Source organism: Rhipicephalus microplus, chromosome 6, assembly GCF_043290135.1.
Source record: "Rhipicephalus microplus isolate Deutch F79 chromosome 6, USDA_Rmic, whole genome shotgun sequence".
In the NCBI taxonomy this organism is placed as follows: domain Eukaryota; kingdom Metazoa; phylum Arthropoda; class Arachnida; order Ixodida; family Ixodidae; genus Rhipicephalus; species Rhipicephalus microplus.
The window spans coordinates 199,177,597-199,248,872 of record NC_134705.1 but is presented as its reverse complement, the minus strand read 5'-3'; the positions used below and the strand labels follow the sequence as shown (position 1 = coordinate 199,248,872).

General features: G+C 46.6%; 5 protein-coding genes across 6 annotated transcripts in view; 3 read left to right on the top strand and 2 right to left on the bottom strand.

Moving 5' to 3' along the window:
* The window catches only part of LOC142765801 (lysosomal proton-coupled steroid conjugate and bile acid symporter SLC46A3-like), a 23,768-nt gene extending 14,688 nt beyond the window's left edge, over positions 1-9,080 (top strand). The window contains exons 6-7 of the mRNA XM_075867540.1: positions 6,046-6,202; positions 7,842-9,080. Of these exons, the coding sequence (XP_075723655.1) occupies positions 6,046-6,202; positions 7,842-7,950 (266 nt within the window). The 3' untranslated portion in view covers positions 7,951-9,080. The remainder of the gene's footprint in view (positions 1-6,045; positions 6,203-7,841) is intronic.
* A 13,476-nt stretch (positions 9,081-22,556) lies between these two features.
* Positions 22,557-48,443, top strand: LOC142765804 (microtubule-associated protein 1 light chain 3 alpha-like). The gene is made up of 5 exons (XM_075867544.1): positions 22,557-22,778; positions 23,725-23,841; positions 47,243-47,298; positions 47,824-47,930; positions 48,254-48,443. The coding sequence occupies exons 1-5, from the start codon at positions 22,655-22,657 to the stop codon at positions 48,414-48,416; spliced, it is 567 nt and encodes a 188-aa protein (XP_075723659.1). The 5' UTR covers positions 22,557-22,654; the 3' UTR covers positions 48,417-48,443.
* A 1,012-nt stretch (positions 48,444-49,455) lies between these two features.
* On the bottom strand, positions 49,456-53,246 carry ix (mediator complex subunit intersex). The gene is made up of 4 exons (XM_075867542.1): positions 53,020-53,246; positions 51,906-51,964; positions 51,137-51,230; positions 49,456-49,771 (listed from the first exon to the last, which is right to left on the bottom strand). The coding sequence occupies exons 1-4, from the start codon at positions 53,218-53,220 to the stop codon at positions 49,559-49,561; spliced, it is 567 nt and encodes a 188-aa protein (XP_075723657.1). The 5' UTR covers positions 53,221-53,246; the 3' UTR covers positions 49,456-49,558.
* A 276-nt stretch (positions 53,247-53,522) lies between these two features.
* On the top strand, positions 53,523-58,281 carry koko (cyclin Q). Its single transcript, XM_075867541.1, has 5 exons — positions 53,523-53,729; positions 53,940-54,037; positions 54,121-54,206; positions 56,021-56,153; positions 57,614-58,281. Exons 1-5 carry the CDS (start codon positions 53,672-53,674, stop codon positions 57,959-57,961), a joined length of 723 nt encoding a protein of 240 aa, XP_075723656.1. The 5' UTR covers positions 53,523-53,671; the 3' UTR covers positions 57,962-58,281.
* A 5,865-nt stretch (positions 58,282-64,146) lies between these two features.
* LOC142765800 (paired box protein Pax-1-like) overlaps positions 64,147-71,276 on the bottom strand; it is a 33,775-nt gene continuing 26,645 nt past the window's right edge. For both annotated transcript variants that reach the window (XM_075867539.1, XM_075867538.1), the window contains exons 4-5: positions 70,372-70,559; positions 64,147-66,930 (exon numbers count right to left, since the gene is read on the bottom strand). In XM_075867539.1, coding sequence (XP_075723654.1) covers positions 66,786-66,930; positions 70,372-70,559 — 333 coding nt within the window. In that variant the 3' untranslated portion in view covers positions 64,147-66,785. The remainder of the gene's footprint in view (positions 66,931-70,371; positions 70,560-71,276) is intronic.

Sequence of the window (71,276 nt, the reverse complement as noted above, 5' to 3'; positions counted from 1 at the left end):
ACTGGGCCGCTTCAGCTGCAGTGCCACTCGCAATTGCCTTGGTCTCCGCGTATCGGGTGAGGTAGTCCGTCGCCACTATAACCCATTTGTTGCCGCTGTCCGATGTTGGGAATGGGCCCAGCAGATCCATTCCGATTTGTGAAAACGGGGTTTCTGGCGCGGGCACAGGATGTAATAGCCCAGCGGGTTTGACAGGTGGTACCTTGCGCCGCTGACAGTCAATGCATGTTCGGACGTAATGTTTAACCTCTGCTGCGATTCTTGGCCAGTAATATTTTTCTTTGATGCGTGTCAGTGTTCTTGTGAAACCGAGGTGGCCCGCAGTGGCTTCGTCATGGCAGGCTTGTAAAATTTCGCTGCGGAGAGCTCCAGGAACTACCAGCAGATAGCTTCTACCTGCTGATGAAAAGTTCTTTTTGTACAGAATTTCGTCCCGTAAACAGAATGACGATAAGTTCTTCGAAAACACTCTTGGTGCATTGGCGGCTCGTCCGTTCAAGAATTCTATAAGCGAGTTGAGCTCCTGATCATCTTTTTGTTGCCGAGAAATGATAGCTGCATCAACAACTCCTAAAAAACCTGGGAAATCATCATCCTCTATAGCCGGTGATTCAATCGGTGACCTTGACAAACAGTCGGCGTCTAAGTGTTGCCTTCCGGACTTGTAAACTACGGCCATGTCGTACTCTTGGAGCCGTAAGCTCCATCGTGCTAAACGTGCAGATGGGTCTTTCATGTTAGTCAACCAACAAAGAGAGTGATGGTCGCTTACGACTTGGAAAGCGCGGCCATATAAGTACGGGCGGAACTTCGCAACTGCCCAACGACGGCCAGACACTCCTTCTCCGTTGTTGAGTAGTTGGACTCGGCGCGTGTCAACGTTCTGCTAGCGTAGGCAACCGCTCTCTCCACACCATCTTGGCATTGGAAAAGAACAGCACCTAGGCCCACATTGCTGGCGTCTGTATGGATGGCTGTTGGTGCATTCTCGTCGAAGTGAGCGAGGACAGGTGGAGTTTGTAGACGCTGTCGCAGCTCGTTGAATGAAGCTTCTTGCTCTTCACCCCATACAAATGTGATGTCTTCCCTTGTAAGGTGGGTGAGTGGAGAGGCGACGTGTGCAAAGCCTGTTATAAATCGCCGGTAGTAGGCGCAGAGACCCAGAAAACGCCTGACCGCTTTCTTATCAACAGGCCTTGCGAACTTTGCAACGGCTGCTGTTTTATCTGGGTCAGGCTTCACACCTTCGCGACTGTTCACGTGTCCCAGGAACTGGAGTTCTTCGAAGCCGAAGTGGCATTTTTCCGGTTTGAGTGTGAGTCCAGCGGACCGTATGGCTTGAAGGACTGACAGTAGCCGCTTTAGATGCTCTTCAAACGTGGCCGAAAAAACGATCACGTCGTCGAGGTACACAAGGCATGTTTTCCATTTCAGGCCGGACAGAATGGTATCCATTAGTCTCTGAAACGTGGCTGGGGCTGAGCATAGACCGAAAGGGAGGACTTTGAATTCATAAAGCCCGTCTGGCGTCACGAAAGCGGTCTTTTCTCGGTCGCGCTCATCTACTTCTATTTGCCAGTATCCACTTTTAAGGTCCATTGACGAGAAGTAGCGCGCATGCCGTAGCCTGTTTAAAGAGTCATCGATCCGTGGTAATGGATAAACGTCTTTTTTTGTAACATGGTTCAGCTTACGATAATCGATGCAGAAACGCAAGCTGCCGTCTTTCTTTTTCACGAGTACCACTGGCGATGCCCAAGGACTCTTTGATGGTTGGATAACGTCATCCTCTAGCATCTTCTTGACTTGCTGCTGGATTACCTCACGTTCTTTCTGAGCGACGCGATATGGGTTCTGTCGGATCGGTCTTGCTGTGTCTTCCGTAATTATACGATGCTTAGTCAGAGGTGTTCGACCCACTCGTGATGTCGATGAGAAGCAGTCCTTGAACTGGTCGAGCAGCTCCATAAGACGGCATCTTTCAGTCGGTGTTAGACTCAGACCGATATCAACTGGTGGTGTATGTGGAGGTGATTGAGCTGTGGCTTCCCCTTGCATTAGAAGACAGTCGTGAAAGTAGTCGAGCTCTTCGAGGTACGCCACAGCCGTGCCTTTACCGATGTGCCGGCGCTCATTCGTGAAGTTGGTCAGAAGCACGTCTGCGCGCCCATCCACTAAGCTGCCGATACCGCGAGCGATGGCGATGCCTTGGTGAAAAAGAAGGTCAGTGATGCGTTCGACTATGGCGTCTTCATTATAGTGCACGGCGCAACACACGGAAACAAGACTACATGACAGTGGTGGCACGCAGACGTCGTCGTCGACCACACGTAACACCCTGGGTTCTTGGTCTGGATCAGTGGTCACAGACTTGTCAGCGGCAAGTATGATCACACCGTCGCGTATGTTGACCACAGCACCATACTCTCTTAAAAAGTCAATTCCCAGAATCATAGGTTTGCAGCACTCCGGTAGGATCAGAAATGTGGCTACAAAAGCCACATTCTCAATAGTGAGTCTTGCTGTACATTTTCCCGTGGGAGTCATTATCTGGCCTCCAGCACTTCGGGTATAAGGGCCCGTCCATTCCATCCTGACTTTCTTGAGTTCGTCTGCCAATCGTTCACTCATTATGGAGAAGTCTGCACCAGTATCGACTAAGGCCGTCACTTCAACGCCGTCAATCGTCACAGCGAGGTCGGCAGTCACAGTTTTTTCGGCGAAGTCTTCATCGTCGTCTCTCACGCGTTTCGGCAGCAGTGGGGGTTTTTCGGCAATTCGACGGCTTGCAACATTCCCCCCAGAGGTCGCTGCTTTCAGTTTCCCCGCCGTGGGCTGGGAGACCGACCTCTGACGGCGTCAGCAAAACTACGGCGGCTTGGTGAACCAAAGCGAGCCGGTAATGGTGACCGCGTCCGGAAGGTAGAAGAGCCTTCCCGCCTACCGTCCTGGTCGTCGTCGATGGGGGCACGGCTTTCGTCGAACTATCGGCGCGTAGCTGTAGGTGCACTACCGCGGTATTCAGCTCGGCGATGTGGGCAAAAACGGCAAATGTGCCCTGGCTCTCCACAGTTGTAGCAGAGTGGTCGACGATCCGCAGTGCGCCATATGTCGGTCTTCCGCATATAGGGTCGCCTGACAGAATCCTGTGAGCCCAGGCTGCCACAGGATACAGTTCGAGGTACTGCGGCGCTGGCATGGGCGTGGGTCGACGAATAGCGTCTGCATAGCTGTATCCGTTCGGCTGGTACGATACTTCTGGAGCCAATGGACGACGCACAGCGTCTGCATAGGTACACGAGTTTGGACGGTGCGGTGGAGCGGAATATTGCTGAGGAGAGGCAAACGCTTGTCGAAGTTCATGGCGAACGACTTCAGCGACGGAGGCTACCGTGGACTCATGCTGCGGGGGCGCCTGTGACTGCAATGTGTATTTTGCGTTCTCCTTCGCGATCTCCTCACGCACGATCTGTCTAATCAGGTGGCGTAGAGCAAACTCGTCGTTTGCGGTAAGTGCGGCGGCGCCTGCAGCTGCGCCGGTGGCCGGGCGATCAGACTGTCAGTACCGTTGCTGTAGCGCACGCTCTATTGCGGTGGCCTCCCTGGTGAACTCGTCCACTGTTGTCGGCGGATTGCGCACAAGACCAACAAATAGCTGCTCTTTGACGCCCCTCATGAGATGGGTTAGCTTTCGAGCCTCGGGCATGTTGGGTCCGCGCGGTGGCACAAGCGCACCATATCCTCAGCAAACATGGTGATGCTTTCATGCAGCTGTTGGGTGCGTCCTTCAAGAAGGCGTTGTGCGTTTTCGCGTCGGTCCGCGTTACCGAAGGTGTCAAGAAACCGACGACAAAACTCCTCCCATGTCGTCAATGTTGCCTCCCGGTTTATAAACCACGTCTTCGCGCCGTCTTTAAGGGCGAAGTATACGTGGAAGAGCTTTCCATCGAGACTCCAGTAGTTCGATTTAGCTACCCGTTCGAACTGCTCAAGCCAGTCTTGCGCATCTTCGTTCGGCTGGCCATGAAATGGTTCAGGAATGCGCATACTCTGGACCGTCACCTGTGCAGGACTTCTTGCCATTTCTTGAGTAAGGGTGGTTGTCGGAAGTGTTGCTCCCTTTAAAAGGCCAAATTCTGGTTCAAGACCTTGAAGGCGACGGCTTGAGCGGTGCACAGGCGTCTCCACGCGTGGCTGTCTCGTAGGGCTGGACTCGGGGCTTCTCACAGGGGTGCTGATCATGGGGTGGTAGTACCCAGCACCTCCACCAGTGTCGCGGGTTATAAATGACAGGGGGTTTATTTAAAAACATGGACAGTGGGACTTGTAGAGACGCTCTCAGAGAAGGCCGCTAAGGTTGTCGTCTTCTTCACTCTGCTGCGCTGTGCCTCTCGAGCAAATCCGCGTTCTTCGTTGTCGTCGCTATCTCGCCGCTAAATGCAGCTATGCACGCGGCAATATATATTCCATTTGTTTTTTCGATCAGACGAGATTGTACGCACAACACGTGCTGCAAACAGCTGGAGGTGAGCGCGAGAGCGGTCCGTGTGGGTGTGCAGCAGTGGACTGCGCATGCGTCGTGGCTCAGCGTGCACGTCCCACTAGTTCCCGCGAAGGCAGCGCCGCCTCTCAGCGTCCAACCCATTAGACCTTGTAAGCAGGGCGCAATAGAGTTGAGATCGATAACATTCTTCTAATAAATCTAATTCTGAGCACTAATTACTGTGCGCATGAAAGCATCAAACTACGTACAGCAAATTGAATGACTCCACAATTCAGTTTGAATTCTCTTCCGCTGTGCTGTGTGATATATCGAATATTAATGACTTTCAAACGCTATTTAAATGTATAAATCTCGATATCACGGCAACAGACAGACAGACAGACAGACAGACAGACAGACAGACAGACGGACAGACAGACAGACAGACAGACAGACAGACAGACAGACAGACGGATGGACGGACAGACGAACGGACACACGAACGGACAGACGGACGAACGGACGGACAGACGGACGGACGAACAGACGGACAGACAGACGGACGAACAGACGGATCAACAGACGGACAGACAAACAGACGGACGAACAGACGGACAGACAGACGGACGAACAGACAGACAGACAAACAGACAGACAAACAGACGTAGGGACGGACTTTAAAACTTACCTTGATCCTATCCGGATATTACAGCATGCACTTAGAATTATAGATTATGTGGCATATAATGAACTCAGTGAGTCTTTGTTTCACAAGTTGGATATTCTACCTTTTGATTACATACGGCAGCATAAAACCGCAGTCACCACCAACAATGTTATTGCACACAGTGTACTTTTCGATATATCTATATTTTCTTCCTCGTCCCGCGTCACTAGATGCATGACATTGCGGAATTAAAGATTCTAGGGTTTTCTCGAGCACACTCAAAAAATATTTGCTACATGTAGATCAATAGTAATGACCATGTACTAAGCCTTACACATAGTTTGATGTTTTGTCTATACTTGATTATTTCATTATTTATGAACAAAGTGCAACAACGTGTATCTTCTTGTATTTTTGTTCGTTTGTTGAAAAATCAACGTTTTTTTTATGTTTTTGATTTTTTTTTATATACAAGTTGTATTCTGCTTGTATACTTTCTCCCGTTATACCCCTTACTAGCCTATGGCTATGGGTCTAATCAGTGTTGTGCATTTCTTGAAATGTGGTCATAACAACCTCAATAAAATGTTAAAATGTTAAAAAATAGATAGATAGATAGATAGATAGATAGATAGATAGATAGATAGATAGATAGATAGATAGATAGATAGATAGATAGATAGATAGATAGATAGATAGATAGATAGATAGATAGATAGATAGATAGATAGATAGATAGATAGATCATGGTCTGCGTGAGCATGTCACTAATTGGGTCTTTTCACTAATAATCTCATTTTCTGGCCAGCTGTTGGTTTCCTTAATAACTCCATGCACTATAACTGCAGCGCTGTCAACTTTTAATAATAGACTTTTTCGACGTGGATGCGTGCAGGTTCCCTTTTCGCCAACATAGCAGTGCTCAGCATCGTGGCACCATTGTTGGCCAGCGTGTCCTACTGGGAACTTTTCGAGGTTACCAAGACCATGGTCGCCGAGTTAATCTATCTGCTGTCCATAACCGCGGGCTCGATGCTCTGCCTGCTGCTAGTGTGAGTATACACGCCTCTATTGCATGCGGTCGAACGCACGTCCTCGTCACAATTCCCTTCGCGACACTACCGCAAGTGCCTCGGAAGTGTTCGTCAAGTGGGGAGGGCAACAACATTTAATAATTAATTAGTATTAACGTCCCAAAATCACGATGTCATTGTTTGAAAGCAGCCTCACATAAGTATTCACATGTTATACTGTATTTTATTCGCTTTATTGTAAGAATTGTGTTGGTCTGTAACATGCATGATGCTACTGTTACTCATTATGTTACTCTGTATTATGTTCATCTGTAAATTTATTGAAATAACCTTTCTTTGAACCTTAGCTTTGCCGCTATTCTCATTTGTACTGCTATTGTTTGCTTCAATGCACGTGAGGTCACGATTGCGTCTTACGTTGAAGGCATCTCGTGGCGATCATTTTTTTGCATCGCTTACGTTCAGGCCGCCGACACTGGTCGTCAATATTCGCGCTTGATAGGACATGTGAGGCTTTCGCCCTGATAAATACGCTGTGTTAATAGAGGTACCAGTTCTTAAATAGAACACGGTGACAGCCTTACCAAATAAACTATGACTCTTAACCTTAACGGTATTTTGAAATTGGCGCCCTTAGATGTTCTGAAATATTGCTGGTTTTAAGTGAGCTCAAACACGTAAAACTGTCTCAACTCTAAGCATCTTCAATTCTCCTCCCTTCTCTACCCTGACTGCAACACTCGCCGTGGTAGCTCTGCAGGTAAGGTGCCGTGCTGCAAAGCTAGAAAACGCGGATTGAATTTCGGCAGCAACCGAGTGCTCTCGATGGGGACAAAAAAAAAAAAATAACACCCATGTGCTTAGATTCAGGCCCACGTCAAAGAACTCCGTTGTGGTCGGAGTGAAACCGGAGCTCCATGCTTTGCGTGCATATAATCTCATCGTCGTTTCAGCAAGTAAGATCCCATAATTACATTAGATTACCATCGGCTAACCTAACTTCTCGGTAGCCCTAGATTTGTACATTTCATAAATTGCACTAAACCTGATAGCACAAATCAGCCATCTTAACCCTAGCTATATGATTCCCTTTATAAGCTTAAACCACTTCATTTTAGGTTTAATTCTAACCGATAGCTTTCTTTATCGCCCGCTGTATCCCGGATATGCGAAGAGCCCAAACTACGAGTTCATGGGCAAGCTTGTACGTAGTGAACGTATTTCGCTGGCACCAAAGACGGCAATTCTCAAAACTCACAAACCCGTACGCCGCATCGCAGTAACCGCGAAAGCCGCTGGCTCGATCCCGGCCATGGTTGTAGCGTTTCGACGTTGTCGACGTGCTAGGAAGCGTGTGCTGGTCGATGTCGGAGCACGTTAAAGGTCCCCAGATGGTCGAAATTTACAGAGCCTATACCACTAAGGTTTGCCTCGTAACCATGCAGTGACTTTGGCGCGTAAAGCCCCTCAAATGATCAGCGAAGTTGTCCTTGGTCGAGGCGTTCATGTCCGCTAATAATAATAATAATAATAATAATAATAATAATAATAATAATAATAATAATAATAATAATAATAATGTCGTAGCAGTGCAGTTGGTTAAATTATAGTTCATTAGTTTTCTTCAATGTCCGCTCGAACTCAACACATTACGCAGGTACGTCCGCCGAAACCTGCACTTTGGAAGCCTGGGCAACCTGATTATGGAGGAAAAATTGCCGCTTCTACGTGCGAGGTATCAGGATTCCGGCGCTGCGATTCTATGAATATGTGGCTCTGTGGTCAAGACGTGTCCACGCTGCCATGCCTTCTGCGCGCTGCACTTGAACTATGCGTGAGGTCCGACAATGTGTGCGTGCGTGTGTAGACGCGAGGATCACTGGGACCGGACTGCTTCGAACGATCACTCATAATGTACACCATTCAACAGAGGTTGTGAAGACGCGCCACCTGGTTATGACGTACCTGCATTGTTCCTGAATACTGCGCGAACTAGAACACGTGCGGGGGTAAGGAAGCGGCCATTGTTATATAGTCACCTACAAGGGTGGTTGTGCAAACACAGCCCCACACATTGACGTAAAAGAAGGGGCGCCGCGACTAAAAAAGGGGGCACAAAGTCAGCGATGAGCCTTTGTTTCCCCTGGGGGGGGGGGGGGGGACTTGTGCCAACTCCCACCAGACTCCTTCACACGCGAGGAAGCTGCCGCACTTCGCCGACTGCAGACCCGAACTTTCCCGAACCTCCACCAGGCACTGCGCCGTGTCACCTCATGGCTGACAGAAATTAGGTGCCTTTCTTCAAGAACCACTACCACCAGTGCCTCCACTTCATGCATAAAATATACCGGACTCGTTATACTGATGCCTGTCCAGGCTGTGGCGCTATCCCCACAACTTGGTGGTAGTGGTGGTAGTGGTTAGATTATGAAAAGGGCACCTAATTTCTGCAACACGGTCGGGAGCACGGCGCCGTGCCCCGACCGGATTACAACTTTTCACGTTACCGTAGAGTGTACCACCTCCTGCTTTTCTCCTCTCCCTCCAATCCTTCGGTCCATTCGTACTTCAGAGCAGTGGGAAGGCACGCTTCGAGACAGTGCCCCCGAGGTCTACCAGGCACTCGTTCTGCGGACCTGGGCTGTCGCAGAGGTTGTCATAGGTGTCCTGGAATAGGGACCCTCCCCGTTTTCTTTTAGTTTGCATAATAAAATGTTTTCATCGTCATCTGCACACACCTACGCTCTCTACATATCTGGTGTGACGCCAAAGCAATTTTCGTTGGCCTTGCTAGAGAGCTACGACAGCTCTGGACGCGCTTGCGATGGGCTTCGGTGGGGAGAATAGGCATTTAGGTATACACTTTGGCTGTGTATTAAAATATATTATAAAAGTTTGTTGTGTTCAACTGTTCGTTTGTAGTGTCCTAGCCTGCAGAAGAAACCAACAAGAGGCTCGTTTCAGCCTCGAAATTTGATGGCACCATGCTTTTAACACACGTATGCAGCAGACGCCGTCGGGCAAACCAACAACACTTGTACATTTATTCAGTTGATCTTACAACGACGATATCAGCAGCCGAACCAATTACTTCACTAGTAACCCCCTCAACGAGCTTATACAAATGCCAATACATGGCAATACATGGTACCTCGAATGCGGCGTCGCCGACTGTCGACTCATCACGAGGGTTCTACAAGAAACGACCTGCGGTTGCCGTCTCGTGCAGACCCTCCTCAGGAGACGACCATCCAGGCTAGCGACATAAACCCGAAAGAGCCTCGCTACCTTACTTTCATGCGCCAGCCTAGCCACCCCGCCACCAACGCGTGGGGGCAGTGCTCGCGCCACCATTATAACACTAACCAGCGCGAACAGCGTGCCACCTCGCGGTCAGTGGCTGTTAAGCCTCTATGCGGCTTATCCGCAAGACACGCGCGCGCCATGAGGCGCAAACGACCTTGCTGGGGGCAATAGCATCGCCACAGGCCATCATCTACGATGAGCAAATAGCCACATTTTGACCTGACAGAATCGTGCGCTATAGTCAGTGACAGTTTTAAAAGCTTTGAGAAAATACTAATTTGCAGAAATTTTTATCGAAGGAATGCCGACACACAGCGCGGCTATGCAGAAACACCCTGCCGGCTGAACGTTTTTTTTTTTTTGGGGGGGGGGGGCAACCAGCGCTTGCCCCGTGGGTTGGACTTGTGGGTTGGGTACTCGCAGAGACTGTTTTCAAACAGGGAGAGAGCGTACGAGACAGTGTGACACCGTAGCAACCGTAGAATCTCAAAGGAGCCACCACGGCCCATTGTAGTGGCGGCGCCAGTTTTGGTGTCACTGCTCTGTCAATCGGAGCTCCTTTGTGGGGGGGCTTCCCGCCGCTTTCCGGGGAAGGGTGGAGATGAACGCATCTCCTGTACACTCTCATAGACGACGCGTCGCCAGCGATGGGGAGCCATATTACATACATACATACATACATACATACATACATACATGCATGCATGCATGCATGCATGCATGCATACATATACATACATACATACATACATACATACATACATACATACATACATACATACATACATACATACATACATACATACATACATACATACATACATACATACATACATACATACATACATACATACATACATACATACATACATACATACATACATACATACATACATACATACATACATACATACATACATACATACATACATACATACATACATACATACATACTGTTGCAACTTACCACTTGCTGATGAGCAGTCAATGAACATAGCGCAGGCCTCATATCTTTCTTTCTTCTCCCCTACCTTATTTCCTTTACTTTAGCGTGCTTCGAATAAACGCGCGTCTTTTGCTAGTAGCCTGTCCGTTGATTAAAGTGCGGCCTGGCCGCCCGAATTCGCAACAGTGGCGACGAGAACTTCTTTCACGGACGACCAAGATGACAAAAAAGACCCACGAAGCTCCACGAGTCGGGTGATACCGGAGTTCAACTAAGACAGAGGTAAGTCTTACATTATCAACTGAATCGACGTAGCGCGTTTTGAAACATAGGACAAGGGAAGGGACAGAAGGGAGCGCACTTCCAACAAAAATTTTATTTCAAGGAGCGTACATATATATGCTCATGAAATTCGAAAACATGAGCGCTCCCTTCTGTCCCGTCCCTTGTCCTATGTTTCAAAACGCGCTACGTCGATTAAGTATGTCTTACCAACATGCCCAATTTTATACTCTAGCTAGTTACATTATCAAAGCTTAAGCTTATCATGAATCAAACGAAATTACTGATAATACTAAGGAGGGAGCACCACTGGTAGCTGCGCCTGGGCCGAAAACAATCGATATTTTGTGCGGAACACTCGGGAACACTAACGCCAAAGAAGCGAAGCTCGGCAAGGTATGAGGAAATTGTGAAAGTTATGAATGGCTATTATGATTCTGCTTCGTATGAAATCAAGAAAGCTTCAAGTTCTTAACCGATGTCTGCTGGAACACAGCTCATGCATTCATAGTGGCAATCCGGAGGCTTGCACAAAACTTCAATCTTGGCACAATGAGGGACACGATGGTACGGGAGCGGATCGTACGTGGAGTGAAATGAAAAATTCAGCAAATTCAGTTGCTGAAGAAAAAAAAATGACTTTGAAGGAGGCGGAGTTGCTGGTGTAGGCAGCAGAAAAGGCAGAACAAGATGCGAAAACTGTGAGCATGGTGCTGGCAGAGCAAGTGACTATTTTAAGGTTAAATCAACAGCAGCGGTCGGCAGCTCGAAAGTTTGATCGTCACAGCAACGCTAAACAGTGCAAATGCTGCTGTAGATGAAGCCTCAGCGATACGGCATGCACAGTTCGCGAGAGCAGGTGCTTCAAGTGCGGCCAACCAGTGCATTGGGCTCGGATGTGCAAACAGCACAAAACCACGAACAGAACGATGGCCATGATAGCTCGCGGCACAAGTGGGGAGAGCGAGAGTGACGCATCGCGAATTTGGTCCGTAACTACTGCTAGTACGCTGGTACCGCCCATTCAAGCAGTCCTTGAGTGGAATGATGATGGAATAAATAGGGACATAGACACTGTATCTCCAGCATTGGTAGTACGAAAAAAAAAAAACGTGTACGAAGCCTACCGTCAGCACTGGCCGCCGCTACAGGAATCGAAGATGAAGATGTCTTGTTATCTAAAAAAGCTTCCCATTTTCAGAGTATAGCCACTGCAAGTCTCCTACAAGGCGGCAACCGTTCCTTCTGTGCACTTCAGTGGTGGTAGGCTGCCATGGTCCTAATCTGTGTGACTTGTTACAGAAGCTGAATGCCGAAGGACACTTCCTCTGTCGTGTTGCTGCACTCGCCGTTCCGAGAAGCTCCAAAACAACCATCAAGGAAGAGTTCGCAGACCTGTTCACAGAAGACCTCAGGCTCGTCTCGGGACTACTAGCGCGTCTTCTGATCTGGGATAGAGCAGCGGCAATATTTTGCAAGGCAAGAAAAGATCCATTTGCATTGCGCGAAAAAAGTTTCGAGTGAGTTGAGTAGATTGCTGATCGAAGATATTTCATCATCCGTATCGCACTTTGGGAGCAGTAGTGAAAAATTCGCTGCAAAGGTTCACGTGTCACAGTGCTCTTGCAAAGAAGAACACTGTGTCACGCCAACTTTTGGAGGTGTATATTATACATATGAAACGAGAAACACGCATCAGTGACACGTCTGTCACCGTGCGTAACACAGATACGCATTTTTTTTTCCATATCATCACGTAATAAGATGATCGAGATGTGGGGTTCAACTTCCCATAACCACCATATGATTATGAGAGACGCCGTAGTGGAGGGCTCCGGAAATTTTGACCACCTGGGGTTCTTTAGCGTGCACCCAAATCTGAGCACACGGGCCTACAACATTTCCGCCTCCATCGGAAATGCAGCCGCCGCAGCCGGGATTCGATCCCGCGACCTGCGGGTCAGCAGCCGAGTACCTTAGCCACTAGACCACTTCGGTGGGGCAAATTACGAGTGGTGAACTTTACTTTTTTCTTTGCACCAGTGTATATGGCGTAGATTCACATTCGCATCAGCTCCTCGTGTCCGCATTACATTAATTATAGCTAACGTGGTTGCTTGGGCGAGTTGGTACGACATGATTCACAGCGCGCTGTTTTTTATGTGAATTAATTATAGCTCGTCGAGTCTTAGACTGTGGCGTTAGTCTGAAGTCGGAAAAAAAGAAAAGTCAAGAAAAACTTGAGAATGGGCTGATTGCTTAAAGTTGATCGACTTTTTTTGGGCAAACTCACAAAAACAAGTGAACACAGTGAAGAAAAATGTACAAACACATCAGCGCGAACTGTATAGTGCATATTATTTGTGCTTACATGTCTTCTACGTATATCTTAGTCGTGTTCAGTTCCTTTTGTAAGCTTGCGCAAAAAAAAAAAAAAGTTGATCATGTACAACGTGTTTTAGCCAAAAAGCACCAAGTAATAAATAATTACACATGGGTGCTATATACATGCTTGCAATTAGCGCAGTGTTGTTCTGAGTGATGTAGAGCACCTCAGGATACTTTTAATCCATCAAGCTTGACAGTAAAATAAAATTGTTTAATGTACTTTTTTCAAATAATGTCTCTAGAGAAAAAGTTTCAACAAAAAACTTGTAGCGCTTAACCAGAGATAATAAACTTTCCAGTTTGCAGTATAAGATAACTGGTGCTTAAAAATACCACGTGATTGCCACCTAACGCACGGCGTTTTAGTGCCATCAAATGTAAGTTTAAGGAATTATCACAGACTTCTCACTCACGAAGACCGCTAGAACCGGTGACTACTATGGACGTTAAGCGATGGTAGGACCATACCGATAAAAAAAAAGTTCGACGAAAAAGCGGTGGCAATGTGTGAATGTGATATGAGACCGCAGGCAGCATTCGACGTAATGTTTTTTTTTTCAGGCAAACGATAAACATGTCACCCTCTCTCCCTTCACAATGTCTATAAAAAGGAATTTTCATCCCCTTCCCCAGTATTCAACGTTTATTTTCATACGGAGCATACGGATGCAGAAAAAAAATGCTCTTCGTATATATAGGCAGCTTGTGAAGTGATACCTTTGTACAAAACAGCAGCGACAAAAGTCAGAACTGGCACCTTCAATAGCATGCGAGCACCAGAAAACAGAGGATTGCTAAAAACACACAAGAACATTAGTGTAATCTGCGAGAGTATTTGAAAACATAACATGTTTACTTCACTCAGTTGGGGTGTGTACAGCGCGGGAAATCTGTGTGAGCTTTCATATAGCGTAGGGAGTATGCAAGATAAATGATATTTTTGACTGTAGTTTATATTGGGGGTGTTTATGATCTGATCATCATCTAAACCTTTATTTTTGTGGTATTCGGCTGGCAAAAGAAATATAGCCATCGTGATGACATATATTGGTCCAGAAACCAAGAGCCATTCACATCAGCGTGACCGACAGCGTAGCGAATCGGCTGGTGGGAGACGGGAGTCCACATACCTCGCCGTCGGTGGGTGACCCGAGCTGGCGCACTGACAGGGTGTCCAACGAGGGCGCGCGATTTGATTTCAGCATGACCTGTAGGTGTGTGGCCGACTGCCCTGCCTTGACCGGTCGGTAAACCACGGCCAAATGCACAGCATAAATTCCTGCCCTCTGAAGTCTACATATTGTCCACGGGGGTCCATTTTCAGGGCTTAGACATTGTGTTCGCACGGACCCTTAAGTAGACATGCTGTACCAAGGACGTCCCTGTCGTAGCCAGTGAACTCTGGCTGGAGCGACAGGCCGTTGAACTGTTCCGGCAATGGGGCTTTCCTCAACGCACACCCACTCTGTTCCCCGGAAGGGTGTATACCCTTGACAAAAGAAAAAAAGAAAAGCACACTCAATGCGTACATCTATTTTGAGGAATCGGTTGAACTGCAGAGATTCAGCTAGCTATTGCAACAAAAACAACAAGGTGCTCAAATTTCGCAAAACGCTTTTCTCGTATTAGTGAAGCACAGAATCATAATCTCGACAAGCTCACTCTAACCACGACACGACACTTGACCAGAGAGAAAACGCGTGAATACAAACTGCGGGTGGAGACGCCACCGCGAGATTCCCGCACCAAACACAGTGACGTCATCAGGTTTTGAATGCGGCTACTGAGTCTTACGTAGCTTCTAACTAAAAAAAAAAATTGAAGTACATTGTAATCTGTTAGTGTCACAAACTTAGCATACGAATTTTCAAAAAACTTCATCGAGCCAATGTCGCGAAAATACCAAAAATACAGTGTGGATTTTTTTACGTCACGCACGGAGATTACAGCGCGAGATTTAAAAATGAACCTAATGCAACCTTGATTTTCTCCGCTAACAACGAACTTACGACAATAAAACGCATGACATTAGTTCCCAGAGTGCAATTTATCCATCTAAAACAACTCGTTGTTTCTATTTAGGGTTCCTCAAAGGGGCTTCGCACATAAAAATTACGAGTGCGCGAACCTAGCGTCTACAAGCCAACGTCACCGTGGGAAAATAATGCTGTTCACTATACGACTATATCTTTAAAAGCACCCTGACGGGAGGACATGCGAGATGTCTTTTCCAGTACAGTTTCTCGGGCAACCATACGATTTGTCAAACCAGAGATCCGTTCCGACTTCAGCCCCGCCGCGGTGGTCTATAGTGGCTAAGGTACTCGGCTGCTGACTTACAGGTCGCGGGATCGAATCCCGGATGCGGCGGCTGCATTTCCGATGGCGGCGGAAATGCTGTAGGGCCGCGTGCTCAGATTTGGGTGCACGGTAAAGAACCCCAGGTGGTCGAAATTTTCGGGGCCCTCCACTACAGCGTCTCTCATAACTTAATGTTAGTTTTGGGACGTTAAACCCCACATATCAATCAATCATTCCGACTACACAGTGTCACGTTGACGGACACTATTAAATTAAGGTGCGTTATTGCGCAGTTTCCCCGATCTCGGGTGAGGACGTACATCTGCGGCGTCGTCTCCGCGGCGCTTGTAGTGAATTGGAATTTTTTAAAAATCAATATTAGAATTCACAAAATCATCACCTACTACGGCGCGACTACTGCATTTCAAGAAGCCACAGAAACGCCGGCTCACGTCACATACTCACTGGAAAAGACGCCGATTCGATACACGGGCAGCGCCGGACGCTGGTCATTAAAGAAAGAAAAAAACAAATCGGATCACTGGGGGAAGGTGAAGCCGCGACCTTTGCGGCGAGGAGAAGCATTCTGCCTCAGCCGCTGCGTTGCAACCAGGTTGTAACACTCCTACATTTGCACCACTGTTGGTTCAGGGCAGCTACTCTCGTGGTGTCCGATTCGTGGAGATGTCTCATTCGGCCTCCACTGATTGGCTGGAGCTAACGAGCAGCGCGCCCCCTGTTTTCGGTCTTTCTTCCGCAACGTCATTTTGACGCCAAGCAGCTTTCACGATTCTCGATACTAACGAGAAAGACGGAATGCACTTCGCCACAACAAGTACTTAGGCACCAACTCACTCTCAAACAAGTTCTAGATTTACCTCGGCTTTCAACAGCTTTGTTAAAGGGACACTGAAGTCAAATAACAATTTACGTCAGAGTTAAAGCCCAATATATGACAAAATCTAAAACGACTATATTATAAATGGCAGTGCCCTACTTACCGAGAAATTAAGGTAAATGCACAATAACACATGCGCCGTAGTAGGACATTTTCAAAATGATCCCCATTACATCAGACGAACCGCCTAAAATTTATCACTAGTAATCGATCTAGCTGCACTAAATAAAGAACCTTCCATGCATCAAGCGACGCAATAAAATACTGCTTGTGTAGTGGGGATTAATGGAAAAAAGAACCACCAGGCGTTACTATAAAAAAATGCCGCGAGAGGTTGAAAATTTCAATTATCGTGTAGTTACGCTGGACAGGTGGTGCCATCTAGCGGCGCTCAGTTGACCCCCCCCCCCCCCCCCCCAAAAAAAAAAAAAAACGTTTGCAGTCTCAGAACCAATGGCGGGAAATCGATCAATGACCGTTGTTGCTGCTATGGCTTCCGCTGATTTTGGTCTGCTGCTACTAACAAAGTAAAGCCGGGCAACGTTGTGCACGGCAACAATGACGTGAGTCGGTCCGCTTCTTGAGGCGGGTAATTAGAAGTGCGCTAACCCGATGCGGACCACTAAAACGTGATTTTACTTGAAAAAAAGGCCCTTCCTTGGCACAAAAGTAAGACTACGCTGTTCGTGGGCCACTATTTCAGCAATTAACGTTGACTTAATAGTTGCCTTTAGTGTCATCTTAAAGAAGGTGACTTTCGCCTGCGTGTCGTCTTAGACAAATGTATGAGACACCGTGTTAATTTTTTTGTTGCTTTTTTTTCTTCTAAAGAGTGAAGATTTTAAAGCTCGGGGTAAAACGTGGGGCTTCCGCGAAACGCACTACGCGCCGTCACTTATCGCGCGCCCTCTTTACGGAGTCAGTCCACGCAGCCGCAGCGTCGAGTTTGTCCGGCGCGCGAACCGAGCGCGGGCGAATGCCTGCCCATCAACCGGGGGCTGTCACGGTAAGCTCTGCAGATTTGTAGCTGTGGCGCTGAAGTTTCGACATTCTCGCATGCATCTCTGACAGGCTGCGATTCGACTCTACTCTGTCTACGACAATGACAAGAAGGCCAGGTTGAGCACCTCGACCAGCTTCGGTATTTGCGAGGTGAGTGTAAACTTCTCCTTTGATTTGGCACCCAGAAAACGAGCCAGCGCGGCCTCTCGCACCATAGAAGTGTGGCAGCTTGGGCTAGTTGGTATGGCATGACGATAGTTATAGCGCGAGAACAAAACGACGACATGTCCTTCTTGTCTCTGTGTCGTCGTTTTGTTCTCGCGCTATAACTGTCCTCTCGCACCAACTGTGGCGGTGACGAAGGGAGCGCGCATTATCTCTCAGTGCAGGAAGTTTACCGGCCACAACCGAGAACGAGCCAAGTCGACAAGCGCATGCAGACGGCGATTGCACGTGAAGAGCGAGTGCCTTGCGGCCCGGTTTCCTGTCGTGAGAGCACACGCAATCGAGGCGAAACGCGGTTAATAATAAAGCAGCGGGTGCGCAATCATCGTGCGAGAGAAAGGGGACCTCACGGGGAAAGCATCATCATCATCATCAATCATCATCATCACCACCATCATCATCATCAGCCTGACTACGTCCACCGCAGGACAAAGACCTCTCCCATGTTCCGCCAGTTAACCCGGTCCTGTGCTTGCTGCTGCCACGGGGAAAGCGAACACTGTTTATCGACGCGCTCTCTTCAACAAAAGGCACACACGCCGGAGCACGTGCTTGCAGACTTCTTCGAGATGTCTGCGCTGTAACGAAACAAGGAGACGACCCGAGGAGCAGCGCACTCGCACAGGTGGCCCGTGGTTACAGGTTAATCACTCGACTCAGGCACGGGCGTGTGGCGGCCACTTGCCTACGCGGACGGTTTTACGCAATACATATGGGTGTGGTGCTACATTGGCATATTAAACGAATATTTTCTTGTCTATTCTTGTATCTCGTGGCGTTACTCGATGAGGTCAGGAACATGTACCAATTCAACCGTTTTTAAGGCAGTGGCGTAGCCAGGGGGTAGCACACCGAGCCCGTGCCTTCCCCCCCCCCCCGAGATTTATAATTTTTGCCACGCCCCCTCACTCTCCAAAAAAATTCTACCGTAGCATCATAATAATAATTGTTGGGGTTTAACGTCCCAAAACCACCGCATGATTGTGAGAGGCGCCACAGTGGAGGGCACCGGAAATTTCGACCACCTGGGGTTCTTTAACGTGCACCTTGAGCATTTCAGCCCCCGTTGAAAATGCGGCCACCACAGCCGGAATTCGATGCCGCGACCATGCGCAGTCGGCAGTCTAGCACCGCTATAGACCACCGTGGCGGGTCGTATACTGTACCATGTACTCTTGCTTCCGTTGTTACAGATACGGCAAGATGGCGGCAGCGAAACCCATTAATGAAATAACCCCTTCATTTTGATCCTTTTTATGCCATAACATGTTCGCATCAGAGAACAAAAGTCTTCGTATACCTCATCAAAAAAAAAAAAAAGAAAATGAGTACATATTTGTGACTTATCATTGTGCACAGTTTATCATAACCTGCACAAAGGTGGCTTGAGCTTGTTGGTTACACATTGTAAAAATCCAAGAACGTGCGCGAAGGACAAGAGATACTGTGAACACACCTGCACCCAGGCTCGTAGCCAAGGAAAGTATACAGATACTGTATATGCAACCTTACAGTAACTATGAGCATACACAGTAACTCTAAAGAAAAGTGTCCTACACCCACCCACCCCCTCCCCAAAAAAAAAGGTATTATTGGCTGCGGCCCTGTTTGCACCCCTTCTATCGCACTGACATCTTCTGAAGTCATTCGTGGTGAACCGGCTGCGCAACCACACATGATTGATTGTGTGACCATGTGTGGTCGTACAAAGTGGTCGTTGTGTGAATTGATTGTATGTGAAGAAGATCGAGCCACCCGTCGCGACGAATGAAATGGAATGAAAAAACTCTATTTCAGTCCTGCAGGACGCGCTTAGCGCGTAGCGGGCGTCTCCCACGTAGGGACCGACAGGGAGTGCCTGGCGGCTGCTTCGTGGGCCTGCTGCACGGCCCATCGCTGGACGGCGAGAAGTGAGCTCCTGAGGGACCTCTCCCACTTGCTTGAGGTAGAGTCGGGAGGAGTTGTTCTCGGAAAAGGGGTTTATTTATAATAAACCGCAGCCCGACTCCGTAGGTTGCTGCTGCAGCGCGTGATTCCAAGGCCAGAACCCGTCGTCGTCATCTTCCTCGATCTTTTTCCGAGCGAACTCCCCGCAAGCCGAAGTCCTTGGAAGAGTTCGTTTCCATGCGGATACATATGTTGAACGTTGATTGTATGACTGCAGTATGTCACACGAACCACACAAAGCGTTGATTGTGTGAGTTTTTATACCAGCACACGTGACTTCGTTGTACAGCCACCCCTCAACCCCCCCCCCCCCCTTTTTTTTAACCCGAACACGCAAACAGCGACCATCGAGTGAAAAATTGCGGGATCTTTAAGCTCCGCCTTTAAGAATACAACACCATAGCGATATCCTGTCTCTAACGCATACCTCAACCGTTTAGGGCTTACTTTTTATTGTATGATGTTGCTGGAGAAGTTTAAATTGCGGGTGACGACAATGTAATTGAACAAGTTGACAGTGGCTTTTTTCGCATCTGCGTTCTATGCAACGGGTAGCATGCTTTATACCACGGGTAATTATTGGCACGAAATCTCCTCTAACTTGCTATGTCCCCACTACTGCTTGGCCTTAAGGCGATGCGCGTATTAACGTGCGTGCCCATTGTAGTGGGTGGCCGGAACCGTTGAGTCATTATGATAATCGCATGTTCTGACGATTACTGGCAATGTATACGTTTGTATACCATGCGTTATTACTGCGATATTATATTGCTACGTGCATGTTACATATTGCCCGGTGGCAGAATCACCGTCTCGGCGCATCTGGATGTCAACGTCAGCGGGAGAGTGGTAAGGCTTCAAGCGTGCCACATGTATACGGTATCGGTGGTCTGTGGGGCAGTTCAAGGCGATCAGGCAGCAGGGGCGATTTCGTATGTGAGAATAACCTCACAAAGGACTCGGTATGGACCTGTGTAGCGGGAAACACCGAGCGTAGACCACTCTTCGACCTCTTCGTCAGACACACACGCGCATCGTCCCACAAAATATCAACATGCATGTAGCAATAAGTTGCATTGTGAACCATATATACAGAACAGGTGTGTTTGCAAAGCATTAAAGTTAAACTTACTGCATTTCCGAGCAGAGGAGGTTCTTTTCACTGTATTTCAAAGCACCTAGATGCACGGCTGTGAACTCCTGCTGGCCACGCCAAGGACCCGGGTTCTATGCTCACTTGGCACGGCATTTTTTATTACTTATTTTATTTGCATATTTCTCGATTTCTCGGTCCCACATAAAATGATTTTTTTCGCTTACAACGAACAACGCGGACGCCGAAATTTTCACGAAACGAGCTTTTTTTTCTGGTATCGCGTTAATAAGCGCTGATTCCCGGCAACTCAGTGCCCAGTTCCCGGAACTACCTATAGCAGAAGGCAACTGCACAGGGCTGTTCACCAGGCACGTGAGCGTATTTGGTTCATTTCTTAATGACTGGTTGGTGGATGCTGGCACGTTCAGGTTTAAAAAAAAAAATGTCGCCTAAGGTCGTTTGTGTGCGTGTGTTCACTTGGTTTTTGTTATTACGCAGTGATTTTTGCGTTAATTTAGTCTACGCATGCGGGATGCATACGGTACTTCCTCCTATAAGTGTCGCTTCTGAAATTAAAAAAAAATCGTCTTCAAGACAGCAGTGTCTTTGGTGCACCTTCTTTATACTGTCCGTATGTGGTTGCGCTGCAGGTCCATCATGAGGTACAACAAACTCGCTCAAGTTTAAGTCCTGTTACAATAGTAAAGTCCTGTACCTAAATAAACTGCTCGTAGTACATGCATGCGACGTGCTTGTTCTTTTTGTGCTGCTATTGTAATGGGAAAAGTATACAGCTTAACTCGACGCACTGCTCAGATTAGCGACCAGAAATCGTTTCAAGGCACAGTTTCCCAATATTTTCCCAAGCTATAAGTTTGAAATTTTAATTTTCTTGGCTTACTGCTATCACGAATGCATTAAGGGAATGCACTACAACGTCATTTATTTACTTAAAATGCTTAAATTAAATTTAAGGTGTTCATTGCTCTTCGTGGTGTATTGCTAAGCACTTGCATTTAAAAATACAATAGAACAGTGGAGCACATTAAGTTCATAAAGAAAAAACAGTCTCGGATATTTGAACCATGTAAAAAAGACATTTCACGAAACACAAGCATATCCGGCATCTTGAAAACACAAAGTTAAATCACGAAAAAATTAAATTAAATGAAACCAGAAGTGTCTCTTTAAAAGTCAACCGACGCAAAAAAAAATGAATATATCGCTGGCAAAAGCCTTTCATACTGCCAATAATTACCGTTATTAAATTACCCGACAACGGTCCCAATTAGTGGCGTAACCAAGGGGGGTGGTAGCACAGAAAATCACGCCGCGCTTCTCCCCCCCTCCCTCTCATTTTTTTTTCATTTTGCTTTCGTATATACGCGCGCACACATACGAACGCACCAACAAACATAAATTAGGCATGATAATTCTATCATTCTCCCCTCCCCCATTCCGAAGAAATTTCTGGCTACGCCGTGGTCATAATGATAATGAATTATTACATTTTTATCACGATGTAAGAAAAAATAATCTTACATCGTGATAAAGATGTAATAATTCTCAGAAATACGTCTCAGAACTACGGTGTAAAAAAAAATATTTTTTTTCTTACACCGTAGTCCTTTATTAAATCCCTTATTAAATGCACGTTGAAAAGCCTCAAATGGTCAGAATTATTCGGAGCGGTTCATTAGGGCGTCTCGCAAGCGTGAATCGATTCGGAACGTTCAAATCTCAACCTAATCAGCGACACTCGGCCCATCACAGTATACCTCCTACCCCTGTTCTGCTCTGACCCCGATAGGCGCAGGCAGGGTTACCTCCTCTCCCTCCCTGCTGTGTCAGTGTATGGGGCTGACTATGCATTGACATAGTAGGGGGAGAGGGGAAGCTACCGCCTCCACACCCTCCTCTCCCCAGACACCTTGCGCAGGTCCGTGGGTGTGCAGGTATAAATAAACATCGCCAGCTCCGTTCCCAGCCAGGCCGAAGGAGGCCGGGTCCAAGTCGACGACCGACGGAGTGGTTTGCCGGTGGGGCACCGATAAGCGGGTCCGAGTGTGCATACGCACCATGGCCAGCCACTACTACCGGCGCCTCGAAGCGGCCGTCGCAGAGGCCCTCCTGGCACACACCGAGTCATTCAAGACGGCTCCCTCAAGCGTCACGCAAGAACGGAGCGCCAAGTTTTACGCAGGTAAGAAGAGCGCAGTGCACATGCGCTAATGTGTGCGCGGGAAGTTTGAAGTGGACCTAAAACGGCGACACTCGCTTCATTTATTGTTCTTCTTCTTACTAATGTCAGGCGCTGCAGAAGGAAGTGAAGTACCTTGTTAAACGATCATAACAATCACTTAATTGTGTGGTTCTACTTCTCTCTCACATTTATATCTCCCTTACTCTTCCGTCCTAACCCTTCCTCAGTCCAGGGTACCAAACCTGGCATTTGATTTACGGTTAACTGCCCTGTCTTATCGCATTACATTTATCTATCTCGCTTAACTCCATTTATACGTCGTGTGCTGCACGTTGCATGTTTTCGTGCGACTGTTCTTACAGTTTAAATCCCCAGGAGAGGCCAACGTAGAACCCGTATGCATAGTTAACACGGCTATACTTTTTTTCTTATTTTTGTATGAAAAAATATGGGAAATTAGGCTACGCTAGGGCCGGCTGTCTCATCATCGTGGTATAGTTGCACTGCAGTAACACGCAAGAAAAACTAGGAAGATCAAAGAATAAAAAAAAAGTAATTAGGCTCGTCATGTACACTATATACAACAAGTGGCGTATAACCTATGGGCACAGTCTATGAGCATACTCCAGTTCATAAAGCGTCGTCATATTGCGAATAGAGTCCGCGCATGTACATTTCTATGCACTTACATGCTCTTTTAGCTCTCTGCTGTTGTTACTGCTGTTGTTGTCGTTGTTTGCATGAATATTACGTAAGTACACGATCACGAAAACATAAACAAAAATGTAGCATATACCTACTATGTTTTAATATATAAATTAAAAATAATTATGATCACTGATCTGAAAAAAAAAACGTGTACGTCAAGTTTGGCACGGCTGTTTTTTTTTTCTCACGTGATTTCCTGTTTCCTTCCTGTGTTGCGGGAAAAAAAAAAACGGATCAGGCTGGAGCCCGTGGGTGTACTCCAGCTTCCTGTCGCCGAATGAACTCGACGACTCCGGATACCACAGCCTATCTCGCAGGCCCTTGGCAGAGGCACCGGCCAAGACTCTACAACCGGGTGAGTGTGCGATCTACAATCACACAGGCAAGCGATCCGCACAGTTTTTTTTTTTCATATAGGTACATGTACATGGTAAGTAATTAGTACTTTACTGATAGCACACTTGCTGTTAACTGTACACTAAGCTGGCCGGGTCAGTGCGGGCATCGAAAAGTGAAAAGAAGCTACATAAATAAATAAAATAATAAGTAAATAAATAAATAAATAAATAAATAAATAAATAAATAAATAGCTCCGAATGGTACGTGATAACCACACTTCCACTTTGCGTAGCACACTTTTGTTCGGCATTTTGTCGACTTACTTTTGCTGACGTGTTCGGCGCACTAGTCATAGCAAACCTGCAAAGTGCCTTAATACACATTTATAAAATGTGCCTAGAAAAAAAAACAAAAAAAAAACGACGCAGTCCCGCAGTGGTGATCTAGTGGCTAAGCCGCAGTACTCAGATGTTGACCCGAAGGACGCGGGATCGAATCTCGGCTGCGGCGGCGGCATTTTCGATGGAGGCGAAAATGATATATAGGTCCGCCTGCTCAGATTTCGGTGCACGTTAAAGAATCCCAGGTGATGGAAATTTCCGGAGCCCTCCACTACGGCGTCTCTCATAATGAAATGGTGGTTTGGGGTCGCCAACAATAAAGGCTAACCCACGTACGTACTTCCTGAAATATATGTCGCAAATACATGTAGAAAAAAAAGTTAAATGCCCCACTAACGTAGAACCTGGGGAAGTGCTTTTCGAGGTAATTCACCAATTCCCGTAGAGTTCTCAATGCTCTATTTACGGAACCTTCGACGACACTAATGTTTGAAGTAAATATGTAGGGTTACCCCGACAAAAGTAAAATCTTGTTATAGAAAGTTCCGCAAACGCGGTGGACAACATGTACATTATACTTTTTGGTGCGCTTTGTCGGCTTTCAGTTTGTTGCGGCAGTTAACATACGCGCCGGCCGTTTGCACCAGTTTTGTCGGGTTCTTTCCTCTTTGAGACGTAGCCAATCAAGTGCCGGAGAACAAAAGGTGGGAGGAGCAATTGCGCGCTCTGCAAGGCAGTGGCACCCTCTCTTGGGCTGCGTACGAGCCAACCGCCCGTGTCCCAAGCATTTTTAGCGATCTTAAGTTAATTATTGCGATTACTTGTTGGTTATTGCTTTAGATTATAATATTTTAGATTCGTTTATGTTAACCCAGTTGTGAGCATTGCCAGCCGTGACTTAGGCCTACATTTACTACCTGATTTTTTAGCGTGACCACGCCACCCACGATGGCCGCAAACCTCCCGCGCGCAGTCAGCAATGTGTGCTGCTTGCTTCTATACCACAGACATGGTGGTGCACACGCGAAAGGTATACCAGTGCATCGCGAAAACTTTGGCGCTCCTGCGACTACGTGTCCTGTCAGCCGCAACCTTTAGCAGCTGGACACAGTTACTTAGCGTTAAAAAAAATGGCAGCATATCCACGGAGTGAATGATGGAGAGTGGGGCGAAGCATCCGTCTGTCCATGTGACCGTCCGTGCGTGCATCTGTTCGTGCGTCCGCCCCTGCGTTCGTCCATTCATCCGCCCCTGCGTCCGTCCATGCGTCCATCCGTCCGTGCAGCCATCCGTGAGTCCGTCCATGCATCTGTCAGTGTGTCCGTTCGTCCATCAAGTCAACACTCCAAGTACCACCATCTCGCATCTTTTCATCATATATTCCCCATATGCAAGCACCGTCATCCAGCGGACATTCCAAGAACTGAACGAGTGGTGGCACACGCACACTTTCTTACGGCTTGCGCTTCGTGTCTACTTCCCACCTTTAACCACCTCGAGTTCATAGTATATACTAGTTCACTGTATTCATGGCACTGTGGTCGAACGCTGGCTAAACCTTTCTAAAACCAAGGAGGTTACGCCCAGCGAGTATAACGTAGCAACCCTTTCTTGTCAAACAGTGCTCAATGTACATGCCAATGGCTACTAAGGGGGAATGAGAGACAGGAGAATTCGGCTTTTAGTTAACGCACACGCTGCGAATTTTTTTATTGTTCAACAACGCACAGAAGAAATCTCTCACCCGCACCACCTTGGAGGTCACAATGTAAGACTGGTTACGCACTACGACTACTACTACGACTACGAGGGACGAACAAGTGCCGGTGTAAGAAGCTTCGCCCCTAGAACACTATCGCTAGACAGTGGAACGCCGAGGAGATTACCGCAGAGAGGTATAGCAGGAAGTTGGACGACCAGGAACAAGCGGTCATATATCTGGCGCACACAGTCTCAATGACATAAAGCATACCATCGTGATCTTCTTGGATACGCGCACTGGAGGCCCTGTACAGGTGCTGTTACTGCGTCGCTCCCGCAAACTTCTTAATATCATCTACAATAATGACAGGTGTTTCACTCCTCAAAACCTCGATATGCTTATGAGAGCCACCATAGTGGAGGGCTCCGTCAATATCCACCACCTGGCGTTCTTTCACGTACACGGAAATCCCACAGTAAGCAGGCGCTGCTAAATGGGCATGGAAGAAGAAATCGAATGCAGTTGATTTCGACTACAACGTTCTTGACACGTGCTCCACGCACAATGCACAGAAATAGGGCTTGATTGCAAAGTAATGACTTTGGCCGGAATCGTATACTCCGCCTCTTTTTTTTTTTTTTTCACTGAGCTATTCTCTGTCATTTTGGTAGTATATCGGTTGCGGCAGGGACAACTGCTACAGTCAGAACGAAAATCTCCGAAAAGGGGACAGGTTTCCCTACTTTTCTGCTAGAGATGGCGCGCCTGCGCTGCGGCATCTACAGTGCCTCGATGCCTGCTCCTCCGCTGGGACGCACGCACCGATGCACCCTATAGTAGCATCGCGAAAAAAAGAAAAAAAAATGTATTCGCTGCGAAAACTGCATCACAACAGCGGACGTCGTATACGAAAGACACAGAAGCACCGATTCGGGAAAACCACCGAACCAGACCAGACCAGCTGGACGCAGTTCCGATAATATCTCCGGTAACGTGAAAATGCTTACAACGTGTTGGCCAGGAAAAGAGGACAAGATAAAATAGAATAAGCAAGATGAAAAAAAAGAAAAAAAACGGGCTTCTCCGGGGTGAATGGAAGCATGGGAGTTGCTGAGCTAGCATCAGCGCCTCGCGATAACCGATAAGTTCGCGACCAAACACGAGCTGGCGTTACGAGGGGTCGCAACAATGAACCGGAAATATCGGGACCAAAGTCCGCTGGTCTACGAGGCCGTAGTGGTTTCGAATGAGCAACGAACCCACGGCGACTGGTCACGGGGCGCTTTGCAAACAGTGGACTACTTCGGGGTCCATGTACGTTTTGCGTGCGTTGCAAACGGGTAGGCGAGGAGAAGCAAACGACACGCTTGTGGTTTTTTTTTTGTGTGTGTGTGTGTGTCGTATGCTATGGTTGTTCATTTTGGGTTATGTAACAGTCTTGTTGCGAGACGCGTGTGAACGAGCGAAGTGGGCGATAAGAATTTCGTGCAGTCGGATAGGAAAACGCGGGAAACGCAAACAGGGATTCCCGCTAGACAAACTTCCTGCGATAACGATGCACCACACTTACACCCGATCCACGCTCATTGCCACACGGTAGGGCGCGATTTCGTGCTTGTTGCATCCAACTTTGGAAATACGTTCGTATCTATATACGTTTGATAGTATGCGTGCGGACAACACGTAAGCTCCGTCAAAACTATGTTCACTGCATAGAACTTTCGCATTTCGCAGATTATCTGGAATGGTCAGCCGCTATGAAGATAAACGCACTTGCGCAAATCAAAAACTGGTGTGAAAACTGCAACGCGCATGAAATCACGCTTATGATGGGGCTTCCGAGGGCTAGGGTTGGTGATGATATTGATTGATTGATTGATTTGTGGGGTTTAACGTCCCAAAACCACCATATGATTATGAGAGACGCCGTAGTGGAGGGCTCCGGAAATTTCGACCACCTGGGGTTCTTTAACGTGCGCCCAAATCTGAGCACACGGGCCTACAACATTTCCGCCTCCATCGGAAATGCAGCCGCCGCAGCCGGGAATCGAACCCGCGACCAGCGGGTCAGCAGCAGAGTACCTTAGCCACTAGACCACCGCGGCGGGGCTGATGATGATATTAATGGGATGATAATTATGATGACAGCTCCCCATTTGTAATGAGGCGATGGCGAACAGTCACCCATGATGTGTATGATCTACTTCGATCGGTCGTGCACTTTTACGTGCTGGTGTGGTCCAGAGTCAATTCTTGATGCGCTCCATGCACTGCGCAAGCCTGTTGAGTGCCCGAAACGCTGTGAATAATACTTGCGAAAGGAAGCTTGAATTTCTTTAAACAGGCGACCTTTGTACGAATACCACCGTGGCGGGCCAATTGAACGAATAGAAAATAGCAGCACCCCTTGAATTAAAAGAGTCTAGGTTTAGTAAACGTACTTACACGTGTGAGGAGGGTTATGTACATGCAGCTCTACCTGACGTGTCGTATGCAGGGTCATTCCGTAATACAAAATTCTGCATATCTAGTGCTTCGTGTCATGAAGAGCCCCGCCACGGTGGTCTAGTGGCTAAGGTACTCGGCTGCTGACCTGCAGGTCGCGGGTTCAAATCCCGGCTGCGGCGGCTGCATTTCCGATGGAGGCGGAAATGTTGTAGGCCCGTGTACTCAGATTTGGGTGCACGTTAAGGAACCCCAGGTGGTCAAAATTTCTGGAGCCCTCCACTACGGCGTCTCTCATAATCATATGGTGGTTTTGGGACGTTAAACCCCACAAATAAATCAATCAATCGTGTCATGAAGAGGCTTCCGTGCCAACGTGCCAAGCGCGGTTCTCGCGGTACTGCGACACCGAATGAGAAAAAAGGAGAGACTGGCTGAAAGCAACACACGCGGGGCTAGATATTTGGCGCGCGTTGGCACACCATGAGGAGTGCTTGCATAGTGGAGAATAGGAGCCACTTGCGATATGCATTTCTCCATCTGCTACTCGTGGCCGCAACCGATCGACCTGTTTGTCGCTGATACGTTTGTGAGCGGTGCGAGGCACGCGCCTTTTGCTCCTTCGCACCGACTGTTCAGTGCGCATCGGTGTACGAAATGGAACACGACCCGACGCGATAAGCTCGGCTGCGGATGCAAAGTAGGCTTAACCTTTGCAGTTAAGGACCGAGCCGTGCTCCCGCTTCATTCTGCGTGCTGGGACGCAAAAGGTGCAGCTCACCAATCACTGAGTCATCAACTATTATACGAGTCAACGATGAGCCTCAGTCGAACATCAGACAGCGTTGGGAGCCATTATGACCAGCTGCTTCCAGTTCAACTGGTCATGCATTGTTCGCGTTGATAGCCAGTCGAGTTATCTGGAACGATACGAACCCGTTGCAACTGGAATCAACTGGGACGGGATGAGTTGCAACAGGCACCAGCTGCTAACTGGAACCACTTGTCCTAGAACTGGGACTGTATTTCAGCTGTATAGATTAGAAAACATTGTACAGCGCAGATTGTAAGGATATATACCAGAGCAATATTCCTAATTATGTTTAAGAAGGGTAAGAGCGCACTGAATACGAATACACAAAGAAAGCACGCACACACACTCACATAGCGCTATATATATATGTGTGTGTGTGTGCGTCCTTTCTTTGTGTATTTGTATTCAGTGCGCTCTTACCCTTCTTAAACATGGAATACCAACATGCCCACCTTTCCACCTTAGTTCCTGATTATGGAAGGGCACGACAAAGTAAAGCGATGGGACAGAAAAAACACGAGCTTGACGCCTCGTCCCATCGCGTCTTTTATAATAATGACTGCATACCAAATAGTCAAATTAATAATAATAATAATAATAATAATAATAATAATAATAATAATAATAATAATAATAATAATAATAATAATAATAATAATAATTGATGTGTTTTAACATCCCAAAACCACGATTTGATTATGAGGGACACCGTAGTGGAGAGATCCGAAAGTTTCAGCTACATGGGGTTCTTCAACGTCCACGTAAACCAAAGCACACAGTCCTCAAGTGTTTCCCCCTCTATCGAAAATGGCGCCATGGCGGCCGGGATTTGATTACACGACTTTTAATCTAGTCAGCTGTCGAGCCCCATGGCCACCTTGATCTCGTCCAATTATCAGCTCCACTTTTCGATTCATTCCACCATTAGATGCAGCAAGATAAATTGAAATATCACCACACTTCCCCACTTAAGTGAGCTTCACTTCTGACATCGACAGTCTCTCTGCTATGACGCTATTGCGGCGTTCACAGGCGATGTTCACTTTATGAAAGCAATGAAAATCGTCACCCACCTCTTTGTAGCACAAAGCTACAAAGAAATGAATGCGGTTTCTTCATTTTCTTTTTTTTTTTTTAGTGCGCGGCACTTAATGGGTTTGGCGTGTCTAGAGTGGACGTGTCTTCCATGCACAGATCTCATGTGGCGTGGTTACGCTCAAAATCAAGCGCTCAATGCTCAACACCGTGGTTAAGATAAACAATATAACGAGATCTGAGATAGTGTAACAGAAATATCCAAGTAGTAATCGCGATAAATTAACATTGCTGAAAGCATTTTGCAAACATGCGAGTCTTATCACCGCGCGAGAGAGGGCACCACCATCTCGCCACCACGGCGCCACCAACGTTACTAGAATAGGTAGTCTAGTAACGTTGGGCGCCACATCTTAGGGGGGAAACAACCTGGCAGAACTCGCAGCAGATACGTATCGCAACTACCGAAACGAGCAGAAAGGTGATAAGGTGCATCAAAATGTAGTACGCATGCTGTCCATCAAGTTTGTGATTCTCCCTGGCGAGATTTTACTCGCGCAAAAGAGCACCTACATGCTTATACTACACACTGACATCATCAGCACTTTGGTAAATGGAGCCGTGGGAACTGTGCTAAAGGAAGTCGCGGTGTGCCCTTTCTACGCACTTCCTCAATTTCAAACGAGTGGAGCAGCATTTTTTTTAGAAAGCTTCCCACAAAAGAAAAATTCGCCCACGTTCAAGATTTGAACACGAGACCAGGGTGGTTGAGGTCGCACCTGGTTCGAATTACTGACGTCGCTCATTCTCAAGACGAAATAGTCCATTCACTTCCCTACCTTTACAACAAGCTGCTTTTTGCTCGGGGACGGATAGACGAATGTTAGCCCGTTTGAAGCGGACGGTGAATAAATGTATCGAAGCGCGTTGTTCCTGTCCAGTGACTGTGCACGGTAAAAGATCCATGCGCAACAACTCCTTCCTTTGCGGGCACCAACGCCATCTGCCACAGATAACGCAAAATGCACACGAAGCGGATCGCCAGAGATAAACGGACGCTGCGGCTTTAGCTCATCAGGTGGCAGGTCCTTCGCATGTCAGCTACATGGTGCCTTCATGCGTCAAGGCACCCTAATGTCGGCTAACAACGAACCTCAAAATGCGCCGTTGTTTCACTCGACACTTCCCGACGCCGCATTTTGCCGCAGTGAGGAACTTTGAAACTAGAATAACAACACTACTGCACTGAGCTCGCCATTTCTTTACACTACACAGTTTGCTATCAAAACATAGGGTAGTGAACCTGATCCGGAAGTTTCTCCGCCTGCTAACTTCTCCGACACTTTTACGGTCTTTTTTTGCCATACATACATACATACATACATACATACATACATACATACATACATACATACATACATACATACGTACATACATACATACATACATACATACATACATACATACATACATACATACATACATACATACATACATACATACATACATACATACATACATACGCCCCGCCGCGGTGGTCTAGTGGCTAAGGTACTCGGCTGCTGACCCGAGGTCGCGGGTTCATAGCCCGGCTGCGGCAGCTGCATTTCCGATGGAGGCGGAAATGTCGTAGGCCCGTGTGCTCAGATTTGGGTGCACAGTAAAGAACCCCAGGTAGTCAAAATTTCCGGAGCCCTCCACTACGGCGTCTCTCATAATCATATGGTGGTTTTGGGACGTTGAACCCCACAAATCAACATACATACATACACACACACACACACACACACACACACACACACACACACATACATACATACATACATACATACATACATACATACATACATACATACATACATACATACATACATACATACATACATACATACATACATACATACATACATACATACATACATACATACATACATACATACATACATACATACATCAGGCGTGTTTTCATTTTTTCATTGCCACGATATTGTCATTTCGCATTGGCGGTTAGAAAGCGGGATCGATTCCGATGTCCATCTCAGGAATGGATTGGCGGAGTGTCTGAGTTCCCTATATATGAGCCGGTGTTTTTGTGTGGTGTGTACGCGTACATACGAAATAAAAAAAAAAATTCGAAAGAATAGACCGCTCGAACCCCCCCCCCCCCCCCGTGTCTGCGCGTATACGCCGTCGCAATAAAGCTATAGGTTATCCCCTGATCTCGAATCAGCCGTATATTCAATGGTCAAAGAGAATCGTCGCGCAAACGTGCTGTATACGCCCAGCGCATCCTTATCGGACAGACGCGCCGGATTCGGTCGCATTGATAAGGCATGCTAGACGGGAGAAGTGATTACGCGAACCATTCGTTGTACGAAAATCAATAAACGAACTGAACCGACCCCGTAACAGTTGCTATAAATATACGCTCCCCTGTGTACTATACAGTCCCAAACATGCGTTAACAACACTCTTACTATACAATAAAAGTTTTTTTTTTTTGGTACCCAAAATCGTTCAACAACAACAAACACACTCACACACACACAAAAAGGCACATGATAGGATATATTGTATACCACCTTGCATCTTTAAAAAAGCGATTTCAAGCAAACAATATGCCCTTTTGACCTACCTATATTTGACAAAATGGGAGTGCAAAGGTATTTTGGCCAAATTGCATTTTAGTTCACGTAAGAGTTAATGCTTTGATAAGACACCCTTTAAGTTGTAACTGTGTTCTGGTTTATCAAGACGCATGTGACCCGTTCAACAGGAGTAACACTTAATAATTGGAACTGATTTGATTGATTGATATGTGGGGTTTAACGTCCCAAAACCACCATATGATTATGAGAGACGCCGTAGTGGAGGGCTCCGGAAATTTAGACCACCTGGGGTTCTTTAACGTGCACCCAAATCTGAGCACACGGGCCTACAACATTTCCGCCTCCATCGGAAATGCAGCTGCCGCAGCCGGGATGCGAACCCGCGCCCTGCGGGTCAGCAGCCGAGTACCTTCGGCGGGGCTAATAATTGGAACTGGCCAGATCAATGAGCATTGAATACTAGGCAGGGTTTATATAAAATAACATATGTTTTGGTGCTATCTATACGACAAGAAAAATTTAGCTCCTGAAAAGTTATTTATTTATTTATTTATTTATTTATTTATTTATTTATTTATTTATTTATTTATTTATTTATTTGTAGCCCTAGCGCTTCGCTCACTTGGTGGTTCATATATGTTTGTGTGTGCGCTTACGTGTGTATGTGCGCTTGCTACCTCGAGAGTTGGTATAATTGGATTTTCCTTGACTATTAGCGTTACTGTGATTTCTCCATTTTTCACTAACAAGCGTGTTGGAAGAATTGGTAGCCGCCCCGCCGCGGTGGTCTAGTAGCTAAAGTTCTCAGCTGCTGACCCGCAGGTCGCGGTATCCAATCCCGGCTGCGGTGACTGCATTTTCGACGGAGGCGGAAATGCTGTATAGGCCCGTGTGCTCAGATTTGGGTGCACATTATCCCAAGTGGTCGAAATTTCCGGGGCCCTCCACTACGGTGTCTCTCTTAATCATATGGTGATTTTGGGTCGTTAAACCCTCTTATATCAATCAATCGATTCGTGAAAATGTCTTTTCCTTAGGGTGAAAGGGTGTCATAGACATCGTAAAACCCACTCAATGATGTAAAGTGGCTTACTGGGCATTTTTGTATTTTTTTTCTAGCGTCTGCAAACTAGAAAACGCTTTCCTTTTTAATTACTTCGTGCTAGTGATGCGTTGCACTTCCGCTTTATTAGGCTGCCAAATGCACCAGCCAACCCAAACGTCCGCCTTGATAACCACTCACATGTCTGAATGTTTTCAGTGAGACGAACGTTCTGAGAAATGCATTGCGCTTTCGTGCGAATCAAAGGGACGCTAACGTTAACCAATGGATTCATTTATATTCGTAAATGACTGCTTGACAACGCGTTTGTCCACATTGGTTCAGTAAGACTTTTTGAAACATCCCGAGTCTGGCCCTCGCATAACAAATGTAATACTTTCCATAAAGGAGTATATCTGGTTACGTATATATCATGTGGTAGGGCATATCTGACGCAAACACTATATGACGTCACTACAAGTTGAAGCGAGAAGTTCAACGAGGGGTCGTTACCCGCATTTGCTTCTTGTGCATTTGCTTGGTGTCAGTGGCATAGCTAGGGGCTGGAACACCGGGCACATGCGCCCCCCTCCCTCCTTTTTTTTTGCCTTGGCACAGAGCTCTCGATGTGACCCTCAACCACATCTTCCATGCTCGGCCCCACTTCAGATAAAGGGGGTGCACCCCCTCCCCCCTCCAGAAAACACTTTCTGCCTACGCTCCTGGTTAGTGTGAAGCATTTTTCCCCCATCAGTGTCGCTTGAGTGTTCCTTTACATAACCCCACGTCTGTAATCCAGCACGACGTAATCTTGGGTTGGGGGCGCCTCTATATTTTTTCGGACAACCGGGTGTTCTTTAACCAAATATTCAAATATAGTACAATGATTTCGTTGCGGTTCGGCCCGCCAAAATGCAGTCACCTCGACCTGGCAACTAACCCGCGTCCTCAAGCTGATACATGGGCAAAGATGCCACAACATGTCACTGATACAGGACTGTCACCTGGGCGTAACCAGAACGGACGCAGCGACCAACTGGACTGCGGTTCTGATGACTGCGGTTTTACCACGCGGTCCAAAAACATTCCTAAATTAAGAGAACAAGCCGACAGTCCTGATAAACAGATCGTCCTGCCTTACGCTATTTTTTTGAAGCCGACGAAAGGCTGTTTTAAAGTGAGGTACGCAAAGATTCACGTTAGCGTTCGGTGACATTAGGGAGTTTTAGTGCTGGGTACCCAAGCGGCTTGCGTACGCAGGACGTTGGGGCGGCGGTATTGCGCATGCGCGAAACCCCAAACAGATGCGTCGCAAGATCGCTGGGGCCATGCGTCCGCGCGGTCCACCTTCGCAAGAACTCACGGTATCCGCACTGCGGATACTCTATACGTCGAGTTAAAATAAGCCAAAGTGCGAGCACTTATAGCGATTACACGGTTTCAATCAGATTACCAAAGCTAGAATGGCCTGGAACATAGAAACTGAAAAGCATATGCCAGCCCCCGATCAACTGAATAGGTGGCGCCATCTAGCGCGGCCGTAGTGAAACAGGCAACCACAACTTAGTTATTGCAGAAACATTGTGCATTGTACATCTGGTGCAAAAACTGTGCAGCGACAATATTACAAATGAGTAACCTTTTTATTCATTTTCACCTCAAAAACATTACGCGTAAGCTAACATGTTCATGACCGCGGTTGCACGAAACGTCACAAGATGTCGACACTGTCGTTACAATAACCTTGTATTTCACTTTTTTGCGTATACCAGATTACTGTACACAATAAAAAAAGTGTCCTGATCACTATGTATGTTTAATTTAACATTTTAAATCATAAAAAGACTTAAATATTACTTACGCGACAAGACGCTATGGCTCTGCGAGCACGTGTGAACTTCGTGCGGCTTGCGTTTGCGTGTGTGCCACCGTGGCGCCAACTAAAAGGCATTCCGGTTGGGTATGGGTTGGGTACGCAACGCCGCGCGCTTCCAAGCCCGCAAGACCCCAAGAGAATGCGTACCCAGCACTAAAACTCCTTAATAATATAGGGGGTTTTAGAATACCGTTTGCGGGCGTTGCGGGCGAAGCGGGCGCCATAAGAATTTTAGAATAGCGTTTGCCCTGCTGCGAACCGCAACGCACGATCGCAGCGACACCGTAGCCTCGAAACCAGCGCTTGCGGGCCACATGCGGGCCGCCATCACCGCCCTCAATTTCGGATTTTCTGCGTGTGGTCCGCGAACGCAAACGCCGACTCGGGTTAAGACGCATGCGCAGAGGCAGCGACCGCACCGCAAGGGCTCGCGGTGCGCTATTCTAAAGCTCCCTACTGTGCAAGCACCGTATACGCTATCTCCTTGGGTACGTTAAAGGGGACACTAAAGAGAAGCACGATTTTTATCTTATTGGTAAATGACTCTGTCACCATTAAAAAACCACCAAGTTTGCCGCGAGATGATGCGCGAGATGAACGCGCGAAAAACAAAAATGCCGGTGACGACGACCGCTTAAAATTCCCGCACCAATCCTCGTGACGTCATGAAATTTAATGGTGTTTTCTAGCGCTTATGTAGTTTCTAGTCTGTAAAAATGAAGTACGTTGTCTTCTTTACGTGGCCGGAGACTCAACATGCAAAGTTTCACGAAATTTCGCCGAGCCAACGCCGCCAGAATACGAAAAATATATATATATGAAATTCCTCACGTCACACGTGGAGTTTTGGGCGCGAAGTTTAGAATCAAACTTCGGCCTTGGTTTTATTTACTATGATAATGATGTTCGTGACATTAGTGTTTACAGTACAATTTGTCAATTTAAAACAATTGACTGTATCACTATATATTGTTCCTTGAAGTCTGGGAGGCCCGTGTGCTCAGATTTGGGTGCACGGGCCTCCCACTACGGCGTCTCTCATAATCATATGGTGGTTTTGAGACGTTGAACCCCACACATCAATTCATGTCTATCCTTCACGTCTGGGAAATAGCGTGTCGTATCCTTGACCTTGAGCATTCTGATAACTATATTTATGTGACGCTACGATGAATGAGAGACGTGGCCTGGCTCATACGCCATGTTTATTCTATTCTGCACTTCTTCCTTCTCTGCTTCTACCAACCATCGCTACCTTCATACGTCATATATATATATATATATATGCACCACTACCCTGGGCTGTAAAACAAATGATTTTTTCTTTTTTGTACATCGCAACGTGAACTAATCAGTTCATAAAACTTCGAATATACACCAACGCAACCGTTTCTGTGACCCTGCGTTGTTAAAAATAAAAAAAAACACGGCAAGATTAAAAAAATAGCTGGCTGCGCCGAAACACACCCGCAGGATGGCCTATAACCTAGCTGTCTTCACCCGAGAAAGCTTACAATGATAACATTCCGCGCAGCAGCGCCGAGAAACAATGAACGCAGTGCACGGCTGAAACAGTTCGCCGCCCAAGCATCACGCGGCTGCGATTAGCGCCGAATCGGCAGCGCCGATTAGATACCGAAAAGTGCCGCAGACAGCCGCGCCTGCCTCGACCTCCAGCATCGATTTCTAGCCAATCGGGATTCGAGCCGAGAGCGGGTGCGTCTTTGTATTACCGCACCTAGCGACAAACTTGGAACAAAATAAGCGTCAGCGTATACCTGCCAAGAGTCGACGTCTTTTCCCTGGCAGACGCAACCCACACGTGTCGATAGAATGCACGTGCACCTTCGGCCTGCCTTCGTCTCGTGCGAGGAGACAACGCGAGTGATTGATTGACGTGCGACCCAGTTGGTGCAAATCACGGACACATGTCGGCCCTGGAAGCTGCGCGGTGCTTCAAGGATCAAAGAAGCCTGGGTAATGTGAATGAACTATGCTATATATTGAGTGCGCGCGTGCAAGATATTTCGAAACGTGCATGCGACAGTTAAGCAGACGGCACCGGGACTAAATGTATATAATTTAGATGTTCCTGTATACATATACATAGTAGTATGACGTCTGTTAATTCTTCGCGTCGTGTGCGTTAATTATATTTCATGAAGTCGGCCTTTAAGATTAAACCAACTTGTTTAAGCGTACTATTTTACAGCGAGATCTGACGTTAGCTAATGATACATACCTGAATTATTTTTCCGACTTCCTCATTAACGTTTTGATTCGCTTTTGGGCCAGGAGATACTTATGCAACCAGACGAGCGTGAAAGTATACCGGCGGCATTCAAACTACTTCAAACAGGGAAGCGGTAGAAAGAACAATCTAAGCCAGTTTTAGTGAAGGAATGTTGACGCCTTTCTTATTCCTTAATTTCTGTTTCTGTTTACGTGACTGACATTATTTTGAATGTGAGTTAGGATGCGTGTTTTTACGCGCGTACTGCGTGGAATTCACTGCCGTGGCATGCTAAAGTGACGAAAATTTCAATTCGCCTTTGTTTATGCATATATAATACCCGACAGTAAAATATAGGATATCAAGCGGTGCTACGATGGCATCTATCATGATACGCTTCAGAACGGAAGTGTTACCCAATCAAGATGGCTTAATATATGTACAAAGGCGTCACAGGTTTGGTCATGGCTTCGCTGAAGTACGAAAGTTTGCATCTAATCGACTACTTATTATCAGTACGCTGCCCCCAACAGGAAGCAAAATCAAAATGCGTAAAACAACGTTTCATCGAAAATGAAAATGCCATATTTATACTGAATTCCGAATCTATAGTCTTTGGTGCGCAAGCAGGAAGGGAGACAGGATTGAGCTTACCAACTGTGCATTTGGTAGCAGCAACCAACTACAAAATGATAAACAGCCAGTGGTAATCTGCACCCTGTCCTGTCTCCCTTCTTTCTTCCTGCTTACGCAGCAAGTCAATATTTCGGTATGAGCCAACATAGGCGTGCGCTTAAGGGGGGCAACGGAGAACGAAGGTTAGTCATAGCACAACTCAGCCCCCCCCCCCCCTCCAACGCGCGCCTGTGAACCAAGTAGTATGCATAGCATGTGGCTACAAATTGTGACTTGGAAGCAACACGTGCAACTACATATCTGCATCAAAAACGAAGAAAAAAAATGTGTGCTTCTGCGTGGGAACGTGACTTAAGGGATTACGTAATAGTCACACGGAAAGAATCAATGTTTGTCAACTATACATATACAGCAGAAGAAATGAGAGTTCACAGCTGACATGCATACATAATCAAATTGATTACACTGCGTGGATCTCGCTGCTCAGTTTGATTTTTTTTTTCCTGGGTATGAGGGTGCTAGTCGCACCGCACGCAAGTGCAACGGAAATGCAACAAACAGCTGCCGAGTGTGCAAGAAGCGAACAAGGTTTTCTTTTAGATGCGGTGGTGGTGGTGAAAACATTTAATAACCATTAAATGGTTACAGAGAGGTGATTGGGTTGGGGCCTTATTGGCCTCCTACCCTCACAGCACTAGGTGGAACCCCTATTCCGGGGCTCCATTGGCAAGCAACGCCGCCCGCGCACGTTGAACCAGAGCCTCTTGGGCCTTCAGGTCTTGACAGCCGAGCAGGGCCGCCTCCCAGTCCTCTCTCGTGGGATTGGGGTTGGGGGGGATAGATGGATTAGACTGGCACGCCCAGACGATGTGAAAGGTGTCAGCCACCTCACCACAGAACTGGCACGTGCCATCAAAGGATGAATTGAAATGTTTTAGCACCGCCGGGCACAGTACAGTATTGGTAAACAGTTTTAAAAGGAGGCGCTCGTCAGCGCGATGCAGTCCCTTACAAGGGTCTGGATAGCGCCGGTGCTCCTCCTTGTAGTAATTGGTAATATCTTTGAATGAAAGGGCCGAATTGTCTGATTGCGAGTAGGCTTCCAAATACAGGGAGATAGCCCGGGAAGAGAGAGAGAGAGAATAAACTTTATTGGGTTTCCGCCCGGGAAGAGAGTGCGCGGGCGGCCTGATCGGCCTGTTCGTTACCCCTGAGTCCTTGGTGACCGGGTGCCCAAACCAGATTTCGCGGAGTTGGATTAACGTATCGGCAGCTAGGTTCCAGTATGCGCTGAGCAAGCGGTGAAGCCCACCCTAGCTGATAGTTCCGACAGGCCCCTCGTGAGTCGGTGATGATATGTTTAGAAGAGGGATAGGTGAGAGCCAGAGCGATGGCAACCTCCTCCGCGTGTGTTGCGCTGTAGGCTTTGAAAGTGAGATCGTTTACGGTGTTTGCGTTGTGTATGACTGCGGCAGTATACCACCCCGCATGGTGCGGGCCGGCAACGTCCACGTAGCACACGTGTTCCTCTTGACCAAAGTGTCGCTGCAACGCTTCCGCGCGCGCCTGGCGGCGACCACTGTGGTTTTCTTTGGACATGTTGCGGGGAAGGGGTCGGACCCGGAGGGCGCGTCTCCAAGGTTCTGGCACTCTCACCCTTTCCTCAAAATAGTAATCGTGTTTGATGTGTATTCGGTCCAAGAGGCGGCGACCGGAATGGGTCTGTGCAAGGCGCGTGTATTGGTTAACGAGGTGGGCTTCTCGAAGTTCCCGGTAGGTATTCACCACGCCTAGGGCCAGAAGTCTCTGGTTGGACGTGGTGATAGGGAGGTCGAGAGCCCGCTTGATAACTTTACGGTAGATGACCTCGAGTTGATCATCCTCGTGTTTGCGTAGGTGCAAGTAGGGAGTCGAGTAGAGTATTCTACTCGTTACGAAAGCATGGGCAAACCGCATTGCATCCCTGCTACGTAATCCGCCCCGCTTGTTGGAGACCCGGCGGACCATACGGCCCACCTGGTCTCCCACCGTGCGAAGTTTGGCTATTGTGGTGTCGGCCTTGCGTTGGTGGTGTATGAAGAGGCCAAGGACGCGGATCTCCTTGGCCTCACGGATCGGTCCCGAGGGAAGACTGATATGGAGCTGAGTTGTGTCCTGAGGGGAGGGACGTACGTGCACAAATTCTGACTTAGCCGGGGCACACTGGAGTCCGCAGTAGGTTGCGTAGTCGTCGACTACAGTCGCTGCTGCTTGCAGGCATGACTCCATGTGACCCAGGTTACCTTGCGTGGCCCAGATCGTGATATCATCCGCGTAAAGAGCGTGATGTATCCCTGGTAAAGAAGCCAATTTGGGGGGAAGATGAAGCATGGCTATATTAAATAGGAGAGGAGAGAGGACCGCGCCTTGAGGAGTTCCCCTCGAGCCGATGACGTAAGGCCCATGTTCCTCATCTTGTATGCGTATGTAGGCTCGACGGTCTGTAAGAAACTGTCTAACATAATTGAATGTTTTATAACCACAGTTGGTCTGACTGAGGTGGTCAAGGATTACCTCATGCTTCACGTTGTCGAATGCTCCTTTAAGATCCAAGGCCAGGACTACCTTGTCATTGTGGGGGCATTCAACAGGATCTAATATGTCATGGTGGAGCTGTAGAAGTATATCCTGGGCTGACTTCTGAGGGCGGAATCCAAACATGGTGTCCGCAAAAGTGTGCTGTGTTTCTAGAAACTCGGAGAGTCTGTCGCGCACCATCGTTTCCATCAGCTTGCCGACACAAGACGTGAGGGAGATGGGGCGAAGGTTCTCCACGTCAATAGGTTTACCTGCCTTCGGGATGAAGGTCACGAGAGCTGATTTCCATTCAAGAGGGAGAGGAGTTTCTCCGTCCCAAATGCTATTGATGTATTTGAGGAGCGTGGCGTAGGCTGCGTCGGGAAGATTGGCCAACAGTTTGACCGTAACCTGGTCACGCCCTGGTGCAGTGCCACGCTTCATCTTGCGTAAGGCCGCCTGGAGGTCGTGAAGCTGGAACGGGGTGTCCAACTGCGTGTTCTTTTTGCCTGCGTAGGAGTATGCGGCCGTCCGGGGGTCCTTGGTGGTGCACAGGTATCGGTCCCTGAGCGTGTTTGCCAGCTGTGTTGTCGTTCCTGTAAAGTTGTGCATGACCTTATGTAAGTGACGTTGAGTTTCCGTGCGTGTTTGTGTTGGATCGATGAGAGCGCGAAACAGGCGCCACGTGTTGCGACCAGACATCTGGCGTGCAGCCGTGTTGCACCTGTCCACCCAGTTAGTGTCGGCTAGCTGAGCAGCATATTCCGCAGCTTGCTCCGTGAGTTCTAGGATGCGTTTCTTGAGGCGTCTGTTATGTTTCTGTTTTTTCCATCGTTTGGTGAGGCTGCGGCGGGCCTGCCAAAGATGGAGGAGGTGGTTGTCCACGTCCGTTTGAGTTTCCGTGAGCTGTATCAGCTGTTCGTGTTGTTTCAGTGTAGACGTCAGTGATTTAGACCAGGTGTCGTATCCCGACTGGAGAGGGTCTACAATAGGTAGAGTGGTGCGGAAAGTTGTCCAGTCTGGGATACGAGCTTGTGTAAGTGGGCGTTTTAAGGGACGCATGTACACAGTTGTGTTTAATACACAATGACCACTACCGAGAGTGTCCTGTGTGTTCAGCCAGTCGGCATGGCGTATGTTGCGTGTAATTGTGAGGTCCGGGCAAGTATCTCGTTGAACAGAGTTGCCTACACGTGTTGGGCTGGCGGGATCAGTGTGGAGGGTGAGTCCAAGTGTAGAAAGAAGTTCCGCAAGCTTCCTTCCACGCGTGTCCTCTCGTGGGTAACCCCATAACCTGCTTGGGGCATTGAAGTCGCCGACGATCAGGAGGGGGTCCCGTCCTGCCACCTGCATAGCTTGTGTGAAAGTTTCGCTGAACGTGACGTTCTTAAGCTTTGGGGGACAGTAAATGTTTAAAATATGAACAGGTGGGTCAGATCGCCTTATAGGCAGCACCGACACCATTGTGTATGGGAAAGGCGGTGTTGTGGGGAGTGTGACTTCCTGGGCGGTATATTGCTTGTGAACAAGTATACATGTCTCCGGGTTGTGTTGAAATGTAGTGTAATTTGTGAGTTTGACGTCCGAGCCGGGTTCCTGAAGGGCAACCACGGCAACAAGGAACTCAAAGGTCTCAAGATAGAGGCGGAAATGAGCCCGCTTCTTGTGGTTCTTGAGACCTCTGCAGTTCCACTGTGTTAGTAACAACGGCTGAGTTGCTCTTTTAGATGCGGAGCATCTTATACTCGCGCCCTGTAGTGCGCCGTCCGCGTCGTCCGCGCCGTCCACACCGCTTCTCGAACATTCGACAGCTGACGCGCGCGCATGCGCCGTCGCCCACTCTTCCACCATCTGTGCATCCCTTCCTCCTCTACACACCGCGCGCGCTTCACTCCTCCACCATCTGTGCACCCTTCCTCCTCTACACACCGCGTTCGACATCTACAATTCTCCTGATTCTCCAGTGGACGCGCATGTGGCGTCGCGCTTCGAGAACATTCAACAGCTGACAGTGCATGCGCCGTCGTGCTGTATATATACTCAAGGTCGGCGCTCGCTCGCTCAGTTGCCGCTCGTCGGTTGGTTTGTACGGCGCGTCGACGTCCAAGGTCGCGGTGAAATGAATTCCAACGAATCCACAAACACAATGATCGACGTCCCTTCGACCAGCGCCGCCCTTTCGCATACACGTGTACGTGTTCACTCATTTAACACCCCCTCCTACAACCACGTTAACCAATTTAGCCATCGACCCAAATAAGTCGCAATTTAACACCCCATTTCACAACCACGTTAACCAATTTAGCCATCGACCCAAGTAAGTCGCACTTTAACACCCCGTTAACCAATTATATGGTCCGCATCCTCCTCAGTGTTCCCCCGAGGGAAGCTGCGGGCAATTTTTTTTGGCATTGTGTTTGCGGGATGAGATATATGTCCTTGCTATGGTATACACTGTAAGCGTGCTGTTTGCCTGTGTAACTCAAACGCGTCGATAACGTTGCCAGGAAACAATGCCTCCATAGCATGTTTTCTGCGCACGTGTCGACTTGAACGAAACTCCCTGGACGGCCTGTACGTCAGCGCAGTTTTCTCTCGAGCGCGCGATTGTTCGATACGACCGCCTTAAAGGCACAGGCGTAAATCACGGAGGGAGAGGAAAGGTCAGGCGGAGGGGGGGTACAAGTGTTTTCTTGAGATTTATCTTCCGGATATCGTTGATTGATTGATTGATATGTGGGGTTTAACGTCCCAAAACCACTATATGATTATGAGAGACGCCGTAGTGGAGGGCTCCGGAAATTTAGACCACCTGGGGTTCCTTAACGTGCACCCAAATCTGAGTACACGGGCCTACAACATTTCCACCTCCATCGGAAATGCAGCCGCCGCAGCCGGGATTCGAACCCGCGACCTGCGGGTTTCCGGATATCGTGCAGCCGCACGCTGACTAGTCTTACAACCAACTGTTAATGCAAATGTCACGTCTTCCGAGTAGAATTTGGGTCTTGTGTTTTTATATTTTTTGTTCAACATCTCTTTCAAAAATAACGCGCGGAAAGAAAACGCAGGTGGCGCTGCTATTGTAAAGTCCTCCCTATTTTAAGGAAAAAAAAAGATAGATCTAATAGTTAGTTCACTAAGTAATACGGCTAGGTGGCGTTAGCCGCCGCCCGATATAAAGGCTACAGCGACATCAACCCATCTATCCATCCATCCCCGCAACAAACGACGTGACGTCATACATTCTGACGACGTCTAGCACAGAATATACCATAATGCCGTCTGACACTACAGATATCGTGTTGCAGGAGATTTCACTAATCAAATACGCCCCCCTCCACCCCACCAAGAAAAAAAAAAAAAAGATGCTCCTCGAAATCCATGACGTCGCGCTAGCATAGACACGACCGGAGGTTCTGGCGCGAAATTTAAAAATGAAATCATGGCAGTCATTTTCACTTCTAATCATGTAACGCTGAACAAAATTTAAGCCAGAATATTTTGGGGGGGATAGAAACGGGGGAGGGGGCATTATTCACCATAGTTTATGCGTATTCGTGCGTGCGTTCGTATGTGATCGAGCATTTTTATATAAAGATGATACATTGAAAATTTTCAGGCGGGGGGGGGGGGGGAGGGGAGTAGTGTTGAAGCCTCCAACACCCCCTTCCCTTCCTGGCTACGCCAATAATGGCGCAGTTAGCGACAGTAATGTTTTTCTAAGTTTGCGTTATCAACCAAAACTGATCCATCGTTTCCCTTTAATGTCTCTTTAACAATACCATTTCCCGTCGCCTCGTGTATGCGGTAAATCAGTTTTGAGCAAGTGCCAGGAATGGCAGCCGACGCACCAAATTTTTTTTCCACGCAACCTTTTTTTTTTTTTTTTTTTTTTTTACAGAACTACCGCCAAGTCGAGGCTAAACATGAGTTTTCAGTCCAGTCAACGCCTCTTAGAAAAACTATGCCTGGAACGTCACTCTCTTTTCAATTGGGAGCCACCTGCAAGCACGCAATCTCGGAGGCCATGCCCCCTGCCTTGTGTTGCGACCGGCCGCCGCGTGAGACCGCTCGCCTCCGTACCACTCAGTCACGTGACATTACCGTATCGTTCTGTCACGTGATACGACGGCTGCTCGGAGGCAACTGTGAGAACATTGCTGTGTTCGCAAAGGGGCGGCCGTCAAAGAAGCTCGCCGTCGTACGGAAGGAGGAGAGTAAAATCAGAGGGTTGGGTGGCGGGGTCGCGGCTCACGTTCCAGGCATAACTTTTTTTTTAGGAGGCGTTGGTCCAGTGGCTTGTAGGGGTCTGGTTCCAAACTTCTTTTCCAATCGCGACCACGAATGTAGGGCACTTGGTGACTATTTTGTCAACTTTCTGTACGGGTCCAAACAAGTTTTGTGTAATAAATACAAAGGAAAATAGGGTCAACAATGAAAGTCAGTATTAAAGCTTTGATTTAACTTAGTCATTGACACTGAAAACAAAACTACAAATAGTGTCTTGTAATTTGTGATTTATTTATTACTGCATATGTCTTAAATGTCTGTTTTTTGTGTGCCTATAATAAATGTTAACATGGTCTGATTTAAAGGTCCTAAGACACTCCTTCAGCATGGTCACAAAACGCTACCGATCAATAGGATCAATAGTCGAGACTCCTGAGCATATATGCAAGCCAAATATGATAGCACAGCATGCTGCTTGCGAATTCAAGTTAATTTGAAAGTTGATCGGCTAAAAATCGCTCCCTCTTCTCTCGACATAAACCCAAATGATTGCACAATAAATCCAGTCCACGACAATTGATGATCTGAGCATCGCGAGCTATATAGTTTCTGTGGCCGCCGCGAGATGCCGCCACGTGATAGCGCTCGCCCTGAAAGTAGGCCGCGCGTTCTAAAAAAAAAAAAGCTTAAGGTGTGAGACTCCTCTCGTACTTGAGGAATTCTAAAGCTTTTTGCAACAGTCGATTCGTGAAGCCATAATCTCTTTTGATTAACTCATTCGACAATTACTTGAGAAAGTGTAGCAGGGCCCCTTTAAAGATATTACACTTAGCCAAATACTGGACCACCAACAAAAGAAAGCTAAGAGTATTTTAGAAGGCCGACAAAAAGAATTGGCAAGGTATAGCAAGAATTTAGATAGTTCCACTTCATTCAAATATGGCTCAATCAGCATACCTTGGCATGCAATGTAGACATCAAAGTGAAGGTAAAAAAAAAAAACCTTGCAGACATGATCTTGAGCGCCCGATTCACGCAAAAGCTAATGCCACCTCTCGTCAGTTGAATTGTTCCCGCCAGGAAAACAAGTCTCATATGCCAGCCGCACTATTACCACACCGTTCTCAAACATGTCCTCGCTGTTATCTATGAGCTCTTCCGCAGGCAAAGTGCACAGTAAACGTGCGATCAAAGGCGTGTCGGTGTTCACGTAATAAGGTAGCACACTTCGAGGAATTGACTTGAAAGTAAACATTCGACAGAAGTTTGTCTGGTTGTCTTCAAAACTTTTGGTTCGAGTCTAAATCATCTCCCCGTTCGAGGAGTTGAGTACAAGAGTTTGCAAGACTTAAAGGCACCGTAGCATTTCCGTGCGCACTTCCAGTACTCGCCAGAACTGTTGCAAGTTTGAAAACTCACAACAGTTCTTCAGGCAATGCCTCATTTCAACTCAGAAAATATGTCATAGACTGTGACATATTTCAGAAAATTATTAAACAAAATATAAGTCAGTACAGCTGTGCCAAGTGTATTGAAAATTATACATATTACGTATATTATTGTACATACTATGTATCATATCACAATGAGCTCTACAGAAGCTGGCAGCATTCATGAGAGGTTCTGGAATATTTAACAATGGGGAGTAGTTCTCAAGTGCATGTGCCTGGTGAGCTCACAAGGCATATCTGCTTAGAAGAATGTTTGAGGATGACGTCAATATTCAGCATGACATCCATCCGAGCCCGAAACCATGCTCGAGCGATCCTTGATTGCAAAACTTGGTAAAAGCACTTGGCCCAAAGCTACGCACGGTTGTTTCACAACAGTGCAACACTCTGAAATTATAGTTTATTTCTGGCAATTATGTCTTCATTTATTTTTTGCTGATGCAGGCTCAAGAAAAGAGGAGGTTGCTGACATGAGGCAACGGTTCCCGTCAAAGATACCGGTAAGTCATATGCTAACATTTTTTTTCCTACACCGCTTCAACCAGGGCACTTTTACATGACTCAAAAAATAATGAAAATAATGAAAGATAATGAAAGATAATAATGAAATAATGAAAGATAACCTTATGAGAGAAATCGCATGAATGGTGAAAAGAGCTACACCACACACATAAAGCTCTATTCCATGCTAAATTTAGTATGGTTAGTACTGACTGTGAAGCAGATCTGAGATGAGATGCAACATTATGTGCAAGTCGATAAAAAAATTATATTGGTTATTAGGAAGGTATTCTTTTCAGTTGGATGAGACATTGTGATAATTTTTGACTGAAACTGGTAACATATGATGAATAACTGGCTTTACTCATAATTATGTTTACATCAAGACAGACAAAGCACAAGGGTTTAGTTAATATGAGTAGGCGAGTCTGTTTAGTGTATAGCTGTGGCAAATGCGGTTGCAAAATTGATCCGAGACGGCTTTATACACAATTTGAAATTAAATGAAGTCGCATTTCTCTCAGGTGATTGTGGAACGCTATGCGAAAGAAAAAAACCTCCCACTCTTAGACAAGACAAAGTTTCTGGTTCCTCAGGAGCTTACCATGTCCCAGTTTGTGTCCATTGTCAGGTAAGCTCCACTGCACTCCAGGGGGGTTGAAGGGGGTGTTCAAGCTTACAATTTTTCAACTTTTTATGTATATGTGTACAAACTAGGCATGTGGGAATAGTAAACTTTAGGTTCCCAGTGACTTCAGAATGAATAGTGACATGACTAAATTAACGAGAGGTTGATATCTTTAAACAATATAAATGCTTGCTGGGACCAGAGAACACATACGAATCATTTGATTTTATTGTTTTAACAAGGCTGGAGTTAACATGCTTTTACTGTAGTACTTCCAGTGAAAGCCAGCATCACTTAAGAAAGAAACTTATGCTCTATCTTTCTAGAAATAGGCTCCAGATCAGTGCCTGCCAATCATTCTACCTGCTTGTCAACAACAGAAGCATGGCCAACCTGTCCAAGACATTGTCTGATGTTTACGCAGAGTTCCATGACGAAGATGGCTTCCTCTATATCACATACGCTTCCCAGGAAATGTTCGGCTTTTAGGAGAAAAAACACAGATCATTACATGCATTTTTATTGCTTGTGCTCACTGTTCAAGGCACTTAGGTTTACTTACAAACTTCACCAACATCACCAGCCTTGCTACTTTGTGAAGTCTAGCAACAGGTACAATTTACATAGTCAGATTGTCTGTACCAGTTAATGAACTTTGAAAGTGCAGTCAAGCGAGGAGAACCTCCACACATTTCCTGCTCACGGAATCTCACATTCAGATGACTAAAGTACAACACCCATTTTGCCTTCTGAATGTTTCACCACATCTCTCCATCGCACCATGTTTTACCTTCTGTGAAAATGCAAAAAATAAAGGAACATTTTTCTTTTTCCATCCATTTCGGAAGACATTCTTCTAGCACAGGCATTTCCAGAGACATCATCAACTCTAAATGTCACAAGATCAACTTCAACCCACAAAACTATAAATTTACGACCTTCACATTGCCTGAGATTACAAGCTGCATAGGATGAAATCAAGGACAACTGTACCATCAGAAGATTGGATTCACTTTGTGTGTAACGAAACTTTTGTTTTACAGATTTCAGCATGTACAGAAGTGAATACGCGCGTCAAGAACGCTGGAAAGCACATTCCAGCACATGCCAGTGCCGTGTATTCTCATCACAAGTTGTTCGAGGCAGCCCACGTGTGAGAATGCATCCTTAGTGGCCATGCATGCAATAATTTCGGCTCTTTCAAACCAGAAGTAAACAGAAAACATTGTCAGTGTAGTCAGAAGCAGGAGGGCTGTTCTAGTGCTCTAGACAAGTTTAACCTCTGTACACTGAACATGCAAATTTTTCATTTCCATATGTTCAGCAGTTGAGGTAATCTTCCATTCACTTTTTCGGGCTTGCCCTGTCCGATTTCTTTCTATGGTTGGTACTTAACTCGCTTCACTCTTTGTTCTGCTAGCTCAAGCTAAAGCTCGAGTAATATTTTGTTTTCGTCATAGCAATAGCAATACAAGGCAGCTGGCATTGCAACAGCTGGGCTAAAGCAGTGGAGTGCATACACGGAATCTGATGTGTGACAATGACAAAGCTTTATTATGAAGTGGTTAGTACTACCAAAAGACAACTTGTACACCTATTACGTTGCGAATGAGGAATCACACAGAGACAGGCTATTCTGGCTGGTTGATTCTTCGGGCACCTTCGTTGAGAACGTCGTGAACAGTATTAGCAAAGCTGACCTGCGCTCGAATGGTGTTGATGTACTGACTGTAGGAGAGTGTCCCGTCCTGCGGATTGCTTGGGTCTGGCTTGGTTGCCACGACAGGCACGGGCAGGTACTGGTGGCTGTCTCGCAGCTGCAGTGCACACTCCTGGATGGTTCGCTGGTGCACAGAACAGGATGGTCATGCACGAGCTGAACCCACCGCACTCAGCGCACAATGCGTGACCCACTGAATTATGTAACTTATTTACTTCATCAAAACGAATAAAACGTGGCTTGCTTGCAAGGAAAAATGAAAGCGTAATCCTCTTGAACACGGATAAATTAAAAATATTGACCTCACTCAGACTTGCTCAAGAAATATATTTTAGGGTTAGGGCTCACTCGAAATAGGACTTGCCAAAATTTTCCTCAACCGGACTCACTGCCTCAAACTGGCAAAAATATTACTGACTGACCTAGACTCGCCATGCGATCTGAGTGTGAGTGAGTTGAGTTGCAAGTGAGTTTGCCAACCTATGCTGCTAAGGCCTTCATTTCACTGAAGTATCAGAGGTAATGGGTTGCCATTATTAATATTAAGACAAATTAAACATCTAATAGAATAGAAAATATTGAACTACTGACAATACGTTGACTTTTAACATGCTGCAAATTGTGGACTTTTCTTCATGAAATGTAAGTAATTAGTGCAACATTGTAGAATAAACAAAATATGCTGTACAATAAAAAATATCAATATATTCACAACAAACATATTGTAAACATGCCACAAATTATAGATTGCTTCCACAAGCGTGCAACTGCTGATATTAAGTGATAACAATAAAAATAATTGTTGGAATTCTATGTGCCAAAACCATGATATGTTCATGAGGAATGCTGTAGCAAAAGCCTCTGGAAATTTCAACCACACGTTTTTCAGCATGCACCTAAACTTGAGCCTAAACAAGCATTTAGCACTTAGCATCCATTGGAATGCGAGCTGCCACAGCTTGAACTGTATCTCGAGGCCTTAGGGTCTGCTGTCGACAACTTCGACCACAAAACAAGTGTGACGGGTCATACGCTTATTTGGAATTTTTTTTTTCATTTGGGCAGGAAAATACAAGGTTCGCTCACAAGGCAAAAAGAGGGCTTAATCCTCCTAAGAAAAGCCTTTACTTTGCCAAAGCAGCAGGATAACAGTTTGCCAATATCAATATTATTATAACATAGGTTGTACAACCTATATAAAATAAAAAATATCACACTATTCACATGACATTTACTTTAAACACACTGCAAATTATCCGGCATTTGTGAAAACTTAAGTACAGCATCGTAAGCATGCTGCTGCAATTCCACCGATGTTGCTGCAATTGCTCAGGCTGTATGAATGAATGAAGGTAATAGGCAGCACAATATTCACAATAACCATCAAAGCATGCATCTTCATGATAAAGGAAACCGTTTCGTTGCCTTTCATCTTGAATGTCGCAGCAGAGCTGCCACGAAATGTTTGGGCGTGGCCGAGACTACGTACAAGATTCAGCTCGATCTGGTTGCAAATTGAGAAGAAATCTTCGAGAGCCTTGTCCAGTCTTGGAGGTGCTGACTCGTCCGATGTGTTCGCTCGCCTGCCAGCCAATAATAAAACAAAAAAAGTTAAGCAGACACACTCTATTTGCTTTAACAAACTTGGAACATAACACTGCTGTAATATCCCTTGCAAACCCTTTACACGCACACCTCCCCTCCTTACTGTGAAAAACGATCCAACGATATTTGAAGGGGGTGCCTTGCTCAGTTGCAGGACAAAATTCAAGATGGGGGTAGAACAGCTGCTAAGAATAAAGAATGCACAAACTTGTTTCAAACGGTATGGTTTATTGAGTACCCATTCACTAGATGCTTTACTGACCCTCTACAGGCAAATAATACAAAATATGGCAGGAGGAAGGGGGGGGGGTGTTCGCTGTGTCATTGGAACATAATTCAAATCTCCCGAAAAAGGGAGGACGGGCGCTTTTTCGGTACTTTGTAGTGACAATTTTATTATGAACTGTTCGTTCTTTCACAATGTTTTGGGTTTGTGTGTTTTTTGCACGCGAGCTGCACATTGTGTCCTTGACACTCTTGTTAACCTTACACTCAGCATTGAATAATTTTCGTTTCTTTGAGCATGTGACACCACTGAAAACATTCTGCATGTCTTGTCTAAACTCCTGCTTGGACCAAGAAGGTCTGTAGTATATTGAAAAAAAAAAAGATAAAAACAATGTATCTTAAAATGATTCGAGGTGCATACTCACACTCCATTGTCCACTGCGGCTGTATGATATATGTTCGTAGCTGCCACCCTCACCAGGTTCTGCGATAAGGTAAAAGAGGCACATGAATCAATCAACAGGTTATTTCCATTTCAACTGGAGAAAGCTAGAATGATCAATCAGTCAATCAATGTTTATTTTGACAAAATAAAATAGAGCAGCCCGGTAAGTAAAGCGATGGAGCTCGCAAAGTACCAGCTGTTGTGAGGTCGTCCTAACAATACATAAATGGAGGTAAGTAGAACGTTGGCGGTCCAACCACGGTGGCGTAGCGGTTACGGTGCACAGCTGCTGCCCCGAAGGTCGCCGGTTCGACTCCAGCCGCGGCGGTCGCTTTTCAATGTAGGTGAAATTCTAGAAGCCCGTGTACAAAGCGATGTCATGCACGTTAAAGTATACCCATGGCCGAACCTTATGGAGCCCTCCACTGATAATCATGTCGTCGTTTCGAGACGTTAGACCCCAGATGTCATTGCGAACAGCGAGGCATAGCCAGATAATCATAAATGAGGGAAAAAAGATAACGCGTGGATGGAAAACTATGCGAATATTAGTAGCATCTCTTGGAGAACTGACCACTTGGTGCTCTCCATTGACGCCACACAGTACCAACACGAACTGTACACGTCACAGCAGCCGGGATCGAAGCCGCGACCTGAGGAAGTGTAATTTTTGGACAAACGTTGCCACTTCTTATACACGAGTTGCAACGCCCACGAGGAAGCTTTCCCGCAGGTATCCATTGTAGCAAGGGCGGAATGCATCGTCACGGCATGGTCCCTAGAATGGTCACGGTGCGTGCGATAGCTCCACAGGAAAACTTTACTTCGTCTATTTCGCCATCCAAAGTAGATGGCGAGGCGCCTAACGCAAGTAACAGCACTTCGCTGGTGCTTACAATGTAGAGAAGCTTGGTTACGTTGTTTTAACAAGACTGCTCGAAGAACGCCCAATGTCTATTACATACCATATTTAGTTTATTGAGGCGCAACAGTTGGAACACGAGTGTCTTTCTGAATTGTAGAACATCTATAACACAGCAACTATCGTGTGACAATAACATAATGTCACGTTAACATACGTGACGATGCCTTACCGAGAGTGCGTCTTTCAGAGACCACACAAGGGCCTTCACTTTGGCCACGTTGTCGAACTTGACCTCGGTTGTAGACGTCTGCCCTTGCGAGGAATGACCTGCCTGAGGTTGATTTGGATGTTGAGGCGGCATAGATGGATTGGGAGGTCCACCTGGGGGGACGGAGCCCCCGGCAGGCAAACCTTGCATGGGAGCCGCCATTTTGACAACAAACGCGCTGGCTGTGGACGTGAAAATATTTCCCTGCCAACTATTCACGTCAAAAAGTTTTCCCATCATCCTTAAACCTTCTTTTTTTCTCGTTTTAGGTACAAAAAGTCAGCCTAATAGATACTGTAATTTTTGTTTTTGTTTAGTGTACTGAACCAATTTTATGTCAGTTACTTTTTTTTGTTTACCAATCTTGAAGGCTATGTATTTACGCCTTGCAAACGTTCACAAACAAAGCCACCTTATCTTGGCCGCATTTGCGCATACACAAAAGACTCCGCGTTACCGGCGCGTTCGCGTGTGCGGTACAACTGAGCGATAAGTTTTGCCTTAAATTGCGTTTAGTTGGAGCAGCCGCGAATACATGTCGACGCGCTAGTCGTGTAGCGTAGCTGGCGTGGTCCGCAAAGTTTAAAATCAAGCAAAAAGACGTCTTCTGACGATGGCTGCTCAAAAGCCGCCGACGTACGTCGGCTCTGTGAGGATGTTATTTGAAGCAGGTGAGTGAATACGCGAGTCCCACGATTTTATAGAAATCGGTACTAATCTGGATCGAATTATATTGACTGTCGATGGCGCCTGTGTAGCTTAACAATGTTCTTATCTCTGATCCCAATCGGACTCGGTCGCAGTTAGTAGTGCATCGGTGTAAATTTTTCGTGGTTGGCGAAGCGTCGTTTCAGATCGGTTCTCGCCTGCTACATTTGCAGGTACCAAGTTGGAGGCCAAACCGCAGACTATTGCCACGGCCGCCACGTACTTTCACCGCTTTTTCCAGGAGTGTTCGCCGGACGATTATGACTTCTACGTGAGTGCAGTTTCCCTCGAACCCCGTGAAGCTACGGAACAGTTGCTCACCGTGTGTCTCTGCCGCCTCTTTTTCTCTCCCAGTTGGTGGCTGCGACGGCGATGTACTTGGCCGGCAAAGTCGAGGAGGACAGCCTCAAAATACGGGACGTGGTGAACGTCTTCCACAAGTGCGTGGTTCAAACGAGTATATCTGATTGATCGATTAATTTGGGAGAAATACGACGTCCACTGTTTAAATCGATCTCCCACATGCGCCTAGAGAGGGAGTGGATAGATTGTGCCTGTCATGTGATGTGCGAAACTCGTAAATTGTGCTTTAGTAACACAGCATTGAGTAGCACTGCTTCACGGCCCCCCAATTCCTCCAGGACACAACCATTGCAGTAGCCCTTGGCTACAAAATTACTTGCACTTGATCTTCAATACCCACCATTGTTGAACACTGAAAATGAGTAGTTGCTGACGTGCACGAAATATAATAAAATTATTGCAATGCGTCAAGGAAAGGAAAAAAAAAGAAAGCTAAGCTAAAAGGGGAACACGGGATTAACTTGAATTATTCTTATTAATATAGTACCTTGCAACACATATTCACACGAAAGCGTCAACGAGTATCATCCAAGCTTCATGCTGAAGGAAGACTGTACCATCATTAGTCGTGAAACACGTGTTAGCCATTCATGCACGGTTGCACTGATTATGAAATAGCATTTTTTGTGTAGACAGACATGGAAATGGTGCAGTAAAACACATACTGTCAGTCCTTGCTATAGAATGCACTTGATAGTCTCTTGAGTAGTTGAAAAAAAAAAGTGGTTATACAGCGCTTCAAATTGATTGAAACTCGGCACACATTAACAATTGCTATAGGTCACTGAATGGCTTTCCACATTGTAATAATCTTCTTCCAGCGTCTGATTGAGGCAGCAAGCCAGTTTGGCCTATATATCTGTCCCACGGGATAGTGGAATCGGATAAAGCACACTTGTAATGCAAAGCATTAACAGCGTTTTGTGCTTGGTAGAACATGCAGGGGGGCGGGGTTGGAGTGAATTGACCCTCTTAAAAAGCAAGTGTTGCTTATTCGGTGCCGGCTAAGGTGGCCGTTACAGGGCACCTCACAGTAATGTCTTTATTCGATGTGGGCATTTCAATTTTTAGGTCATTTCCGTGGCACACAGTGGTAGCAGATCTCGACCAATGTTGCCCTGTCAGAGTTGTGGGCGACTGCCAGACAATGATAGCAGATTAAATAAAGGGACAGCATGGAGAATATTTCACAAAATAGATGCACCCGGTCCATAGCAGGGGATATTGCCATTGTTTGTACAGCAGCTGTTTACACGTGGCTTCCTCGTTAAAAGTTTTTAAACGAAGCTTTTACGTGTTTTAGATTTCGGGGGCAATAGTGGTGACATTGTTTGCAAAAAATTCAGTGCCAGTAATTGTACAGAATCGCAGGTATACTGCAATGAGGCCCTTGTAGGCAGGGGTGTAGGCAGAAATTTTTTCCAGGAGGGGGGAGCACCTTTTTAAAATGATTTTTCTGTTTTTTTCTATATGCCATGTCGAAAAAAATGGGGGGGGGGGGGGGAGGGAGGTACGGGCCCAGCGTGCCAATCCCTGGCAATGGCATTGCTTGAAGTAACTGATACTCTATCGATTGTGGGCTTGTTTTGCATTTGCTCTTTTTCACGTGGCGATACAATCTTCGTCAAGGCCCCTTGTCATTTCACGTTGCGACATTTAATTGTTGCCTGGATATGAACATCGGACCGTCTCGTCATTGCCTGTACCAACTGAAATGCAAAATGCACAGCGATGAAGGTTCACTTCCCTGCATGGAAGAAGCAGAAAGTTCGCGAGGTAGAAAGGAAAATGGTTGACCAGGCAGGAACTCCAAGCTTCGTTCGCCCTCATTTTCCAGATTGGGGAAGGGCCCCTGACTCTTTCTTTCTTGTACTTTTTCGCATTTTTGCAGGTGTTCCTTTCCATTGTCTGACCCCTTGCCACTGGGAGAAGAGTACTGGTGCCTCCGTGATTCCATCGTCCAGACTGAGCTGCTTATGCTGCGGGTCTTAGAGTTCAGACTCTCCGTCGACCATCCTCACCGGGTAAGTCCATCATATATTGTTTTACACACTGGGAAATGCAGTGTTTTTATGAATTTCATTATGTGTAAGTTGCATCCAAGAGTCACCTTTCAGCTCGAATACTGACCGTACAGTTTATTTATTTAAAAGCCTCCTAAAGAGACAGTGCATAAGGGAGGGGTTAACAATTTTTCACGTGATTCACATATCAGTTGATTTTGTATTGATTAATTACACATTGAAACAAGGACAGGCAGGTAAGGGAGTTAATGTCAGCAGAGAGGCCATTCCGGTTTTTGGCAGTATGTAGAATGAACGAGGCAGAGAACTGAGCAGTTTGGGCACGTGTGCGTGGGACTCGCCTTGGATGATGTGGTGAAAAATTCGTGCACCGGGCATGATGCATGGTGCTTGCTTAAGTGTGATATGAAAGAATTTGTGAAAGAGCGCAAAACTTTGTGTGGACCTGAGAATACTGCGTGTGACCTGAGAAATGTTCACCTTGAGAATATCATTACTCCCTTTTATATTTGTGCTTTTTAGAGTGACTGTTTCTCACTAGCTGTGAAATATTGTGAACTTATTACTTTATGTAAGACACACCTTTGTGTTTTATTTCTGAGTGTTATTAGTGACTGTTATGATATTGCATGCTCAACATGAGGAATAGTGTGGTGCATTGAAGGACTTATTTCTCTGCCGGCAATTGTGGTGGAATACAGTTCTGCATGTGTATACATTTTAACCATAGATTAGATTTTGATGATTGTGCTTGCCTTTTTTGTTATGCTGTTAATGTGTTCTTTCATTGGGCACAAGATATCCTAATAAAATTTATATTTTTACCATTCTGGCTGCTGTATTCTTCACCATCGGAACAATTTGACAATATAACAGTCGTCTTTTGGTAGACTCAGTCGGAGCTTATCGTTATGTCTAAAAGCCCATCAACACGTGCATGTAGTGCTATACAAAATGAAATAAATGAAGCAGACAATTAGGGCAAGGAAAGTATTGGGGACATTAATTGTTGTCTTTAACTGTAATTTACTTATTATGTCATAAATTGACATATAATGAATTGGACAAATATTATTTTTTCCGACTTTGGGATCTGAAACCCGCAACCTTTGACTTACACGTCTGACCATGGGCAAGTCTTGTAAATTGCAACACCTTTTTTTCGTAGACAAACGTGTACATAATGAAAATTTGCATATGTATGAAACATCACTTCATTCCAATCACATGCATTGCTAATCCTTATGCACATTTTGCGTTGGACATTGTACTAGCCATGTAGGCTGTTGGCTGAAGTATTTTCTATGCATTCTGTGTATACATTTTAATAAAACACTTCTTGATTTCACTAACATCCTGTATGCTCTCCCTGCCCTAATTGTCAGTTCAACTAATTTGTTCAGCATATTAATGAGCCCCTGGAAAAATTTCTGCACCTACAAAAGGAAGTGTGTTTGCAGTACCTCCTTCACTACCTCCGGTCACTGAATGACTGGTTGGGTCCGCTGACGTGCGGCGGAGGTGGAGGAGCACGCAGCGGTCCGCCGTGCCAGATTCCGTTGGCGCAAGTGGCGTGGTCGCTGCTGTGCGACATGTACCTGCAGCCCAGCTGCTTGTGCTATCCGCCTCAGGAGTTGGCGGTGGCCGTCATTCAGGTGGCTCTGCTCGCCTACGACGTGCGAGTGCCGCACGGAGAGGACGGTGTGCTCAGCTGGTACGAGACGTTTTGCGAAAACCTGTCTCGAGAGAAGCTTGCCGACCTCGTCATGGACGTCATTCAGGTTTACGACGGTGAAGGACAGCAATAAACATCTCCATTTTCATCTAGAACAACTCGAAATAATCATTTCATTGTCAGATTTCGATTGAAAGCCATCTGCATTTAATGCTTAGACTGTGTAACGTTCATTCATTGTGGCAGAATATAGAAAAAGAAAATGAAACCGTAAATACACCGGACGCAGTGCTTAGTGTTCACTGTGTGTTCAAATAGCCCTCCCAGAACCAATTAGCATTGATTATTTATGATACTTGAGATACCGAACAGCCTGAACGACAAGTTTGTTGTGTGAAATTTGTGTGACGTATTTGCACAAGGATATTAAAATGAACCATCTTGATGCTGAAAGTCTAGAGAACTGCTATTTTTATTTCATGCTGAAAATGGCATTAGGCCGTCAATAACCAGGGTTTATTGTGACAGATGTGCATCCATGTATATGAATCGGTGCAGTTGCCATGTGATAACTTGCCATCGTAGCTTCGGTGTATCACTGCCAAGCATTAGAATACGGTTTCAATACTAATTTATGGCAGCCACATTTTAAAGGGAGGGGTAGACGAAATGCACAAAAAAAAAGTTTACCTAGTTTTAGATGCATGCAAAGAGGTACGTGATAATCGTTTTGTGGCATCGTGTAAAACCCCAGAATTTGGTTTTTATTTGAGGAGTTGAATCCCATCCCCCAAATTGTTACTTTTAGTATATATGTACATGCACACACAGAAACCCTGAACCCCGCCTCCTAAATTGGGTTTCTTGCAACGCCCCTGCTGTTCATGTCCGTACATACTTTGTGCTAAGCATATGTAAAAATTTCTGCTTGCTTGAATCTTTCAAGATTTTTAAGGGTGACTTTTCAATAGAGCTGTGGAAATAGCAAAGTTTTCGGTGCAAAGTGAATAAAAATATTAAGATGTCAGCGTGAACCAAATGGACCATTTAAAAAATATTTTTTAAATATTTCCAGAATATTTTTATACATCTGAGTGACACTGCAAAAAAAAAAAAAACGGAGATAATTCCTAAGGATTTTCTTATAAGATAGCAACACGAAAGTGTTTCTTTTTGATAGGTTGAAGCTCTCACGCGGTGTTGTTTTAAAGTTGTCTTATCAGGAATGAGGCAATGCAGAAGCTAAACTGTATCTATGTACATGATTTGGTGTGACGAAAGTTCTACCAAAAACATTTTACATACTATGACAGGCAAATATGTTACTTTTTCAGCCTCTGCTCCTTTTTCAACTTATCTGGAAGCTTAGAACTGATGTGATGGACAATGGTGTGCTCTCTTTGAGCCTGGAGTTTCACATCTGTCTCATAGACCTCAATATATAACCTGAAAGTTTGAATGGTAAAAATTTTCGTGGTCTGATTTTTTTACCAAAACATCATTGAGTCCCTATTCCTGCCACATCTATCTCCATGTTGGAATCAGCGTTATTTATTTTTTTCCCTCGAATCAATATTGCGATCGTAGCTGAGCTTGAAAGGCAGCTTTGCCGTGATTTGAGTGTATGATGGGGTGAAACATATTGAAAATCGGAAGAAGTAATCTTCGTGTTGAAATAGGCATTTTCTCGAGTCTGTACATTACGACCATAGCACAGTCAGAAAGGCTGTTTTGCCGCAATATGAGACTGTTATGTGGTGACGCTTGTTGAATATCTGAAGGGATTGTTGCCAATCGAACGTTGACTGTATCTGTCTTCGGGAAGTTCAAATTGTAAAATTACAGCGCAAGTCGAAAAGCAGACACTCTTCAAATAATATTCAAAATATTCGATATTTGCACACCCTTACTTTTCACTATAGAATACAAGTGTTAAAAAAAGGTGTATTTTACATTGTACTTAAATGGAAAAACACCTTTTGTGTTTTCTTTTGGGGCTCTGCTCACTGTGAGAATCGTCTTTTTTTTTTCCTTTTCTTATGAAACCAACCAATTCGCATACTCTTCTACTTACCAGTAATTCTTTTTAAGTAACTTCCGTTTGCAAAAACTGTTGCTAATATTTTATCTGCCCACAACTTATGCATTGCACTCTTAGAGTATGAAGTGCTTCTTGCATTTAACAACTCCAGTGCTAGGATGTCATGTGCCAGCAATGTGGTTTAGGCTAGAAATTGAACAAAAGAGACATTAGCTTTATTTGTCATATACCGAGAAACGAACCTCATGCAAGGAAAGTACTCTGGTCTGACTGCTAATCGGTCAACTTTTTTGATGCAAGAAATCGACACGTACATACAAAAGGGAACATGCAAAGGAAATGACAGACGACCTGATAAGGAAACAAAGTTGTCTGCATAACTTGCAAACACACGATTGAGCTCTCTGTGAAAGTGTGCATGTGATCAAACGACAGGACATATAAAGGGTGCCTTTGATGGAGCATGAATAGTATATCTAAGGGCATTTCTGATTGAGTGCAATTAAGTAACGAAATTGATGCATCAGTGCAGCGCAACACTGTGTTAGACCTGTTGATCGATTTATTTTAAAGGGCGACTGCGTTTTCTCGCACATAAGCCACCCCTGCAGTTAACCCACAGATCCAACTGAAGTTGCCAGTTCCGGTTATAATAAGCAGATTTGGTTCCTCTTTTGCCAAGTCGCTTGTCGCATCTTTTAAAGCTTATTTACATTTTTTCAGTAAATAGAGTTATTTTAGTGATCATCGTGTTCACCACTGCATGTTCGCCGTTAATCTAATAGTAATAGCAAAATGCCGATGACCAAGTAGTTGAGTGCATTGCTTCCCCATCAAGTGTGGAAAGGTTCATTTCAGCCCACCTTTCTGTTCCATTAAGTCAATGTTTAGGACTGAGTTTGTGCACCCCCCTCCTCTCTTTTTAATGTAATTAGGGGTTGCAGGGCCAACCCCCTATTCCCCTGCCCTTCTGACGTGTTGAGTGCTCACACGTCTTGAGGAAAAATTCAAATAAACATTCACCGAAATGTTCATTGAGGAAAATTATAAGTAACGTAATCATGCACTGGCAAATGTGCCTTCAACTGAATAGAGAGAATACCCTGGAGACAATGTTAAGAAGTAGCTGTGTTCTGTCCCTCATAGTTGAGCATATTTTCACTGTACAATACAATTGGCTTATTTTTTAAACTCCATTTTGCATTTGAGTAAAATTATTTAATCACTCGTAAAAATATTCTCAAGAATGCAAAAATTCATGTTTCTGCTTTTTTTTCTGGCTTCTTTTGCGTCAAATATTTGCTTGTTTCCTTGGCAGCATTTGGCAACACTGCCCAACTCCTGTAGAGAACATATTCCCACCTTTGCATTTCAACTGTGCAAATTTTTACAGTATGCAGTTTCGGTGCTCAGGCAAAATATGAAAATGTCATTATACTTCCCATGTCTTCAAAGGCAAAGCATTTCTCAGCAAGCTTCTGTGACTTTGAGTGTATCTGCAGCACCACCTACGACTTGGTGCTCTTGTGGCCGTTTCGCTATGGATATGTAGCCCCATACTGGCATGATATGATGTGACTGTATGACGAATGCAAATGGCAGGTCGTTACACGAAAATCATCACATGCATGCCATGTATAGCATGCTTTACACGCCACGCTCATCACCATTTCGGTAGTTTTATTACGCAAAAGTTTGTATTGCATGACTGTATTGTGGACATAAATGACCGGTGGTGACATGAAACCCGCGGTACGCTTGTCATGTATAGTGTGAGTCGCATGCCGCACTCTTGGTGTACCTGAAGCTGTTTGGCTAGCTTGATGTGCTCCTAAATTTGTATTACTCAGTGTGACTGCATGAAAAACGTACTTGACAGGCCGTAAACATAAAAATCAAAATAGGCACAATTTGCGCCCAGCTGTTTTGCTAGTGACATAGCAGATTGTGCATGCATGCATGAGAAACCTGAGATAGTGAAGTATGTGTCATGGCATGAATGGCTTCATTTGACTGAAAGATCGTAAGGCGATGTACACAGCTCCTTGCTGGCTCCTTTGCATCGTACTGATCCTCACAGTGCGCGAGATCTGCCAGGTTTTTTTCGCCTGGAAATTCAGGCCCATTTCTACCTGTCAGCTTTGCTGCGGCACATCTCATCGTTCCGCTAGTGGACTTGGTGTTTGAGCCTTGCTTAGGAAGCGGAAGGGATTCACCGATTTGGAAATCTCGGCGCACTTTTCGTTGTGGTAATCAGCAGTCCAGCTGTAACACCTTTGACTTATGATAAATTGTTCGTGTGTTTCAACCTTCACGCCTGGGAGTCTCGTTCCAAAACGAAAACAAGACTCCCAGGCGCATCAACGCGCCTCGTGACGTGGCAGAATTTGCCGACCCCATCATGCACATAATTAGATCTCGCGGAAGGCGTTGTATTTCGGCACTTACGTGTGCTTTTAATCGGCTAGCGAGCATGTCTCCTTCCGCACTCGACTTTTGCGACGGGCTGTTGGGGTGTCCGCTTACAGCGGGGGTGTCGAGGGTAAAGGTGATGGTGTGCGAGGAGTAGGGAAGAAAGGGGGACTGCCGCTTTCTCGGAAGCCCGATAAGGCAACAGATGGCGCGAGTCTCGCCGCGCTTGGAAGCGCACGAACGGGGAGGAGCGATTCCGGTGCGGTTGACCGCTCTTCGTCGCCGCTACAAGTTCACTCCCTCCGCATCCACCCCCCGCGTTCTGCGCCCGCGGCCGGAGTCTTTCGGAAAGTCGGTGTATTCCCCCCGCCGCCATTCGAACTGACACTGCGCCACCTCGGTCGGCGCTACCCAAAAAAAAAAAAAACCACGAAAAAGAAGCGGCAGTGGCGGCCTCTCTCGTGTCTCAAAGGCAGCCGTCGCGTGCGCGCGAGTCTCAGATTCCCGATCGGCGATCAGTCATGACCGCGGGGGTACGAAGACCGAAGCGGGGAGAGTGGGGGTGGAGGTGGGGGGCTAGGTTAGTAACTAGCAGAGGATAGCGTTGAGAGTAGTAACCGCAGAAACCGCCAGAGGGCGGCACCATCGCCGTCTGCTGCGAACTCGCGACGGAGCAGACGACGAACACGAAAGCGCGCAGAAGAGCGAGGAAGGTGAAAACGAAACAAAATGGAGGAAGATGTCTGTCCCCAGAAATGTTATTAACTCCACCCTCGTCTTCCACGCTTTCTTGGTTTTTGCATCACTTTTTTTTTTTCGTTTCTCGATCCGCCTTGGCGGCAGACGGTGTCTGTCCCCCGCGCGCACGACTTGTGAGTACAGTAATAGACTAAAAGGAACAAGAAATAAAGAAACAAAATGGCGGAAAAGTGAAGGACACAGGCGGTATTGTTTTACGTTCTTGGTTCCGTAGGAAGTTGAGAACGGGAACGTTAGGAAAGAGGCCAGAAGAGCGCCGCTACATGCCGCTCGTCGTTAAAAGAAGTTGCAAAGAAATAAAAGAACAGCAAGGTTTCTCTTCGGGGAAAACCACCGAGCTCCCATGTGGGCCTCAAAGCAAGGTTTCGTTTTTACTGCGTTTGGCCTGAAAGTAGCGCCTCGCGAAGGGCTGTCCTTGCTGGGAGGAAAGGCCTACGTTCCGGCTTAATATTTAGCATCTGTTGGCCGGCTTTGGCAAAGGAATTCGAAACAAGGTTGATGAAATCTCGTTTTGTAAGAATTGCCAGGGAGGTTGATGTCTGGGGGCTCAAACTTCATTTTTTTCATTCCAAGTTTTTTTTATTATTTAATATTTGATCGGCCGTTTTCTTATTCGGCACATTAGCCACGAAACTTTCTAATCCTATCACGGGAGCTTCTGATATTCTGGTCGTCATCCTATACTCGTGTTCATTCGAACTCTGCATTATTTATTTATTTATTATCTTGCGGCATGCGTTATTTATTATTATAAGACACGCGATTACCTCTACCTCTCAGAATGGCTGTTGTTTTCTGCTGCTGCGGGCAATCGGCGAAACAAAGCGTTTACGATGGCGACATCTTGGCAGCAGCTAAGCATACCGCGCAGAAGAAACCAGATTCTGTTCTTTTTTTTTTCCCATTAGAAACAAGGCAGGTAACCGTGTCAAGTGCCGTGATTAACGATCAGGACCATCAAATGCAACATTCCTACCAAGAGCAAGAACATATAAGAGGTGGACATGTGCTTTCGGGTGCTGGGGTCCCGTGAAGCAGAGGACATCTGCCTATTGACCTTGCATTCCAGACATACATTTGTCTGAAATAAAGAGGTGAGTGATTGATTGATTGATTGATTGATTGATATATTTCTACGGAAATTTGAAACGATCTGATGCCCATTAACAAACTAACGCCAAACTATGGCTGCTATGTTGACCTCTGGCCAGCATTCATAGTTTTACTTATATGTATAAGGTATTCGTTAAGGCTACCAAGGTTCAATTTATCCTGGTGCTTTCCTTGAATGTGCTGGTTGAGATATCCAGGCTGATATTCACGAACATTTCTAGCGATTGTTCGAGCGAACTAACTAGGACGGAAAAAAGACATGTACACAGGATTGGCGTGAACATCAAACTGTAATTCGGAAAGCAAGACAAAGGCAATCTGAATACACGCCATTTTGAGCTATGCCTCTGAAAAACAAGTAAACGTTGTAAGTTTGCTATGATTTTGTGTACTTGCCTTTCTTTGTCCGGGCTTTTTTTTTTCTTCTTTCTCAAGAATATACTAGCTATAGTCCAAACAAGGGCTGCATGGTTAGTTATGGCAGCTGACCAAACACACGTGCACAGCTGTAAGAAACATTTCCCATCGGACGAAATGTTCTGGATATTCGATCCTATCGCTGGTCTGGGTGCCTCGATTGATTTTAACCTATAGTAGTCGTCCTTTCGAAACGTTCGATTTTTGCTCTTTGCATCCTTCCCTTGTTAATGTAAAGCCTTATGCCGTAACTCAGGTTGAGGCTTACGGCAGCTGTGTGTTACTGCGGATCAGCTGGTGGTGCTGACGTCATACCGCCATGAGGTGGTTTACACGTGACGTCATCGTTCGCCGTATTGGAGTCGCTACGGCTCGAATGCAGCTTACACCGAGTGCAAGGTAGCCAGATCGAGCTTAAAGCGCAACGTTTTACAATGCTTGTTGCACAGCGAAGTACACTGCCACGACAATGTTATTGCTATGAATCCGTCGGCTGAGTGCTATCATGAGCAGATCACGAAGTGTGTATACATTACATAATACGTATCGTTCGAAGATGTCCAGTCGCCGCGTTGTTGCGCAAGCAGTTCCATCGCTGCAGTAACAAGCGCGGTCACACGCACACACAACACAGGCAGTCCGTTGTAACAGCGTTCATTTGCAGTCGTCGCGTCTCGCCTTAAGGTCCCCGTCGTTCAGCAGAAGCTTGAGTTCCTCAGTCTTGTCACGGAAAACGCGTATGAAGCACGTGTGCGTAGCGCAAGGGTGACGTCATCAAATCTCGCGCATTAATGCTTATATCGATCCGTAGAATAGCGTAAGGCGACATTTGCCTTTGATGGTGATTATCGCGTGGCCGAGCTATGCGTTGCTGGGGATAGACGCATGCCGACGAAGCGAAGGCGTTGGCAAACATTTTTCTAAAGGGGGTGGGGGGCACCACCTTGATCTGAAGTGGGGGTGGGACAGACTGATCTGGTCGGGTGTCATTTTGTGCTTTTTATGCCACGCCGAAAAGAAAATACAAAGCTTGGGGGGGGGGGGGGCAATGTGTCACCCCCTGGATACGCCACTGCGGCGAAGGAAGTTTATCGTCGGATTCGGCTGTGGCGGCGCCAAGAAGATGTGCTACTAGTTCGGCCTTGTAAAGCACTGCTATATAGTCAGCAACAGGCGCTGTAGAAAGGAAGTTTTTGCGCTTGTTTGTCTAAACACTGTGAAGCTTGCTACATTGACTAGCTCACAGGGCAGCTATTGCTCTCTGTTATATTGACTCATATATAAGGAAACTGCACTGTCTGCTAAATGCTCAGAGTGCGCGTTCGAATACGACGGCACTGTAGAAACTGGAATGCCAGGAACAGTATTCCGAATGAGACCGGCAAGGCGGCATCTTTAGTTCGCACTGTTTTGTTCACTTGATTATTTGTGCGTGCAAGCTGACAGAATTAAGAGGGATGTCGCATAAATGCGGCGAGCACTTTTCTATGCGGGCAAAAAATGATCGATAGACTATGTGTTAGCTTCGCTTGTACCCCCTTAACGACTAACCAGTTACGCAAAGAAATTGTACGCAAAAATCGTTCGGCGCTGACACAAACCGAAGCGATCGCATTCGCAGTCTTCATCTCTGTCGTGCTCAGACTTTACCTTAGAAAATTTGCCAACCATACCTCGTATCCATGTAGTTAAAAGACAGCGCCAGGTAAACACGGACAAGACGCACACAGAGTCCTGTCCTGTCCGTGTTTACCTTGCGCTGTTTCCAACCACGGATACGTGCCAACTGGTTCGCTTTCACACGGTTCTAAGTTACCACACTTCGCGTCACCTATAAGCAGCTGCCGATGAAGATTTGCGCTCGTCTTCCCTACGTCCGCAGTCACGTGATGTCAAGAGTCCGTGCTCCGCGTTGAACCACGGGACTGGTCTCCGCAAGGACTTCGCGTGTACATAATCTCTTTTGACCGTTTTGCTGGAGGGTGTGCTTCCAGCAATGTCGTTCGAGAGACCTTCTGGACGAGATGTTAGGCTTCGCAGTCGGCGCAGCGTTGAAGCATTGTCCCGGACTCTTCGAGCCGAGTCGCATGTCCATCCTGTGCGTTCGTGAGAGTCATTGCACCAAAGCCCCTCGCGGGGTTTCAGCCGTGAGATTCGCGACGTACTTTCAAGAAGTCGCGGCGCCGGTGGCGAGACGCTCGGAGACGGCGAGATGTCAGAGGGGCTGTGCTGCGGCCGCCGCGCCTTGCAGGTAGTAGCCGTGCAGGTAGTAGCTGTGGGGGTGCGAGTAGGCGCCCAGCAGCGGAGGGGGTGGCGGGTGGTGGGGGGGAGCCCAACGGCTCAGCTGGGCCGCCTGGATACTGCGCACAAGAAGGGAAGCGAGAAAGGAAGGTTAAGCCAGATAAAAACAACCGCGATTGCTGTGAATAAAAATTCGAACTTGCGAAATGAGCTCCAATGTGAACACGTAACAGGAAAATAACGCATGAACACCAACAACAATAACAGTAAAGGTTTTGCGCCCGATAACCACGATATGATTATAAGGGACGCCGCAGCTCAGCAAAATCTGACTGATGTTCTTTAACGTGCAACAAAATCTCAGTACACGGGCCATTCCATCGAAATGTTCCAGCTTCGGCCGCGGATTCGATCCCACGACCTTCTAGGGTGCATCACAACCTTGGCAGGTCACGCGCACGGACACTTGTGAAAAACGGATGAGCTGTTCCACTGAGTCAAGCAACATTGAATAATGAGGCTTGAAATTCCAGTTATCTGAAATAGTAGGTACCGCGCCATTTCTGTGCTTGCGGCGCTCTCACATACTGTTTTGGTCTCTAATGTATATGCTAGGATTAATCGCTGGAATAGTTGGTGCTGCGTTACTTCCTCTGCATGGGCGTAGCCAGAAGGGGGGGTCGATTTCTCCCGAAATTTTCAATTTTGTATATATACACGTACACGTATAAGCACACGTAGGAACATACAAAAAATGTAATTGACCCCCCCCCCCTCAAAAAAATTCTATCTTCGCCCCTGTTCTCCAGTAACGAACTATACTGCCAGCTTAACCATACTGCCAGCTTACCATATCCCACCAAGCTGGGAAAGTAACCTGGCAGTGAGATGGCACAACGGCCTCATGAAAGGGAGTCAAAGGCGAGTACTTTTCGTACTCGCCTTTGACTCCCTTTCATGGTTTAAGTGCGGAAATACGGGACACAAGACAAGGCGACTAAACGAGCGATCAAATCTTTGTTGCGCTGGAATACCTTCCAAACTATGAACCAACCCATCCAGCAAGTACGTGTCTTTGTGTGTCTTCGTTATTGTTTAGCTTTGCTGCGTTATTACAATAGCGTTAAAGAGCTCGTTCTGCAGAAATTCCGACGTCGGCGTCGGTTGTGAGCGAAAAATCATCGTCTTATGCGTGACCGGAAAATCGAGAAAGCTGCAAATAAATAATGATAAAAAAGTGCCGCCACATCCACGAAGTGAATGATGATGAGTGGGCGAAGCTCCGGAGGTAAACCTGGTAAACCATGAATCCTCCGTACATTTTGCCCACTCGATTTTATTGCAACGCTCCCCCTAGCGTACGTCGCCGCACTATATCGAACGATGACACGCGCCATATGTGGCATCATTCCTATTTTATAACACCTCGCATCTTTCATAATCAACTACACGTACCGCCGTCTAGTTTATAACATCTTGCATCTTTTGGACGGACGGACGGACGAACGGACGGACGGATGGATGGACGGATGGATATGGCTGTACCCTTTAGATTGGGCGGAGGCTAGCGTAATACTTAATGCCGTCAGCTACAAGTACCGCCATCTAGTGAACACTGCAAGAACTGAACGAGAGGTGGCTACATACAGGGGACGCACAGCCCACGCCTTAAGGAGCTTCGCTCCTAAAAAAGAGGCCGCGGCGTCTACCCGGGGGAGCTCAAGCCCCGCGGAGTGACGGGGGTATCACGTGAATGCTGCGTACATAATTGAGTATGGTTTGGTAATTGCTTAACTGTTATTTCGTCTTTATTATTCTTATTTATCGAATGAGGGAGAAGCGATGCCTTCAACGTCAAGCGGAAGCCAACACGTCAACAATGACCGAATTCCTAACGCGCAACACAGTGCCTACATATACGGGGTGGCCAGCGCACGGTTGTGGCGCGAGCAGTCCGTCGTGTTTTACTAGTATAGGCGCTGCCTGCGTCGGCCTCACGAGACGAGAGACGGGGAGGGGAGTGACAGTATTGTGGGTGTCTTCCTGGGTCGACACGAGACGCAAGTAGGCGCAGTGGGCGTGTGGGCGGCGTCGAAGCGCGACATCGTGCGACTAAGAACCCGGGTCAGAGCCGGGGACAGAAACAGGGTCGTTTGGGTCATAGTAAAGCTCGAACCCGGGTCGTTTGCTTGGAGAGTGCATGTTCTACCAACGCCTCCTCTAAACAATGCCTGGGGAATGGCTCGCGCTCCCAGCGGAGTTGGCCTGCCTTCAGTTTTGAGCAAGCGCTGCGCGGTGGCGCTCGTGACCGACACTATTGTCACGGTGGCGGGCGGTACCAGCTAAGCGTTTTTCATCTGCGGCCCATAGGGGCGCGTCAGTCGAGAAATGTTCGAGACCTGCAACTGTATATACACCACTGTTTCGGAGGCTATGCAAATTGCTGCGTTGTTGCACCGTCCGCCACAAGTGACGCTAGCGACCGAGAACATTCTAAAATGAAGGAGAGAAAGGGTGTGGCAGCTGTTTTCCTTCTCATGCGGCAGGCATCTAAATAGAGGAGGCGTTGGTTCTACCACACGGCCACGCATCTTCTCGTGAGCAATACCAAAGTGAAAAACACTTCCTCTGCTTGGCAATGCAGTGAAAGTAGCTTGCTTTACAAACACACACCTCCTGCATACATGCTTCACAATGCAACATGAAACATTGCAGCAATAATGCGTGGTACAAGCGCCTATTGCCAGCGGGCGTCAGAACATCTGGTCATCATAATGGCTGCGTGGTTTAAAGCCGGTCACCCACTATAAAAGGCACACACTTTAGTGCGCCTATTCGATGACGTAGTGGGTGCATAGCAAGTTGCAAAAGGTTTCATGCACTAAGTGTTTGAAGTACGCATAGGAACAGGGCATCGCTATCACGTTCAACTCTTGAAGAAGAAGCTTTAAGGTCCCCTAATTTGTTTTTATTTAACTATGCAGTGTACGTATGCAAAATATGTGCTTAAACTTTGCCCTGAAGCAACACAAGTATCAAATGTCTGGCGTGCTCTCTTTCTCCTTTTATTTTTTTAATAGTTTTCTTTTGCCGCGTCGCCTGTTCTACCTGAGCTCGAGTGACATGCACAGTATCATTAGAATGGTATAACATCCCTTGGTAGGACTGCAAATGGAACAAACGTAGTAACAGAATTGATACTGAACAGCAATACCTTTTACAGCAATGAGCGAAAGTAGCATTCAGGACACTTGCTCAACATTTCATTCCTGACAGGAGAGTAAAGAGTTACAACGTTTGTCAAGAAAGGGAACGAAAGCAAGACATTTGAATGATTGATTGATTGATTGGTCAATCTATTGGACGCCCATGCATTATATTCAGACACAACCACGGTTGTGCTCGTGTGTGATTTCCCGCCTTTGAATGAGCCATATACGTTTGATTATCTTGGCAAACTGAACAACAACATCAGCTGTGGTACGTATACATTCATCCTTGACCCTTGCCTGCGTGGCGAGAAGATAGCGGCGCACCAGCTCGTCTCTCCAGCTCCGTACCTGGCTGTGGCTGTGGCTGCGGCTGCGGCCACCCCGTGCGTGACCTTGTTGCGCAGTATGCGGCTGATGCTGCTCACCGAGGGCACGTTGCCCTTGTCGCACACTCCTTCCGACAGCAGCCGGTCGCGGATCTCCCACGCGAAGATCCCGGGGTCGCGACGCTTCAGCTCGCGGATGCACGCCACCACCTGCACCATGCACAATGAATGAATGAATGAATGAATGAATGAATGAATAAATGAATGAATGAATGAATTCGCTTAGCGGTAAGAGCCAGGATAGTCCCTGGTGAGTACCGTGAAGAGGCGAACAAGACATGGACCGGGAAGGTTGAGGCACAGAACACATGTGTGTCTATTCATATCCTGTCCGTGTTTTTGCTCGCTAGTTCAATATTTCACAAGGAATCTTCATTAAAGCAGCCTTAGGATGAGGTAGTCTTAGAAGCCCCGCCGTGGTGGTCTAGTGGCTAAGGTACTCGGCTACTGAGCCGCAGGTCGTGGACTCGAATCCCGGCTGTGTCGGCTGCATTTCCGATGGAGGCGGAAATGTTGTAGGCCCGTGTGCTCAGATTTGGGTGCACGTTAAAGAACTCCAGGTGGTCGAAATCTCCGGAGCCCTCCACTACGGCGTCTCTCATAATCATATGGTGGTTTTGGGACGTTAAACCCCACATATCAATCAGGTGGCCTTGAAAGGCTACCTCATGAAGTTCGAAGATTAACCGCTAACGGTGACGTCAACATGACTGAAGCAAATAAAAAAGTCACGTGAGGACATTACAATATGGCGTCATCATGACGTCACAGATGCCTAAATCAGTTAAGCCATCGTGACGTCACAATGACCTCGTACAACCCGACGTCGCATGGTCGCGTCGTTGTCGCTTAGTCAAAGAGGGGCTG

What these genes read in the sequence shown, in the direction of transcription:
- LOC142765804 (XM_075867544.1), top strand. Translation starts at nt 22,655, where the DNA reads ATGGCCAGCCACTACTACCGGCGCCTCGAAGCGGCCGTCGCAGAGGCC. An exon ending in GGCCAAGACTCTACAACCGG is followed by an intron (nt 23,842 to 47,242) that starts GTGAGTGTGCGA and finishes TTGCTGATGCAG; the next exon opens with GCTCAAGAAAAGAGGAGGTT. An exon ending in GGTTCCCGTCAAAGATACCG is followed by an intron (nt 47,299 to 47,823) that starts GTAAGTCATATG and finishes CATTTCTCTCAG; the next exon opens with GTGATTGTGGAACGCTATGC.
- ix (XM_075867542.1), bottom strand. Translation starts at nt 53,220, where the DNA reads ATGGCGGCTCCCATGCAAGGTTTGCCTGCCGGGGGCTCCGTCCCCCCA. An exon ending in CTCTGAAAGACGCACTCTCG is followed by an intron (nt 51,965 to 53,019) that starts GTAAGGCATCGT and finishes ACCTTATCGCAG; the next exon opens with AACCTGGTGAGGGTGGCAGC. An exon ending in ACCAGATCGAGCTGAATCTT is followed by an intron (nt 49,772 to 51,136) that starts GTACGTAGTCTC and finishes TCTGTGCACCAG; the next exon opens with CGAACCATCCAGGAGTGTGC.
- koko (XM_075867541.1), top strand. Translation starts at nt 53,672, where the DNA reads ATGGCTGCTCAAAAGCCGCCGACGTACGTCGGCTCTGTGAGGATGTTA. An exon ending in GAGGATGTTATTTGAAGCAG is followed by an intron (nt 53,730 to 53,939) that starts GTGAGTGAATAC and finishes CTACATTTGCAG; the next exon opens with GTACCAAGTTGGAGGCCAAA. An exon ending in CGGACGATTATGACTTCTAC is followed by an intron (nt 54,038 to 54,120) that starts GTGAGTGCAGTT and finishes TTTCTCTCCCAG; the next exon opens with TTGGTGGCTGCGACGGCGAT.